This window comes from Gasterosteus aculeatus, chromosome 4 (genome assembly GCF_964276395.1).
Source record: "Gasterosteus aculeatus chromosome 4, fGasAcu3.hap1.1, whole genome shotgun sequence".
Taxonomy (NCBI): Eukaryota; Metazoa; Chordata; class Actinopteri; order Perciformes; family Gasterosteidae; genus Gasterosteus; species Gasterosteus aculeatus.
Window position 1 is genome coordinate 3,989,919 of NC_135691.1, and position 72,089 is coordinate 4,062,007.

The following is a 72,089-nucleotide window of genomic DNA, read 5'->3' on the forward strand; positions in this document are numbered from 1 at the left end:
TTACATTAAAGCTACACAGGTATATGCAAAAAGGACACATTAGAACAGCAATTCGATGAGAGGCCGAAAAGTATGTAAGTAGTCAAATTTCACCTTTGAAGTACCAAACTTGATGCTTTTGACATAAAAAGCAGCAGATATTTTTTAAAGGCAAAGGAGGGACCTAAAACTCAGCTCAGTTCACCGCCCACCTCCTACCAACCTTCAGCAAACATGTAAACTCCTCATATTTCAAAGGACTCTTCAACGACACTTTCCAAAGTACAACCAATGTTTGTGTAGCTGTGAGAATTACGCCGCCGTTTCGGATGGTGGAGCTGTTCTAACGCGGGAACAAACCTCTAATCAGTGGAGTAATCTATTCGCTGATTTACCTGCACAGGTGCGTGTGCTTTGCGAGCAAACCCTAAATGTTACATCAGTTCCTGCGGCCGATATCCCGCATGGCGAGAGCGCGCAGAGTTCAGATGCCTCAGTAAAACCCAGCTGCTCTTTCATCCGCCTCCTCTCGCTCGGCCCTTGAAGTGAAGATGGAGGTCTCTTTCATTTGGAAAGCCCAGAAGGAAGCCGGGCTTTTGTCTATGATTTCATTCTCTCCGTCTCTCATCTGACGGAACACGACCTCAGAGGAAATGGCTGGAGAGTTGAGAGATGAGATGCATGAAAAGCAAAGTCGAGGGTCCCGTCAATGGAAAATACGGCATTAAATAGAGAAACAGGGTCACAAACAGGGTGAGGTCTCGACTTGAGAATCAGTGATACCACTTCATTCCAAAAGATTAATCATGAGAAATATCAGTTCTACTACCAAATGTCATGATGCTACGTTAATGCTGATGCTGAGTTAAGAAATGAGAATAACTTCAATTACACTCCTTCGAACAACTTTGCATTACGAATGAACTCATGCATTATCTTTGTTCTGCTGTAGCCTGTGTGGACGTTATATAACATTCAGTGCTCGATTAATATTACATTACCAAACTAAAAGGTCAAAGCCATATGCATACTTCGAAAGTAGCCAAGCCTGCATTACTGGATTACGCTGTGTCTCTAATCGTACTTCATGAAAGTCTCTTTGCTTTGTGTCTTTTTCAGTTTCTGCTGAAATTAAATGTACTAATGAGGTGAAAGGCGGCTTGCCAACAGTGAAAAGGGGCAAAAGAAAACAGGACTGTGTGTCGTTCCCTGTGAGACCGATCTGCAGCATAATGAGACGTTTTCTCATGCAGGAAAGACCACCCATTTAGCTCCAATCGATGCAAATTGAATGTTATTTTTGGTAACTTTAACGAAGCTATTTTACCACCAGGCATACGGCAGTATGTTATTTTATCTCCGGGCATCATCCTCCAACTCGTGCATCTACTCGTCTCCCAGCGACTCATCTTCATGAAGGAATCCTATCATATATATGATATCAAATAGCTCATATTGGGAGTTGTGTCCGTAAAGCCTGTAGTTTCTTGAGACCTAATCCTGCATTTCCAAATGTGTTCAATAATTAGTTATAATCAGCTTCTTTTTTGTGGCAGTGACTCATCTATTACCTCATCAATTTCTGTAATTAAGACTAGCATCTATAATTGTACTGTAAGTGGTTCATGATCAATTCAAAATGACTTAATCAAACCGTATTCTCCACACACGTTTTGCTTTGGAGGATTGACGTTGAGGTTTTGGTGATTATTTTCATAAATCAGTGGCAGATTTTTGCAGGGAAATTATACCCTTTATTATTCCCCAATGCCACAGCTTTGGTCCTGCTTATTCGCTTAAGGAATGAAATTCAAAAGCCTCACCTTCAAAATATCTCACCAGTCAACGTTCTCGAAGCCTGGAAATCCGGATCCGCAGAGGATCGTACGTGTTGGGGGGCAGAAGCAGGCAGCTGTGCAGAGGAGAACACTCTCAGCAGGGAGGTGGCAGAAAGGCAGCGCACTGTTTGGCAAGAACATAACGTCTCTGGGAAAGCTTCATGTTCCTCTGCCTCCAGCGCAGCAGCTTTTGAGTGGAACAGAAGATTCTGCTTTTCTCTGCAGCCATTAGCACATCAGGGAAGTTTTGCTTGTAAGGCGTCTTTCAACAACAAGGCAATTCACATAAAACTATTAAAAATATGCAAACAGTTAAGAACATTAATTCAAAACATAAAAGAAAAAAACAGTCATTAAAAGCATAAAAGAGTCAAAAGATTAAGAATAGAATAAAATTTGCAGTGTAGTTTAAGAATGTCTTTAATTGCACAAACGGTCAATTAAAGGCAGCAGCGAACAGAAAATCCCTTAATCTGGATTTAAAGGAGCTGAGGGACTCAGCAGACCTGCAGCTTTCTGGGACTTTGTTCCAGATATGCGGAGCAGAAAAAGTCAACGCTGCTTCTCCATGTTAGATTAGAATCAAACCGTGCTGGGCTACTTACGGTATCTGTAAAATCACAAATCGATGCCATGTTTTTAAATACAAATTTTCAGCGCACATTTGATTTGATATTGAGACCTGAAGGTTTTCCCATAATTGCCCCGTGGAGAACGTGGTCTGTGTGTGTAAATACATGGTGCCCCACTTGCTGCTCCTCTGAAGCTCCCTCTCTGTTCTGTAATCTCTTTGTAGGGGTTCTGTTTTTTTACTCGGGGTTTCGTGAATGTAAAATGAATGTTTTTCCACCGAAAAATCCCTTTTATCTGGATACACACAGCGCAGACAGCATACCCCACTCAACGTTCTTCTCCTCGTGCTTTTGCTGCTGCTTCATTTATTCCACCACCACTTTGACTCGTTCTTCTTCTCCACATAGGCGCAGCTGTAAAAGCTGCTTCGCCTTCAAACGCCAAATGCAGCCTCTGGGAAGAAGAGGCGGGTGGGTGGAGGAAAAAAAGGAAATAAACTACCCAGCGATCTTTTGTCAGGGGACAATACATTTAAAACCTGACTAAGTAACAACTAAAGCTAATGAAGCCTATCAGCACACTGAAATGGTTTTTCCCGCTCGAGGCCGTTATCAATTAAATCAGGTTGCAATGTGAAAAGTAAGGCCTCGTTCAAGTCGCAGAACAAAAAAGAACCCTTGAGGGAACCTTCTTTTGAGTTGTGCGCTAGGATCTCCATGCACGGCGGAGACACTGCTGGCTCTTTGGTGCCCAATAACTTCAACAAAGCGGTACAACACTAAAAATAGAGATGTATATAAACGCCTCTGGCTTCAGCGCACAAAACAACACACTGGCAGCGGTGCAGGACGGCCCACAGCGCTGCGCGATAAAACGGCATCGGACGGGCTGTGGGGCTCCGGTGCTCCACCGAGGGTGACGGCTTTGGAGGCGACGCTGGTTATCCCGCCGGGAATTGGAGCCATTTCGTAGATTTAGCCGCCAGCGCCCTTCCCCGTCTCTCCAGTGTGGCGAGCGACCTCCAAAGCACGGACAAGGCAATTAAAAGCAAATGGAATCCATGGAAAAGCCGTGATTGGATTATTTTGCTCAGTTTCTTTCTCGGCAGGACGGGATAAGAAGGGAGCTGAATAGCGGGGAACTTATTATTGCCCTAATTTATGGTCCTTTTTTTGCCTGTCTGTGTGACACGCGGCCTGGTCTCCTGAAAATTGAGCTCCGCTACAACAAAACAGCATTGTTACATTTTAAGGTCAAGTGACTATGTTTGCATTTGACATTGCATTGACATTGGGTTTTGTAGCTTTTTCTGGTTGTGAGAAAATACATTTCAAACCGTATTTACTGCAGTGTTGCTGAACGGGACGGTTATTTTGTAGGTGATACAGCCCTCGGGGGAAAGCACAGGCTCCTCATGGCTCGGTAAGCTACTGGACTGCTGCAACATCAAACCATCAGCAGACTTCAAAGCTCCGTCGCGTCATCGCAGAGATTTCCCTCCCAGGCTGGCGTGTACAGTAGTAAACAGGCTCTTTCTCATCAGCGCGCTCTCTCATGCCTTCAAACAAGAGACGCCTTTGACACAAATCCTTCCTCAGCTGTGGCAAAGAAAATGAAGGCTGAAATTGATCATATTCCGCTGTTTGAGGGTGCAGACAAAAGGCACTTCTTCTGCCAGGGATATTGGCAGTAGAATTGGGTCAACACTCGAAGCCACTCTGCTATTCCCCTTCTGTACCATTTGGCCTGCAGTTTGCCCTTACTTAGTTTCAAGAGTTCTATTGAACATGCATGGTCTCTTCGGTTAGAGGTCTATCTTGTGGGGATCTTTTCAGAGCCTCTGTTCTTCAAGAGGATGCATATGTAATGTGTTCCGTTCTTGAAAAACCTATTTTGTAGGTTGGGTTGTGCAGGCAGGGAAAGATTTGTCGTATGAATGCTGATGAAGACGTGTGTGTGTGTGTGTGTGTGTGTGTCCTCTTTGCTGTGAAATGACTGCTTAAAAGCTGTGCAGTTCTTATTGCCGTAAATTATGTGTACCTTGAATGTTACAATGAAGTATTCTAGATGATCACCACCATATTGAGCACGGGCGTCGGCATCTCTGCATCGGTGTGTCCTTTGCATTATGCATGTCGTGAATGTCATTGCTGACATTATGAAGTGGCGATTTCACGATGCAACATTTGCAAGTCTGAAAAAACGTCATGAATTAGAATCTATTCTGTCAAAGGTTTGGTTGGTGCGTCTTACCAGCTCCTGTTCAACTGGTCAAGTGATTCAAACTGGTGTGGCTCCTGTCACAAACGATATTCTGTTGCCTGGGGGATGGAGCTGACCTTTGAGTCAGTCAGGAGCAGAGTGATTATTCTTGTAGAGACCCATAAAGAGCTTTCCACAGAGACAGTAGCCATTGAGGCTGTGGAAAATGGAGTTAGAGAAGCGAGGCGTTCTGTGTTTCTAAAAAGAGGCTGTTATGAAACGTACATAAAACGTATCCAGTGGAAACATTATGCATGTATATGTATATGCGGTTGACTATTTTCGTCGAAAAGGGCAAAAATGCAAAAGAAAAGAAGACAAGGGAGTAAAAGCTGAGATCAAAGATTCATTCTATAATCTGCACAGAAAAGTTGGCATATGTAAATCGTCAGAAACAGTTTGCGCCTTGAGACCGAGCTTGTTAAGTCGAAGGAGGGGAGTTTTAAGCGTATGCATCAGGTCTGTAATTATGTTTCTACACCCATCAGAGCTCTGCACATTGCCCTGGGTAGTAGATATGAGAAACTGATGGAAGGACAGTCCCTCCCCAGTCACTTGTTTGCTGCATAAATTTGAATATGGAACCTCTCTTACTCATGGTGACAGTCAAATATAAAGCCTCAGCATCTGTTTTCATCTTTGATATTCACAAAATGGAAGAGAGATGGTGAAATAGCGCTTTGAGGATCGCTTTGGGATGGAATTTCTTGTTTTTGTTGAAATCAAAACAAACCACCAGCAAGACAAATGACAGATCGCAGACTCTAGAAATAGGCAATATGGTGCAACTGTAAATATTATCTAGCGTAGATTTTTCATGTGACAGAATAGTCTTTTGTGTGACACCCTTTCCACATAAGTTCAGCATGATATATGTGGCATCTGGTAAATACTTCGGCACCCTGCCTGGTCTTTGCACTCAAACTCTGAGTTTTCGCCTCAGATTATGAGTTTGCATGGAAGGCTGGCAGAGCGGGAGAGGCTGAAGTGGAAGAGGCGCTGTCAATTGTAGGCAAGCTGTTGAAACTAATAACCACGTACTTTTACGTGTAAAAATCGCCCTCTGCTTCTATAAATTAGGGTTAAAAATAAGTCAAGACCTCCTCGTTGACGCCTCTGGCTCCGCTCCCACCTCCCCCTCAAGTCCTCTCATCCTTGTTACTCCTCAGCTTTTTGCCCTCGCTGGAGTTTTCTCCCTGCAGGCCTGGTGGTGATGACAGACGACAGCCACCGCGACCACTGATGCGGCGTAGCTGGCTCCAGCTGTCGTGTGGAGAAGTGGGGTTTGACGAGCTTTCAGGGACAGCTAAGGATGCCGTTGCTGTCCTCTGAGGCGCCCACGAGTCCGTGCAGTACTTAGTGAAGGTTTATGGCAGGCTGCTCAATCAGAACCCAACGTTCTTAGCAGTAACCCCCAAGAGCTAATCCTGATTTATCCGTTGTCCCACCTTATTGCCTTTTTTTTATACTTCCAGGCTCTGAGAAAGACAAAAGAGAGGTGAAAAATAGTGTTATATTGGAGGCTATGCCAATTAGGAACGTTCTGAGATGTCTTGGAGTGTGAGGACTACATTCCTCTTTTCCGTATGCCACCCGGAGGGCACGAGCTCAGGCATCAGCCATGATCTCATATTAGCCGTGAAGCCTGGCGTTCCAACCGTCAGCCACCTGTATCTTGTCAAGCGCCGGTATGAAGCGTAAAAGGTCCCATTTTTAAAACGTTGAAAGTTGCGGCTGTCAAATGCAAAGTAAGAGTTAACTGAGTGTTAACTGTGTCAGCAGTACACCTTTACTGACAGATAAATCAACATTACACTAGAAGAGTGTCTCGTTTTTTCCAAATGCTCTTTCACACCTGGATAAGTGCGGCTCAAACAGCCCAAAAGCTAACGAAAGCTAACGGGGAAATGTTTCCGTGGTCCAGATAAAGGGGACTTTGCTGGGTCCAAGATCGTCCTCTAGAAAAACCTCTTTCAAAGAGCACCAGCTAACTGCCTCCTCCAAAAATGCAATTAACGGAGGTCGTCATCCATGGCCAGCGGTGTCAGTCAGCAGTGTAGGTCTGCCACAAATAAATTAGTCCTCGAGGTGCCTCCACGCCACCCACTTCAAACATCACACAACTAATTGGGCACTCGAAAGGCAATGAAAAGACAATGCAAGTTGAGTGTTGTCCCTCACAAAGGCGAAAGTGCGTAATTAGAATGGAAAACAGGTGCCCCAGGAGAGCTGTCTCCACCTGAGTGGCTTCCCGGTATATTTATTAACCTTTATCACATCAATAGACGATGAGCGCGACCTTCTCGCGTGACATTTCCGCGTTTTCCGTTAACTATGCGGGAGGAAGTCGAGGGCGGGTTCACCGGCAGCTTTGAAAACGCAAGCGAGAAGGTCACGAGTGGACTGAAAGAATGTCTGAAAGTTTTCAGCTCGCCCGGGTGTCCGGTGGGGGTAACGGCACGTCTGATATCCCGGTGCACTCGCCCGCCGCTTGTGCGGTTCCCAGTTCAAATTAATGAGCCTCTGCGCCAATGAAAGGCGTGAAGGCGATTGATGTGCCGCCGTCCTTCGCGTGTCACTGCCCGCCATGCCTGAAGGATAATCAGAAGCTGAGGTGGACAACAGAGCCGCTGCACGCGGTTTTCAAACGAGAACTCTTCCCTCGCTTGCTTTGACGCCTGAACGACTTCTCAGTCGGTCTGTCGAAAGGAGTCAGACGTCAGTGAATTGAGGTTCTGCTGTTGCACTAATGGATGATTTCAGGCCAGACATGCGCTATATAAACTGGCAGTTTCATGTGTTACATGTACAAAAAGGTATTTCAATTTTAAGCACACATTTGTGTTATTTGGCAGGTGTCATGTACCAATAACAGAGTGGTGTGTACCAATCTCAGAGGAGTGCGTACTGATCTATCAGTTAAATGACGCGACATGTACCCTCCTCCTCATACGTATGCAAAGCTCAATGTGTAGACCGTGCAGGCTATAAAAACCAAAAATAAATAAACCATTAAATTAAACATCGGTCAAATTACCACTGTCAGTGTTTATGAGCAAACTTTATCTTAATTTTAAGGCTTGTATTGTAGAAGGAAATAGAGGAGCTAAAAATAAATATTTTAATACGCTGTGGTGTGCTACCTAGTCAATAAAATGTTGGGAAATTTGCACATCTACGAGGAGGTGGGTAGATGTCGTGTCATACCACTCTGATATCGGTACACACTACTCTGAGATCGGTACACACTACTCTGAGATCGGTACACACTGCTCTGAGATCGGTACACACTGCTCTGAGATCGGTACACACTGCTCTGAGATCTGTACATACCACTCTGAAATTCTTAAATACCGCTCTGAGATCTGTACATACCACCTGCCACTTTTTGATGTCGGTGCTTCTGTGCCCAGCTGAAGGTTTGTCTCTTTGTCTGCACTGTGCCACTCTTCCTATGAGTACAGGGAGACAAAATATTATACAGTTGCTCCAGGCCTCCTTCCACAGTCAGACAACATGTATTTTAAGAGTCTTGGTACATTCATTTCCTCTCTAAAATATCACCCCACCATGTTTTGAGTGATCTTGCTCCATAGAAAATCAATTAAATTATGCATGGCGACAAATTAATACTTTCAGCTGAAGGTGGTCCTTATCATTCATTTCCCCGCTCTTTATTATCCTGTTATGATTAAAATGAATAATTGAAAATATAATATTGTCACAGTCACCCAAAATGTCTCGTAGTGCAAGATCAGCCGCACATTTTGAGGCATTATGGGGTGTCGTGGGTGAAGCAGGCTGGAAGAATTGGAATTCAGAGGAAGGATCAACAGTTCCGCTTTCATCCGTCTCATCACCAATTCTTTCAAATCGTGATTTTTTAATAGCCACCTACGTTGCTGTGGAGACGCTAATCAAACGATTAGAAGATTTCCCCCTGATGTTTTCTAAGGCCATTTCTCTGCATATCTGCCTTGCAAAGGGTTTAGACAGCCCCAAAAAGCAGCAAAACTCATTCTGTGCTTTTACGACCCATTATTTAATTTCACGTTATTTAAAAAAATACATCCTTACTTCAATTGGATGGTATGATGCATGATTTGGGAAAACACTGTGAAAAAAGTACGAAAACATCCAACATCGTATTGATCAAATCCACGTATTGTACCACGGACCCTTTGCTTCCAGCGGGAAGGGGACGGATAAGAGGAGCTTGTGGGCGTCGGCCGTGGAGTCAGTGGGCGTCGGCCATCGAGCGTCGGCCAGGAGCTGCACCGACGCGATCCATCATTTGGGATTTTGGAACCTTTCCCTGCATATTGATGTACTGGCTGATACATGGTCACAGGGTACTCGTGATGTTTGATTTCAGGGCGAAACACATGGATTTTTTCTCCTTCAGAGATAGCAACACACGTAGCCTCTCAACCACTCCAGTGGTCTGGTAAATAATTGATCCACCATCTTTCCTGGGGGGGGGGCTCAAGCAGAAGTAGGCCAACATGTCTGACAGCAAAGGGAAAGACCTCATTCTTCCGCCACGTGGTAATTCTCTGCTTTATGACTTCACAGCATTAGATATTAATTATCTCTCTTTTGGCTCTCTAAAGACGTGGCTTTGGTGCCAGGTCCGCTCGGCTTTCTGATCTCAGAACAGAGAGAAACAGTCAGATGGTTTGGTAGTAGTGTTTAGTTCAGATGGCGGATCGGGAGAAGATAGGAACCATAAAAAGAAATCCCACAGATCACAAACTGGAAGGTCATCTGAAGCTTCCATTCTGGGAATCTCCCTGTCTGCTCGTTGTTGTGCTGCAGAAATATAACTTAGAAGACAGGTAAAATATTGTACACATAAATAAATGTTAGCTTCAGCAGCAGGACACGTTGTAGTCTTTTCCTGATATTTATTTAGAATGCCACAAACTTTTTAAATATCTTATTGAGCATTGTGTCCAATTGTTTTAATTTCATTTCCAAACTAGAATGAATAAATATTCCTCAGTATGCAGATTTCAGCAATACCAGTAATACAGGGATTATTCTAATGATGCAAAGCGCCTTTAATGCCCACTAATGCCATTGTGGTTTCTTGGCGTTTGTCATTTTAGTCAGATATCATCCTGCATGCAACAACTGATGAACACAATAATCTTTCTATCATGGTTTTCTTAATGTGCCCACTTTATAATCATAACTGTCGATGGGCTGCTAAGAATGTGGTTTCTGAGTTCATGGAGGCCGAACAGTTAATGTTTTAATTAAATAGGAGGCGGTCATATTTAACACACAACGGTATTGATCTATTTCCGTCTATAATCAAGGCCTATAGAAAGAAGAAAGGAATTATACTGTTTTCAATGCAACAATTTTGTGATGCATTAACAGCCCAGTGGAAAAAGAGAAAATGTTGGCATTGTATGTATCTACAAACAAAAATGTTATAAAGGGACAATTTGGAATTTTTTCAGAGCAAGTGACTCAGTACAACTAGTTAAACGCCTAAGAGGTGACCTACTGGATAAGTCACGTGAACAATGTATTGGTAACTGGGATCCTATGCATTTAGATGTTGTTCAAATATCAGGTTGAAAAAGATGCTTTGCTGGACATCAAATATTACAGTGGAAGATAATTCTTCAATCCGTTTGTGACAAGATGGAAAAAGAAAAGTGCTTGGCAGCTGTCACACATCATCAGGGAAGGGGAACCAGACATCATAAAGGTCCATGATAGAAAAATAATGAGATCGTCCCTGAGCGTCGTCTCAGTTTTGTCACAGCTGGACTCTGTGTGGTTCAGTGCACTCGTTGGGGATTCATCTCTATAAATCTTACCCATGCTCATTTATGGATAACTACGACACACAACATGATGACAGCTAGCCATATGCTTTAATTAGCGGAAGGGAATTCAAGCTAAATCCCAGTAAAACAGCGTAGAGGAGCTTCTAGTCAAATTTGACAGACAGCCACCCAGCCGCCTCTTAGAACCGGATACACAATAAACGCAGAGCTACGACTTACTCAGCATCACTGCTTCCTGCGGTGGCAGATTCTACTGCTCGCTGGAGGTGACTGAGAATCCTCGTTGCACCAGAGGACAAGTGCACGTGTGTCGTCCGCGTCAATGTTCCAGGATGTGTTCACTCCACTGGCGCCCTCAGAGGCCCCGGCGTGGCTCTCTGGTGCCTTCGGGCCACCAGCAGACTCACTGCAGTGGAATCCGAAGCTGGTGTGAAGCTGAGGCCGTTTGAGGCAGAAGACCAAAATAGTGACTTTGTCGACAAGGTCAAGAACAGTAGAAAGAACCATGAAGAACCCAAGCGAGCATAGATGTCATCCCCTGTGATCGTCTAATAGCTTCCACCTGTGTCCAATCACCTGCACCTCCCTTGTGTATTTAAGCCGTGTGTCTCCTGTGTCACTTGTCGCGTCATTGTCTATCGTCCTGGATGTTCATAGTTTCATGCCCGCTGTTTTATCCCCCCTGGTTCCTGTGTGTTTTTGCCCTTTTGATTTTGGATCTTGTGACTATTAAAGTCTTTTGTTTTCCGTGAAGTCTGCATTTGAGTCCTGCCTCCTCCACGCATCCTTGACAAGTATATGTGCCGCTTAAGTCATTCTGCATGTTCAATGTTCGCCATGAACCTGAGATATGATCAAAACTTCTAGAACAGCAACTGAAAGGTTCTTGTGGTGAGATTGTTTTCCCAAAGAATAAAATATTTTCACACTTAATAATAAACTTTCATCGCTAACAATTCAGTAAATCTCCCTGATAACTGGAAAAACTCCATTTCCCATTGAAAGCTCGCGTACAGCTACCAAACTAGCCATGTTATGGGATTACTTTGTCACGCAGTTATCACAGTTATCGAATTCAGTAATCTATTCTTTAACTTTTCAGAAGTCTGATGCTGTAAATGTAGAGAATGGCTTTCATGGCCACTGCATAATTTAATTGCACATAATTGTTCGACACTTGATTATAACCAGGATGATCACGGATGAGCTGAATATTTATAAGGCCTAAAAATAAGCCACCATGGAGAGATACTGATGTTAAGTAAGTATCAAATGAGATTTAAATGAGCGGGCTGATTAAATGTATCAAAGGACTGTCTTCAGGAAGGCACAGATCTGTCCGGGAACAGAACGTCATCCTTCTTTGTGTTAAATTGAAAGTTATCCGCCCGTCCTTTAAATTCAACAGCGTTGTTTCATCCCTGCCTTCCTTGTCCTTTGCCCAATGAGGCACCAACAACACGATTGGAATCATATCTCACACATCGCTGAGATTGTAACGCCTGATGGGGGACGGCGGCGTTTGAACCTGTTCAGCCTCTTCTTTTTTCTACCATGCGAACCCTCTGTCTTTGTTTGCAGCCCAACCGTCCCCCTGTGACCATGCAGGACTTTCTGTTTGCGGAACACGAATCAATCCAAAGCAAGTCCAGACGTGATGAACAGCGGCAAGAGGGAACACGCGACGATTTAATCAGAGAGGAGTGGGGGGGGGGGAGTGTGAGGCCACAACCAGCGACAGGGGAACCCTGGAGGTTGATCTGAACCTTCAAAGAAATCCAATTAAAACGTCCACGGCAAAGAGACAAACACTCACGCGGCATCTTTTGTGTCGCACCGCTTCTGCTTTCTCACCGCGAAACCTGGGGCCCAGTCATGGGGGGGGGTAGGGGGGGGCGCCTATTATAAACGTCGGCTTTTGCTTTTGTGTGGTGGAAAGGTGACGTCTGCGAGGACACAAAGACTCTCTGTTTATCTGCTCCGTTTGTTTCTACGGGGTCAAAGCGCCTTTTCTCTCTCTCGAGGGGACAGAAAGAAAACGATAAGACCACAGTAGCATCCATAATTGAACTTCAACCAATTCAATCTCAGATACCGTACACCTCTTGTTTCCGCCTTCCTTTGTGAAAAGTACAAAATTATAAACTTTACCTTCTTTTATGACCAGCGATGCATTTTTACGCAAATAGCTTATGCCTGCCGAATAGATTGTGGAGAGCTTTTTTTCCAAAAATAGGAAACACATTGTTGAAATGTGCTCCCAAGGTATGAATCTGTTATCACCTACGCAGTGTTTCAGATGCACCAAAGACAAAGTGAAATTCAAATGCGTGGATGATTGTTGAAACTGTATAAAGGCAAAGTAGCTGCATGACAAAGCAATACAGAAAGTATGTCTTAGTCAAATGCGCCACTCTATACACCTCTATAAACCACACACATGACGTTACCATGACTACGTTCACTCCTTATAAACAGTCTATGGTGAAGACCAGGGAGGCCCACACTGTCATTGGCTCACAAGCTGCTTTTAAACCAACCAGATGATGGCAATCTAGCCCGACCCCCCGATTGTCATGTTCTCCTTATTTTATAATTACCTGTATACAAGCAATGTATTTTTCTGGGTCAACCAAGCACTAGACTAGACAACCGACTCTGACAAGAGGTCCAATCAGCACAAATAACGGACAACAGCTGGTTGGTACTCAGCTCTGTGGGGCCTTTTACCAAGAACATCATAGTGAGCATCTCATTTACGGAATAGCTAATATTGTCTATAGACAATTCATTCAGTCAAGCATATGAAATGGACTAAAGCTGAATAGCGGTAATGTGTTAAAAACTTCAGGAAATAGTTGAATTTGTGCATTTTCCACGGGTTCAAGTGTGACACGGCATCTTCCCCAATACTTCAATTTTATGGCGACTGTGAGTGTTAAAGTGCCGTTTCCTCCCCCTTTTCCCCAATTATACCCCCTCTCACTACTCCTTCTCACCACTTTGTGCAGTTTAGCCAGTGGACCATAGCTGTTCTGACCCCCCCACATACCCCATACATGCTCGGCTCACATGTGTCACGGCAGCTCAGTGCTCATCCGGTCTACTCCAATTTCTCTGTTTCTATTTTTAGATCCAATTTGAACCGTGAGAATGGAGAAGGAGAGTGCCATTGTTGCACATCTGCTGAGAATATTGCACGTGTTTCAGGTGAAGTCACCGTAATTTAATGCGCGCAAGCAATCTCATAGTTACTGACAGCAGCCTTTTCTATGTATTTTGGCATTATGCCACTGCTCTAAGTTTGTTTTGAATTAAAGAGAAGCTGACTTTATCGGCTCCTAATAAGGCACCAACATCAGGAGTCGCGGTGTACTACTGTGTTTATTCCTTTTTCGGTTCACATATAATCATACAATCGCATTGTAAAAATACTTTATCTTGTTTTATTCTCACATTGCACCAATTCCTCTACGTGCAACATATTTGGCAATAAATGGATTCTGATTCTGATCTGATCAAGACAGTGTAAAGAAATGTTTGACTCTGAACGAAGCACCTAAGTGGACCAAGCCAGACAGCGGTCGACTCTGGGCCAGCATGTGGAGAATTAACACCCATATGTTCATCATTTCTCCAACCCAATCTAACCCTGCTGAATATGGGCACAGCCATTTTCCCTCACCTTCGTCAGTTGAGTCTTTCCAGAGCTAAACAATCAACAAACAAACAAACAATGTGCCCAGAAAACAAACTGCTGTCCCATTTTCATCTCCAATGGAAACGTGTTTGTAATTCGTAAGAAGTTTGTAATCTTTATATAGCGGATCTTAAAATCAGGGAAGAATGACAAAACGTGTTTTTAGGGATTCAGGATGTCACTTTTGCATCAGAAAGAAGATGGACGATAATATTTGAAAGTTGACATTCAGAATTGTTAACCATTGATGTGTTATGCTTAAAGTAATGGAAATGCTGCATTTCAAGCGCATCTTGTTGAAATATCATGCATTGACAAGGGTCAAATTAAATGACCTTTTACGCCACTGACTCATGATTAAATGGCTTGAATGGCCTCGTGCTTTATACATAAAAGCCTGTATTTCAATTTCAAAGCCGCCCATTTGCTTGAAGCAGCACAGGGCTCCTCTGCATAAATGCTGGCCCCGTCTCTTGACTGTGGAACAAATGAGTGTCTTAAATTAAATTTGAGATAATTAGGGTGCCTGCTACATGTAATTGGTCTTCCGGATGGATCAAACGGTGACAAGTGAAGCATTGATGAGAGGAAATATGGGGGGATTACGAGATGCAACAAGGAAACTTGGGCTTAGGAGTCCCAGATGTTTCATCAAACATGTTGGTAATAAGATATCACAGTGTTTTCGTTGGGACACGGCACAGTCTACATCTAAGATTCTGCAGCTACACGACCTCAATATCGCCGAGGGGGGGGGCACTCTGTGGGGGAGGGAGTCTCTGCCAAAGCTGCTTCAGAATCAAAATGTTCAGCCTCAAGCATTACCCTTCGTTATCAAAGCCCGATAGACGACTGGCAGTCCTATTTTGCAGCTCAACAGAGCTTAATACAAAGGAGCACATTCTGGAACGCGAGGCTCTAGATTTAGACCTGCAAACTGTGCTGTAATGTGTAGTGCGTCTTGTTGGAACATCAAGTAGTAACATGCTAAGGAAAACTAGGGCCGGGTCACTCTTTGATTCAAATATTTTAAAAGTATTAATCAAATAATATTGCAGCAGTATTGCATTTAACAAGCATGTTTTCCTTCATACATATCTCTTGCGGCGTCGTTCTTTTGGATGTTATCAAGACCAACACATCGTTAGTGCTGTGAAATGGTGGCGGCTTGGTTCAGGGCTACAAAATCACATTTTGGTTTTGTTTAAGATAGGAGTAGGTAAAGAGTGTTGTTCCACAGCAGAGGTGCCGCGGGCTAACCCTCAGCATTTACCGTCCCGGGAGTGAGACCGCGCTCCATATATCTGCTGCTGATTTGGATCTCAAACGACTGATATTCCGAGCCACAATTCGTTGACTCTGCAGCACACCTGGTTTGTGGGGAAGTAGCAAAGCAGAACAGTCTCGGAGTGACAGCTTCCCGGAAGGGAAGAGTTATTGAAGCGTAGCAGTATTTATAGACACAGCAAAACATCCTGTTTACTCCTTTCAAATCCTTGAGGAGCAACATGCGGTGTTGATATCTGTGGAGAAAATGCGGTGCGTGCCTCTACACAGGATTACACGGTTTAAAGGTTTCCTAACAAAGTATTACCATCATCATATGGCAGCGACCACTTTGCACCCAGAGGAGAAATACTTACTAATTGAGGTCAAGAGTGCTCTTTAACCAACACTTTTTAAATTATTTTCAGCCCATTTAGTCGCTTCTTTTTCTTCACGGTGAAATAGAGAAATGTCCCCTCGGAGTCCCGTTCCGCAAAGAAATGCCTTATAATACGTCCGACCTCTTGTCACTGAGGTGGGGGGAGTTAAGAAGTCCCACGTCGGTCGCTGATGCGGCCCGGCAGCTTCTCTGTGCTTCTTTATTCGTTAAACGGACCCGTTATAGCTTCATCTGAGCCGCCGCCGCCGCTGCGATCCAACGCCAGTAGACGTGTCAGTCAGAGAGTCCCTGCAATTTCTCTCCGCAATGCTTATCGGGGTCCCTTGGTGGAGAAAGAGACTCTCTCAGCAGTGCCATTGATTTAAAACAAATGACACATCTCTTTTGTATTTTTAGCAGGTAATCAATAAAAGCAGGAGAATCAGTGTGTTGTTTGGAGCGCATGGTGTGTCCATTAGACGCAACTTGATGTGAAAATAAAGAAAGCTCTTTCTGGTTGGTCCACGGTTTTGCAGGATTAGTCTTGCAATATGGAAATTCAGCACTGCTGGTCGTGTGCCACTTGACATAACCAGACCTTGTTGTGTGTCACAAAGCTGTGTCATGAACATACAGAACTGCACGTGAGGTGCTGATTTTGTTTCTGTCTACTGTCCACAAGCTCAAGGCTTTAGCTTAAATTATACAAAAGGTGCACGCTATCTAGATAACAACGTTGTTGTGCTGTCAGCTCCTTTCTCTCTTATTACCTTTGCAGTAGGAGTAACTATGGATCCCACTACATTGAATGGCGAGACCAAGAATTTAGCGGTTATGGTCACGATCAGGCAGCAATTTGTATTCTCTACTGAACAGCAAAGGGGCGACTGCTCTGGCCGGAAAAAGAAGTGTGATTGTATTCGGGTCTCCTAGAAAATGGCTCCACTTGTCTCTCGATTTCTTTACCTCAGTAAATATTGTAAAATGATTTTTGGCTCTCAAAGTCTTCATTAAGACAGCACAATGTTCATTTTGTAAATAAGGATTATGCTTTAGGGCGGGTTCGTTTACAAAAATTCTCAAACTCAAGGTTTCATACATGGCCAACGCTTGGCTTCAGGGGGAAAAATCACAGTATACTCACAACAAAAATATAGACTACACCACTGATGCACCCTTCTTCAAATGGTCCCCCAGCTCAGACCCCTGGGTGATCCTAGAATGCTACACATAAAGGTCTTGCCAGGAACAGTATTTGGATCCGTAGCATCGTGCCAAGACTGGATTTTCGTGAGACTTTGTCGAGACATAACCCATTAAGTCTTGGAGCCCCTCCAAAGCACGAGGGGATAGACGCATTATTTCTCACTTATGGAATTGGCTTTGTCAGAGGTCTGCTCTCTCTGAATGCCTTTGTAGCTTGTTGGGTTCTTCTCAGTGTTCAGGCTAACGTAGCTAACTTTACTCAGGCTTGGTAACGACCATTGGCTCCCCACTCTGCAGCTTTTTACTGGAATACAACGCAATTTCTGATCCATGTTCAACATCCCGTTACGATGTTGAAAGGTACCATTGACGCTCAGCTCAGCCCATGGAGGCTCCAGATCAGCACAGCGGTCAATCTGTCATCAATGTCAACGCCGCAGTCGCCTGAGAGTGTAGTATCAGCAGTCAGAACAGCTAAATAGTGACTGATCACAATGATTCTGTCCACGTGGGAAATCCATCCACCCCGCAAGAAAAAGAAAAAAAAAAAAGAGCAGTTAATTGATTCTCACTATTGCATGTCCACAGGGCACTAACACAGCGACGGCTCCCCTGCAGCCAGGCAGCCAGAGTACCGCTCTCAGTGCACAAAAGGAAGCTCGATGTGAAAAGTCTACTTCAGAGCATGAATACTAATGGAATTGATTTATAGCTCCATTTTCCTGCAGGGAGAATTGTGGACTTTCATCGCAAAGGAGGAGCCAGGAGCCTCGTGTGTGCTCAACAGCCTGAAGTGTTGAAGAACCAGCTGCACAGCAAATCGCAGAGAGGCTCTGCAGTTTTTTAAGTTTTCAAAGTGAAAAAAGTGGATTTAGTGCCATTATTGCTCCACACTGCAGAAAAATACTTCAGAAAGAGGATGCGTTGGTGGTGAGGTTAAGTCGGGGTGTTTTCGTCGAGTTACCAGAAGAGCACAAATCACTCGTGGGAGAGATTTGGTTCCCTCCTGCTCCGCAACGCACGTGTGCTCATTGAAGCACGGCGGAAAACCACCAGGTTGACTGACGAAAATACCAACTAGCCATCAAATGAATTAATGGGTTTTTTTCAGCAACTTATGGCTTGTCGTGAAAACACAGCTGACCTTTACCAGGGAATTTCACTAACGTACCAGTGGAAGGTAAATAAATGAGGTTTGCGCCGCGCACGCTGAAGGGCGACGCCAGCAACCTTTTGAAAAAACCTCGTTTTGAGTACAAACCCAAAATCTGACAAGCAATAAACCTGAAAATGTCAAAGCATCATAATGAATTAATTTAGTTTTATAGTGCGGAATTAAAAAAACACTCTAAAGTCATTCCCATCCATAATCCTCTCCAATATCTTTTCAATGGATTTGTTTGATATAAACGGTTGGCAATCAAACACATCACAGATCCACTTTCGACAAACAAACTGCTGTGAGAGAGACGCTGCGTTTGCATCACTTTAAAGTTCCCGTCACTGTGGCACGATGTCTGTTTCTGGAAAAGTCCCAATCACGATTTGAACGACACAGTGCTTTCTGTTTACAGCCCTTTTCGCTTTTATTGAATAGATGTTGAAATTCACAGCCATGTTGAGGTGACAGAAACAGTAACATGTGATATACATTGAAGGTCTCAGCACATATACTTCCCAACGGAATGCCATGCAATGGCGTCTGACCCGTGACTCGCGGGTCGAGTCTGAGGTTTCCTTTCTAAACCAGAAACAAACGCTTCTTCACTTCCGCTGCTTCTTCTATTTATTTATTTTCTAAATGACTGTTTAAATGCAGAAACACAGGACGATGAAGAATTATATGAAATCACTTTTATTCTCAGAGTGTGCGGTGATTCCAATTTTTGCAGCAAAGTTACAGACTGACATATCTGTCTAACATGGCATGCAGTGAGGCTAACAGGTGGAGCTTCGAAACACGGAGGAGACACAAAACGATCATCAACAACCTTGCCTACGTCGCACACCATAAGCATGCATACATTTTTGTCAACAAATAGAGAGAGAGACAGAGAGAGAGAGAGAGAGAGAGAAGGACGGAGAAGGGCGCGAGACGATTCCGCAGTACAAAATAATTCACAAAAAAAATAAAATAATTATATATATATATATGTATATATATATATATATATATATAGAGAGAGAGTTTTTTTTTAAATACCAACCACCAGAGGACAGAAACAGGACTGGCTACGGACGAGAAAGTAAACATCTTCTCAACACGTACAGAACAGAGAAAGACAGATGCAAGAAGGGAGGAACATCAGACAGTTTACATTCAGGTCACATCAAACTAGTACGTTGTTCAGTATTAAGAGTTGTATTTTTCAGGCAGTTTTTTAGTCATTTTAATGGCCGCGTGAGCGTCACAATGGACTCTGAAATGAACGCTGAGGTGGATTTCTGACACGGAGCCAGCTGGACAGCTGGAGTGTCGATTACGCGTGACTCTGGTAGTTGGTTTGGGCAGTGGTCTACAAGCCATTTAGAGCGCAATCGATATGCATTGACGGGGTGATGATGGATGGGCTCGTGATGGTGTTGGTGGATGTCGTGCAAAGGGGAGTCTGATATCAGACCGTCCTTTGCTAGGATTTTTTGATGGGAAAGTCCTCCACTTTGGTTGGCTGGGCAGTAATTGGAGCTTTTTCTGGAATTTTCTCGGGCCAAACAAGAATTATGTCGTTCATAAAATAAGGTTGATGGACAGGCCTGCTGGGCCCATGCTAATGAAATTATTAAATTTGAGTGTGAGGGTAATCATGCAAAGAGAAGGCTAGTTATGGTTCGAACTTCTACTTTGCAGCTAAAATACCTGAGAATTCCAAAATAAATAAATTGCAGTAAATAAATAGAATGAAACCTCTGTGACTTAATCTACAACTACCAGAACTATTCTTTGGTTCGATCGGATAATGGATTTGAGTGTTGTTGATGGTTGGTTCCACAACTGCAAAGAACAATCAGTTGCCAATTATCTGCAAGGAGGACAACACAATCCCAGGAAATTCCATGTGTGTGCTCTAAATGTGACCTTGGATGTCGTATTTTTAAATATTCAACATGATTACAAACCTCACGAAGCGTTGGCAGAAGCTAGATTTCCCTTTTCTAAGCCACAGGAACGCACACGTTCAGAATTAGTGTTATTTCATGTTCAGCTAGCTTATTAAAAACAGTGGCAATGTGGTTTAGAAAACCTTAACTACGCCTACGGCTACTGTGCTCACGTGAATCACAAAAACATTTCCTAACAAAATTGTTTCACAAATTGATCTCTGCTAATTGCACATTTAAGCTCTCCCTTAAACTCCATGAGGGATTTACATTTTTTTCTTCCTGTACATGGCAGCTAAAATAACTCTGGAGTTTACTTGGTCAAGTCGTGAATCTTTATATTGGATTCATTCTAGTGTCTATTTTCAGGTTATAAGAACATCAAATGTATGTTTCTTCGTGGAGTGCTTAAAGTCTAAGGCATACTCTAAACTGTAAATATCCACGTTTGTGTGTTTTACCAGCACAAGTCTGGTGGAATGTTTGAAATATCTGGAATGTTTAACAAGACACTGTGGAATGAAGGAGAAATCTATGAATAAAAAACAAGGCATATGGAGAAACATTTGACTTCGTCCTCATCCTTTCAAATTAGTTTCACTACATTTAAGGACAAAATACAGAGCAGGTAAACATTATGTTACGATCAAGAAACTCCCCTCGTTAGTTCCTTTGATTTCTCCTCATCTATTTTTAATGTCTGCAGTTTGGTTTGACCTCTTGGGTTGTGATTTCTCACATTCTGCAACAGGTGACTGAACTCTGCAGACACGTTTGCTCCCTTTTTAAATGTCGACTGACGCATGAACGAGTTTAAACACGCAACGATGAAGATTGTCTGTTATTGCTGATTTGGGACTTCACTCCCATCAGTTTAAGCAACGGACACAGGGCAACTTCATTTCAACAATATATTGCACTATTGTCACTGTCTGTTCACATATAGTGTGTTCACACCAATGTTGTGTTTGGGAAGTTTTTTTTCTTAAGCTTTTTTACAAAAGAATGAATGGGAATTTTAAAAAAATGAGATCAACGGGACTGATGTACAATGGAGACGTCGTCCTGCAGAAGCAGAGCGAGGGACGCTCTCCACCGCGGCCGAACCACCGACACGCAGACCGACGGAGCTTATGGTCTCACTGCTTTGAGAAAAAACATCCTGAATGGAGATCATTTTTACATGCTCCCCCACGGAGGAACATTTTAGTCACAAAGTACATGGTGGACAAGATGTGAATTAAATCTAATGTAAAATCAGTTATTGCCTCAAATATAAATGTATTTCGCTTCATCATGACGATAGAAATGTTAACCAAATGTGTACTTCACTTCACAAAAGCCCACAGCATGCTGAAAGAAACAACAACAGAAATATGAAATAAATTTCCTTTGCTTTCCGGATTTACAGTTTTTGTTTGGAATGCACCAGTGCTCATAGTACACATTCACAATAAACCAATTAGAGCGAGACGCACAGTTTGTGAGAAACGGAGAACTAATAAAAATGCAAGTATCTATATACACTGTATGTATCAAATATTAGCTTAAACAGAACAGGAAAATTCAGTCAAATTCTGATAGGATTTGGATAATTTCTTAAAAGTTAAAAATATGGCTTATACTCTTCGTCATCTTGTTGTGTGTCATATTTCACTTATGTATAGTTTTTTTTTTTATAACTCGAGGCTATTTACAAACAAAAAAGGGGGGCTGACGGGTGATATCTGATTGGATTCTAAGTGCCTGACATTTGTAAAACATGGCATGAGATTTCCCAGTGAAAAAATGCAGTATGTATCGCCTTTCTCAATCAAGGGGCAAAAATCATGCCACGTTGCTCCATGGCAGGGCACCTAGAAGTTGTGTTCTCAGAGGTCGGCGGGTGGAGAAAAGTGTGGCTGCAGGTTTTGGGCGGAGGACGGGGGGCGCTTACGGCAGTGGTCTCGGTGAGATGAACGCTTTTTCGGGAGTCAAATCTCATTTTAACTCCAAAAACACGTATTTTTTTAATTTTTTTACTTTTTGTTGAACATATCCATGAGCGGGGTCGGGATGAACTTCATGACCGTGTCCACGATGCTCTCCTCCTCCTCCTCGTCGCCGCAGCCGGTGGGCACGGCCTTCTTGGGGCGAGTGAGGCTGCCCTCGGAGGCCTGCTCCATGGCGGCCGCTGCCTCGGCTTCCTTCTCCTCCTTCTTCTTGATGCCGTACTGAAACCAGGAGAAGACGGCCTTTAGAGCAGAAGGTACCATTTTCCTTGAGTTGAAATAAGTGGGTTTTGCAAACTAAAATACACACGTCACATGATGTGACATAATGCATGACCCATCCAACACCGCGGACCAGAAATAAAGAAACTTCTACGGAATGAGCAAAGGAAAACTTCTGATTGTGACTCACAAAACAGCTGATTGTGACTCTGAAACGACTCCCATCTCTTCGCACTAGGCAGCTAGTAGGGACCGAACGAAAGGGAAAACTGCAGGAGGTCACCGTGCTGGCAACACAAATAATGTCACCACATTACTTGCCCTAAAGACACAATCATTCTGTGAGGAAACCAAGCTAGCCGTTTCCCACACGGGCCTCCTTCTGCACAATTGGCGCTCACACACAAGAGCACCACCATCGTGTTGTTTGACACTCTGCAAGAACGCGCATGAAGTGCTTTTCCCTAATTCTTTCTTTCCCTCAAAAGACTTTTGCACAGATGCTTCCTCGTGCCTTTCTTAATTGTTTTTCTTAGACATATGTAACCAAACCCCTTTTAATGCCAGATTCTCTGTAGTCTTAACACTGCAAGCGGTAGAACTTCCTCCTTCTATAAACGTCTGAATCACTGAGCGTCTGCGCGTCACCCATCGTGTTACACTTACATTTCCCAATTCAATGAGAAACTTTGCAGTTGAAATGAATTCCGGCGGTTGGAGGCAGTGCCGGAGCTGAAGATAAGTTTGGGTTCCGTGCTTGTGCCTATTTGCAGGAGCACACATGAGAGTTGCTCGGTCTAATTTGACCTTCCTGGATGTGTTATGTCCCAATTACAGGCGGAGGCACACAGCCGGTGTAATGGTCAACGCTAAGGATTAGCTAATAAATCCCAGAGCCCAAACAGACCTTAATTAAATCCAGAGGCCGAAAGAGCAGACTTCCACTGGAAAATCCCCTCTTTCTATTTCTAAAAGGAATTGGCAACGCAAGTAGTTCATCCCTTGATTTATTTGGTATTTTTTAAAGTCCCGATCAAAGCATGTTTCTTTTCATCATTTTAAGATCCACGGCGCTGACCTTCACAGAGGGGACGGAGTCGCTCTCACTGACGACGTCGCGCTACGTTACAGCGTCACGTGACACTTTTTCATTGCAACCGCGCGGGAACCAGCATACGAGGCAACGATCTTAGTGGCATAATATTACAAACGTAATTTACCACTAATGATCCATTAAAGGCTGCTTCCTTCATTTCCCATTAACCAGTAATAATGATCATTTGAGAAACAGTAGCACGCATCTTGTGGGCTTTTTGTTTTGACTGCGTTCTGTGTTCACCGCTTCCTCCAGCATAGTTTCAGCTCGCATGGACCTGGTTTGAGTCCCTGAGAAATGAATATAGTTGGCTAGCGAGGGAAAAGGTTGGCGGGGGCACAGGAAGGTCAGGGAAGGAGTGATGGTTGATCTTGAGGCAGAGATGTGGAAAATGAGCTGGACTCCTCCGTGACCTCTTTGCTGCTCCGCCAGGAACACGTTAATGTGATTCTGCAGCAATAAATACCCCGACGGAGGAATAATAGCATCCGTTTGTGCCGTGAGGATGTACGTGGAGAGCCAGAAACGAGCGTCTGTGTGTGTGTGTGTGTGGTTAGAGGGCTGCACTTGGGTTATTGGAGAAATCAATGAAGCCAGAAAGGACGCAAACACGTTTCAACCTTCCATTAGCCTTTGTTCCAACGTGTTGGCCGTTCATTTAAGTCTGCAGTCCCTAGAACCACTTTTGTGAAGACAAAAGCGCCTCTTAGTAAAGACGGAACGCCTCGGAGGAGAATATGAGTCACTCTTTAATGTACGAGTGTTGAGGCTAAAGTCTTGAAAGTCGTCGTAGACAGTAAATGATGAAACCTTGTGAGGGAAGATCTTTCGAGGCCAAAGCGAGCAGATAAATCAACTGGTTGGTTGGATTTTGGGCTAGGAAGGTTTTCACAAAACTATGAGTTTATATTTAATACTTGGACTCATTTTTACGGCTGCAATATCAGCATATACCATTAATCCTCCTTTAGAGTAACTTTTTTTTGCGCCTGGCCAATTGCATTTTATTGCAATCATCATGTTAGTTCAACACCTGAGAAATAACCCGTTAATAATCCGGTTCTCCATTTTCCTTCCACGCCGCCGTCTCTCACAACCCGCCCAGCCGTTCTTCTCTCCCGATCCACTTCCACCGTAACAGGCGCTTCGACAGTCACGCTTAGTCAGCCGCTCTCCACTGGCGACGATCAAACACTTTCCAGAGACGCGCTGTCGTATCGCTCCGTCTCCCTCCTCCCTCGATTCTTCCCAAACTAAACCCGGTGGGGCTTCATCGGTAGGAAGGGCTCATGTGCTCCAGAGATAGCTTCACGAGCGCGCAGCTCGACAGCACGTCGCAGGGCCTTCAAGTCGCATATTCGGGCGAATTAGCGCGAGGAACGTCTGACCTCAGCTGCACGCGCTTTTGATTCTTTCAATTAAAATTTGATTACAGATGAATTAAATAGTAAGCGGAAATTCATCGTAGAGACAGGCCGAGAACATCTCGGCTGGAGATTAAAAAACCGGGTCAGTGAGGCAAACGGTCATTTTGAGTGCCGTTTGTAAAGGGATGCTGGCAGTAATAAAAAAAAAAAAACTTTAGTTGGATATTACAAATGTATGAATTTGCTTCACTAAAAGCATATCAGCAAAAGCTTACTCTCACCTCTGCTCAGTCTCTCTCCTGCTGGTTTGGCGTTTTCAGATCTCGCACACGTTAACTCAGAACCCCTGCTCACCTTATCTCTGATGCCCTGCCGGAGGTTTTCTCTCTCTGCCTCCATTTTTGCGTATTTGGCCTTCCTCTCCTCCTCCTGTTGCCTCAGCGCCTCCTGCCTTTCTTCCTCTTTCTTGGCAGCGTCGGGATCCTTCTCCTCCTCCCCGCCGAGCATCTTGCCCATGTCTTTGGTGGCCCCTGTTGTTGGTGGAGACAGAGAGAGAAAAGCTAGAAATGAAAAACGAGTGACAACAAACAGTGCAGTGGCCGCACACGACACGTCTCCGGAGTCTCCGGAGGAAAGGCCCACAGACACGGCCATCTGCTTCCGCCGTCAAAACTGAAGAGACAGCGGTGACCTGGAGGTTTTTTGGCCGCGGCCCCCGAACGGGCCGGGTCCAGAGTGTCGCTGAGCAGGGCGGCCGCTAATTGCTGAACAGACACGCTGGTGTGTTGTGTTGTCATCTGCCCTTCAGCGCGTGGAAGACATGACCGTTGGGCATGTTACGATTCATCATCTCTACGATCTTCTTTCGTCACTATAATACTCGTTTGAGACCTGTGAAATGAGACGAACCTCTTGTCTCGGTCTAATGCGGCTTGTTTTTACTTAATCTCTTGTGTTTCACATTTCGCAGAGCCTCTCCCGGGCCTCCACATGACTCATCTCGATGCTCGGGGCTAATTAGCTCATCTGGTTATGACAAAGTTGCAGCGTAAAAAGCGTGAGACAGTCGGCGTTCCCAAAAGCCGCCGCGGCGACGCCGTTGTCAAAACGCCGCCAGCTGTGGAGTCCGGGAAGCGTGAGCGAAGCGAGGAGGCTCCGGGGGGGAAAAAGCTGCGGAGCCTCGGCGACGGGTAGAAAAACACCAGACATGGTCGAAAGTACTCAATTAAAAAGCACGATTAATAACTTAACTCACACTGCAATGAGTGTCGTACGATACAACCTGTTGGTTCCTGAGACCTGGGATTGTTATCGGCAGTCAACCTGCTGACAATAAAAGCTTAGGATAAAGGGTCACAAGATAAATAAAGTCTTTGAGGGTTCATCCTCTGGCCACCCTGCATGTGTGCACCAACGCTCATGGTCATTCATGCAGTAGTTGATGCATCTCACGCGTCAACAGAGGGTTCAATCTCTGTGGATCACGAATGTCCCAAAGACAACTGGGACAAAGGGTGATGAGTGACATCACTGTGTTAGCATGTGGAGCTAGGTCACCATGCTAACTCATTACAGCTCTAAAAGGGGCCTTTTTAGGTCAGCTGAGGCCCACGGGCTAATTTTGAAAGTAGGAGAAGGCTTTTTCTGTCCTCGAGTAGAGATTGAAATGGAATCAATGAGAAGCTTGAGAAGTCGTGGATGGGCGGGTTATGCGGTGGAATCACAAAAAGGCCGGCTTTAGATTTGGAGAGCGTGTGAAAAACATGATGAGAGGGTGTCTGTGATTGTGTATTTGTGTTTGTGTGTGTGGGCGAAGCTCTGCAGCGTGTGAACAAATGAGGACAGAATGTACAGCTCTTAATTCCCCCTTACAGGAGGGTCCAGGTGCGTCGCAGTGAGCGTGCGCAGCTGTCAGTGCCGGGAGTGTAATCAGGTGCGTGTCCCCCATATGCATGCGGGCTTCCATGGATGGACTGGTGTCAATCACAAGAGTCCCGTGTGGAGCCCAAGTAGGATTTTTTCTTCTACAAGCCTATTATAGGAACAAATAAAAGGACAGTAAAAGGGAAACACAGTGATAGGAAAAGGATGGGCGAGCGATAACCATGGATGAAGACAAAAGGAAACTGACAGGTAAACGAATAAGACGAGAGAAAGAAGAACTGATTCGGTTTCGGTCCGGAGGGAAAACAGGAGAGAAAAAAACAAGTTGAGATGAGAGAGGAAACAGCGGGAAAAAGCAGCTCACGGACTGAGTGTTCCTGCTCCCCCATCTGTCACCAGTCCAGCGGTGGGTCCCCAAGCCCCCCCCCCCCCCCATGCCGAGCAGTCCAGCCCCTCCATCATCAGCCTCCTGCCCCCGGGCCAGAAGGAAGGTGGTGCAAAAACACCAGTGGAAGGACCACCGAGGGAGCCTCACCGTGAAACGGAAATCAAGCTGGCTGATTATGCAGCAAACTGGAAATATTAGCCGTGGTCTTTTGTCTCTGTGGGATCACAAAGGACGCAGCGTGACTCCTGTGGCGTTTCAAAGCACCATCTGCTCGGTCTCCAGGTCCGATTGTTTCAGTCGTGATTACAAAATACTACTAAAATTTGTGGGACTCTGGTCTCACTCATTTAATTCCCTCCCATAATTTTGTGTATAAGAGAACACATGAAATAATACAAAATTAATGAGGTAAAATGAGTTTTGGGCCATTTAGTCCATTTAAAGCCTGCGGCGATCCCCTCTTAAGAGACGCTGTGCTCATTCGGGAGGCACAGCAGCGCAAATTAACTCATTATTATTTACTTACTTACTCTTCTCTCATTTTCTATCGCTGTCCGACCTTAAAAAGATGAAACCATAATAAAATAACTTTTTGTCGCAGCATCACTGAGTCACAGTCTGTGCCGGTCCTTGACAACATGTTGACTCAATCAAGGAGACGGCTTCAGCTTTCGGAACACAGTCGTCCTCGGTGAGCCGTGGCAACACTTTGGGTAAGAGACAAAGAGAAAGATCTGCTCGCCACGGAAAATTGCTCCTACATCACCGGGAGTGACAGGCCGACCAGGGAAACATTATTTCTGTGCCATGTTCAACCTCATCTTAAGTGACTTCCTCTTTCATTCCCCGCACCTTCACGCTGTTGTCCTCTCCTCGCTCAGAGAAAAAAAACACAGCTCAGCCGTCTAGATGAATAAGAAAAATATATATTTATCAAAGAGTGCGGAGACATTTTCGAGGCAAGAACAGGTAGCAAGTGAACGCAGCAGAGCTGAAGCATCACGGAGCGTCGCTTTGGATGCAGAACACGTGTGCCAATCAGTTGCGCTCTTCACAGCAGCGGTCACATCTCTGCATCTACGAAAAACCTCGGCGTCGAATCTGAGTGAAGACCCTCGGCAGCAGAACAAGAGGAAGATTTTTCATGTGCTGGAAACCAAATGGACACACACACACACACACACACACACTGTGCAGCCCAGTGAAGCTGCGGGGTGCATGGGAGATGGAGGCTGGAGGTGCACATCATTCATGTGCTTCATCACCCGTTTCGCAGCCATTAACCATCGGAGACAGCGTCACACAGTCTGGAGCGGTCAGGGACGCATTTATCACCTCCGAGGTCGGCACCGAGGACAAGGCCGACCATCCATCTTTGCACACGTGCACACGCGCACGCGCACACACACACACACACACACACACACTGCAGGCCACAACTACACACGTAGCCTACTTGTGGATCGGAGCTCGATCAAGACAAGATGGCCAATGTTTCCAAGAGCTATTTCCTATCAAGTACGTCTACAAAATCCCCAAAAGCTGTCTAAAGTTGTACAATATGCCGTAAGCAGTAATGAAAGCTTGCTTCAAAGAATCTGCAATAAATGAAGCAATCGGGATGAAATCCGTTTCGTCATGATGCTCATCGACTGACTACATGGGGACTGGTTTCATACACTTACACTAAGACAACGTTCTGTGCAGACAATCGATACAACAATAAAACAGAGCTTTCCTTCCCACCTTAAAGCATACAACACGCATATCAACTCAAGGGTTAAACCTGGGTCATGAAAGGGCACACAAAGGAATGGAGGTGCATCACCCAACTGGGATCAAGGAGGTATCACAGGCTTCTTTGAAACGGGTCCCTTTTCCCCCTTTTGTCTGCTTTTCTGATGCCTGTGTGTGCTTACATGGAAAGAAACACCTACGAATGTCCTGCTACAAGGACATTCAATTCCTCTGGGAGATTTGGAGGTATTCATGACTCTCTTCACATAATGCAGAGTTGTGTCAAAGTCGTTGTTTGTTCAGGGGAAAACGGTTGGTTTTGATGAGTGCTAATGAGATTTAGTTGTGGGTTTTGATCTAAATAGAAAACCTCATTATTATGTGCGTCTGTCGGGGCAGAGCCCACCTCCTCGCCTCGTAACGCTAAGGTTAGTATGCTAACAACGTTACCATTTTATGTGTGTGTCATGGATATGATACCATGTACTCAAGATTAGGTTATCTTCCCACGTTTGTGTGTAGATATTGTGTTCATTGCCGCGCTGTCACTTTAGTACCTTTTGATCGTTCACTGAGTGATCCTAGTAAATAATTGGTAGCAAACCCAAAAGCAACATCTGTTTCATCTGCTCAACATACGAAACAAACAGCAGCTGTCGACGACCACAGCTGACGAGCCCCTGAGATCTCTAAAAGGATGTTCCTGTGGGTTGTTACCATTTCAACATGAATGGATATTGATTATGGAATTTGCAAATGGAATTCTAATCCTACAACGGTTCTTTAGGCTTTCGAGCTGTAGTCTTTACTTGCAAACCAGAAGTCCAAATTTAAATTCAGCTTTCTATTCAGCCTTGAATTCTAAAAACTGAAATGATGTTTAGAGATTTTTGAACAAACACTTGTTTTATCAAACGTCCAAGTATTTTTTTGCCCTTTGTTTTTTTCTGTTTCAATTTACAAGGTTTAGCGCTTGTTTAAAACTGCAACCGGAATCGAAATATGGAAACATGACTCTCAAGGCAGGATTGCTCTACTACAGTTTCTACAGCATCTAACTTCATAATATAGAGGTCTTCAACAGGGGGTCCGCGAAGGTATTGCAGGGGGGTCGCGAAATTTTTGGTTGACAAGACAATTTTTTCCCCCACAAATGTAAATGTCTTCAGAATCAGAATCAGGTTTTTATTTATGGTCTTTAACTACACATTAACATGAATCCAACATATTGAAGCGAACGGATAAATTGATGGAGAAGACGTTATCTGTCAGTCGGCAACACGCACATTGAGCTTCCCTCAGCAGCTCTCAAGCTTTGGGCACCGGTTCACTCACTGCTCCTTCCATGCTGATACGACAGCGCAGGCACCAGCCAATCAGATCGCGTTCATGCTCACGTCTAAAGAGCGTGAAGCTCAAAAATAAAAGATGGCGGACCAAACTCCCTGCTCCACCTCGCCATCAGTTTGGGGGACCTTGGCTTGAAAAACGTTGAAGACCTCTGTGCTAATATATTATGTATTATAATATTACACTATTTAACTAACCAATATTTGAAGGTTTGGTAGAAACCTCACCAGCCAATGAAATCGCTGAGATCTTGTTATGTCATTGTCTATTCATCCAAAGCTTGTGTTGTGCTGCTGCTGATTGCTTTGTTCTGCCAGTCTAATGTACCTGAAACGACTTGTGTCAGCGTCCAATGGGACAAAGATTTGTTACAATCTTTGTGAAGCTCAATAATTGCCTCTTCTCAACACTTGAGAAAATAAATAATTGGATTTCAACCAATTATATAAACAGCCTTTCACTGACTTTATGCTAAGGTGTTGCATTTGTGTGTTTTCCATTTTGTAGGCTTTTTTAGTTTAAATAAAATATAATTTTGTGAGCTTCTCTCAAATAAGAAAGTGAATCTGAAAAATATCAGGGAGTCGGTTTTCACTCTGTTGTCCACACCTTTCTTTTGCGCTGTGATTTACTTCATCACACCTTTTCCTGCAAATCTTCACACTCGTTTCAATTTCTCCTATTTATACACTCGGCATACATGAGATGTAACTTCTAACACCCTGCAAGCCAATTAACAGGTGGACTTATTAACAGATCCGTTCATCTCTTCCTGTTGAAGATAAAAATAAGCATCAATGATGAATCTCAAACCAAACGTAATGTGTGTGCCAGCTTGAGGACTTGAAACAGCAGCCTTGAGTAGTGGCACTTTATTATTCATGGCTTGTATATGTATTCATAACGCACATTAGTGGGACAATTAAAACAATATGTATGTAAGCAAAAAGTATATTTTGATCCATGTTGAACTGGTTGTTATTGTTGAAAGAGAGGCCTGAAATTATCCTTCATCAAAGAAAAAATCATCCACTCATCGTGACATCTCCATCTGTTTGATAATGATCTTCTCAATGACCATTTAAATAAAGGTAAAACACCACTGCAACCATTCAGTGAGTGGTTAAGAATCAAAGCGTTCTGCTAAATCGTACCCTAAAGTGTTGCTCACTTGGTTTAATTTCACCTGAGTTTGAATTTATTGTCAATAAAATAAACAGACATTGTGAAAAAGCTAAACATTCAAGCAATATTAAATATATTAGCCAGGATAAAGGTGGCGTATAAATTGAATTGAAGATTGCACTACGACCTTTGGGAAAGGTCATCTTTACCATGAAACCCCCCTGGAGCTGGCGGCAGGGATGCTCCTTTGGGTTTGTACACTCTGCAGAAGCACTCACATTGATCCTTGAGGGCCAATGCTCGGCGTCCCCTTCGACCCCCCCAGTTGTGCCTGCGGCTCCAATTCCACCTCCTGCCTCCGAGCTCTGATATCCGCGACCACGACTGAACCCCTCTGGATGGCTCCGGAAAAACCAGTCTGTGAATTAGCTCGACGGATCTATGGCTCCCCGCGGCGCATAATCAGCGTCGCTTCATCCGCCTCTCGCCGAGTACGCTCAGCGATCCCGATTGTATAATCTCAATGAGAGCTAACGCCATTATTCAAACATGAGATGGCGGGCCGCCCCCGCGCCGTCTCCCGCGGCTGGGATTCGGGCGGCCTTTTGACGTTTTCAAAACGTGCAAAATATGAAAATGCAATTCACGCCAATCCATCTCGCGGCCCAAGTGGTCGCGCAGGAGCAGCAGGACGCTTATTACATTATAGTAAATATATATTACACTTCTTGTGGCAGGATTTGGGGAAATTGGCTCCTTGTACAGGGGATATTATTCTACCTAATGAGTGCTTGATTTACACACTTTTGATACATACAATCCTTAACAAGCAGCAACTTTTCTTTCTCAAAAAGTACCTTCCCAAAATAAACTAGCTCATTGGAGAGGTTTGAGTTTTGTTTTTTTTTATGAATAATTCAGAATGATTCCAAGTGATGCGCATCTAATTATGCAGAGGCTTGAACACAGAAAGCTAAAATTCTTACTGTACCTTTTTTAATAATTAAACATTTACAGTGCATCCGGAAAGTATTAATTAATACTTATGTACATGTTATGTTTTCGTTCTTTATTTTTAACAGATTTGCAAAAATTTTCAAAAAACAGTTTTCACTTTGTCATTATGGGTTGTTGTGTGTAGAATGTTGAGGAAAAAAATGAATTTAATCCATTTTGGAATAAGGCTGTAACATAACAAAATGTGGAAAAAGTGAAGCGCTGTGAATACTTTCCGGATGCACTGTAACTAGTTTGCATATCACACTTTGACACAACCTTGAAATATAAAAAAAACTGTCATGGGAATCCCAGTTTGTACCTCTTGTTCCGTATTCACCTGTAGTGGCCTAATAAAAGCTTAAAAGTCCTCTTGCCTTGGTAGCAGAGAGAATTGTAAATGGTAAAATCAAAATGGGTTCATACCTTTGATCCCTTGAATTCACTCGTCACATCTCCTGCACGTTGAAAAAAAGGCACCAGGTGTTCCTCATATTTTATACATTCAGGGAGACTTGGTGAACACAAAAGAAAGTTAAAAGCGCCGCGGCTTCAAAGCTGAACCGGACGAAACGCACAACTTGAGATGAATAAAGGCGTCCGAGTGTGTGCGCACCAATCGACTGTTAAAGCCTCCCCACAGAGAGCCAGCTAACAGAACTCTGATGTGAAGTTCCACTTCTGAATTATTCCTCATCATCCCATCTGGAAGCGCGGTGACAGTTGGTCATAAATACGGCGGAATTGATTCACACTGTGAATAAAAGCCCAATGAGCCCAATCTCTCGCTGCCTCTTTCCGCTCTAAGAAACCCTCCATAGAGATGATGTGATATTATATAATGAAACATTTCCAGTCGTGAACGGTGTCAGCATTCAGGCTGGTGAATTTGCAGCATGCTGTTAATGATCCAGCCTCTCCGTGTTATTACTTTGTTATCTTAATCAGGAGCGCGAGCGGGTACGCTATGATCTCATCCGTCTCACTCGGAGAGAAAAGAAAATGATCCTTCAGTTTGGTGAGATTGTTTGTGCAAAAATGAAAAGTACACTTAAGTAAAAGCCTGAAAGTCCAAGTAGAAATTGAGGATTCAACAAAGTGGGATTTTACCCACATTCAGCAGTACGATTTCAATTTTTATATCAGCCAATATTTCAACCAAATATGTACACAAATTCTAAGTATTCTGAAGGACTGTTTGGGTTATGTTAAAGGAACCAGCGAGATGATCAAATTTATTCCAGGAAATTAAATCAGTAAATACTGCAGAGCGGTTAATAAGACGATGAAACAGGATGTTAAAACCCTTGAAAGTTATCACGGTGACAATCATTCTATCCTTCATCTAATTGTAGAATTATGCAAATGAATGTGCTAAAGCTCTTCACATTCGGGAGTCTTTATGCACATACAACTGCTTTACATGACAATCAAAATAACCCTGTAATTTACGGTGGATGGATGGACAGATGGATAGATGGAAGGATGGACAGATGGAAGGATGTACGGATGGATGGATAGATGGAAGGATGGACAGATGGATGGATGAATGGATGGACAGATGGAAGGATGTACGGATGGAAGGATGGACAGATAGACGGATGGACAGGTGGATGGATGAATGGATGGACAGATGGAAGGATGTACGGATAGATGGATAGATGGAAGGATGGACAGATGGATGGATGGATGAATGGATGGACAGATGGAAGGATGTACGGATGGATGGATAGATGGAAGGATGGACAGATGGATGGATGGATGGGTGGACAGATGGAAGGATGTACGGATGGAAGGATGGACAGATAGACGGATGGACAGGTGGATGGATGAATGGATGGACAGATGGAAGGATGTACGGATGGATGTACGGATGGAAGGATGGACAGATGGACGGATGGAAGGATAGACGGATGGATGGATGTACGGATGGAAGGATGGACGGATGGATGAACGGATAAAAGGATGTACGGATGGATGGATGAACGGATGGACAGACTGATGAACCAATCCTTCTTTTTCAGTTCATCCATCATGTATCGTGTAGCTATTTCTGGAGTCAATAGAGCATTTTGAATTTCACGCCAAAACCAATGCTCTACCTTTTTGCTCACACTTTTCCTCTAGTAAGACACAACTCCCACTCGCCGCCCTGCGCGAGAGGCACATCTCATAGTTGAGAGGAAAGAACAAACCGGCGGAAAGGTGAACTTTCCACCCGTCACCTTTCGTGATTACACCTTTTGTTCTTAATGTCCTGTTTTGCCCCGACACCATAACCTATGTATAACTACAGCGCATCCAGCCAGTCAGGTGTGAAAAGTGTAGCTGACCTTAGCAGAAATATCCCATCATGCATTTCCCTTGACTAATTTTCAGTCATAGCACACGCTCTGGCGCACTGTCCAGCTGGGGAGACGTGGGAGTATTTCTAGATGTCCTCTGATGTTCTCCAGGCGACCAGACCCCTGCGTCTTCCACGGCTCTTTGAAGTGCTTCTCGGGTGAAAAAATAGCGAAAGAAAACGTGAGAAGCAAGCTGAGAATTGAGGTCAGCCTTTGGATTCTCAAGGCACTCCTTGATCTCTACTCTTTGCTCCAAGAAATATAATCCCCCGTGTGATGGAAGACAGACGCAGGAAATATGAGAGTCAGACACAGGGAGAGGCTGAAGAACGGAGAAGACATTTTAAAACAGCAAAAAGAGAGAGAGAGAGTTTGAGGGTCGATGGTTGTCAGGGAGAAAAAAGGGAAGTAGAGTGTGACCGCGGGTGTTTGCGATGCTGACTCATCCATGCCAGTGACCTTGGCTGGCAGAGGAAGGGGAGCTGTGCAGAATATCAATATTTTCTCCTCTGCAGATGGAAGAGATTGGCCACACTTTAAACGTCCCCAACTGTGAGTGAATCTGGTTACAAGAAGTTTAAACAAGAGTGATTTTTCCACGAGACTCCCTGGTGACTCATCTACAAGTCGAGTGCGACTCTCACCCGCTGGCGAGCGGCGTAACCGTAACCTCGCTGCTGCCTTTAACGCGTCGCGTCCGAAGGACGCAGCTTCTAAAAGAGACCACACTTCAGGGACATTATATGTGCGGATGCAGGTGGTGTTGGGGACACCGAATAGACTCCAGCCTGCGGGCCAGCTGCTATTTTCAACCTTCACGCACCTTAGCGCACATTTCAAAGCCCTTTGACTACAAGTGGATTGGCGATGTATCGCAGGGAGGTATTATTAGACCGGATTAGAGAGATGGATGTTGTAATTCTGTTCCTCGGAGGGATAAGCATTAATTCAGTTCATTACGTTTTGCCTTGATGAAATTAGCATGTAAAAAGAAGTGATTTAACATAAAGGGGTTGGACCATATGTTGGTGTGTTTCAGTAAACCCTGCGTCATCCCAGTGGGGCATCCACAGGTTTCATCTTCCCACGTATTACCCCTCCTCTTTGACCAGGGGGAGAAAAGTATGTTCCAGAAGACGTTAGAAATAACAAAGGGGGCTTTATTTTTAAATGAAGACGAGGAGAAGCAATACAAAGAGCAAGTGTGAAGTGCAGAAGGAGTTGGGGGGTCGTGAAATTGGTTCCATTAGAAGACCAGAGTGTGTTCATTGGTGAGAATTCCACAAATGAATTGTGTCTATTCAGTCGGTCTGCGCGGCCTCGATGCCGTCTGATGTCCCCGATTCACTTCCAGTCTTTATTCAGTGCTGCAGAGTGGTTTGATGGCAACAGAAATGTTTCCCAGAAGCCCTGTCTGTGTGAGTGAGGCTGTGCTTAGAACATAAAAGAACTTTTCTTCATCTCCTCTGGTTCACAGCGTCTGTCTACACAGTTTTTTATTCACCAGGTGACCAACTGTTGCAGTCTTTATAGTGGTGTTCCATGTCAGGGGTTGCGTGGGAGGTAGAACTCAAATGCAGAGTTCGAACACAAAAAGACTTTAATAGTCAAAAGGCAAAACAAAGCAAAGGCCAACGGGCAAAAACACACACAGGAACTGGGGGCAAAAAAAGGCAGGCAGGAACGAGAGACATCCAGGACGATTGACAATGACGCGACAAGAGACAGGAGACACACACCGCTTAAATACACTAGGGTGGTGTAGGTGATTGGACACAGGTGGAAACAATCAGACAATCACAGACGATGACAGGACAAGGCAGGAAGTGATGTTACCCAGGGAGACAAGAAGCAGAAACTACAAAATAAGACAGGAAATAAAACCACACCGTGACATTCCATAATGGTTGCAGTTATCTTTTGACTCCAAAGTCAGCTCAGACTTGACCTTGACCTGGTTTCACTTGACCTTTTGTAACCTCCTTCAAGACACTGTTAGATGCAGACTGCAGACCATCGACTGGTCAGTCATGTGACAGGAACAGCTTGGACACCAGATCACTCGCATGGCACCAAGTCACAAGGCTGCAGAATCCATCGTTATTTGCAGCCTACTGCAGCACAAAATATGGAAACAATGATGGAGTTTAAGGGCTGACTTTCGGCTTTGAGCCCAGTCTCTTGTCTCTAGAATAGGGGCAGCATTTAAAAAAAAAAAATCACAATTGGTCACATATAATGTTGTTTGATTTCAAATCCAATGTGCGTCAGCTCAGAGACAAAGGAGCCAACTGAAAATCTGTCACTGTTCAAGTCCTTACAAACTTTACGCAATGATACATTCATGTATCGGCTGTTTAATGGCACTGGATAATGTTACGGATAACTAATCATTGATTGCCTTATTCATTCATTTGTGCATTTCTAGAATTCTTACTCTCCTGATGACGGTGACGGTTTCACATCGACGGTGCAGAACCTGTTGACTCAAAGTCGAATCTCTGCGACGTGACGGCAACACCGCTGCAGCAGCTCGAGGGGTAGAAACTCATTAATCAACACTTCTCATGCCACGTGACTCAATATCATCTCTCTTTCATCGCCCCAGCTAAAATCATTGGTAATGAACTGATTCACCATTAGCATACGATTGCCGCTGCATCGTAAATGAGCCTCTTTCTCATTTGCAAGTCTCCTCGTTCTGTCTTTTTACTCCCATTTGGATTGAAATCCAGGAAACACTTTGTAGCCTGATGTCAAAGTGATGGGTCTTTTGATTCAAAGGTTAGAATGTTTTTTGGTAAAAAATGCAACATTTGCAACAACCTCCAAAAATGCAACAACCTAAGAGGCCCACCGGGATAAAGAGTTATTCGATCTACTTTGACATTTAGCGAATGCCATTTACCTTTTGACAGCAAACATTATAAAGACAAACTTTTAGTCATTGTTGCATTGTTGATAGCATGGTAAATGTCTTGGAGGACAAAAACTAGCACATATGTCCAAACTGTGCACCGAACTGATAACAAGGCTGCCAATTCACGCTCGTCACGCCGGTCCGGCAATATTAAAAGACCCCTTCTCCTCATTTATTATCAATTCAGCCCTCCGGGGAACTTTAGATTGACATTATTTTACCTTGACTTGACTTTATGTCCCACTAACTGTAGGTGTGGTTGTCTGTGGAGTTCAGCACTGAGTCAGTGATAGGCCTATGGAGGGACTGAGCTCACAGCAAAGGGCTGTCTCCGCTAATCTATTCCTGTGTGTCCTCTGGCCACCTCGCAAACCTCAGGACACTGGGGTCGGATTCAATGTCTGACGAAGAGGTCAACTTCCTCGCCCCCGCCCTGACCCTCCATCGCCACACACAACTAAAGTACCAAACTGCAAGTCTTAAAATTCCCCCAAGCAAAAAAATAGTCCGGTATGAAATATGAAATACATTCTTCAGAGCCTGCTGCGGTAATGCGTGAGGTTTAATAATGCGCTCTGTTTTCCTGTGTTTCTATCCTCTATGCTAAGCTAAGCTAACTGGCTATGCTAAGCTAAGCTAACTCTTATCATGTCTATTCACTCCGCATGGCCCGCTAGTTCCCCTCGTCTACAGCGTGAACCAGAGCACAGTTTTGCAAACACCCTCCCCCCCTCAGGATCATGTGTCAAGAACCATTTTCCCCTCCAACCGCTTACGTTCAAACATCTCATGTTCTTCCCTTATAATTATCGCAACTTCATTTCATAGGAGGATGTTTCACACGGACCTCGACACGACTCCTGATTCCAAAGTCTGCTTGATGCAATTAACTGTTACAGCCCGTCTGGTTGAGGTGTTTGGTTATGTGGTGGGGGAGTGTGGGGGGGGGCTAATGTTATTTGGGATGGTCGTCAGTGATTCATTAAACCAGCTGTGAGCAGACTCATTTCATGTCGCTGCCAGTGACACATTTAACCGTCCCCAGAATTGAGGCACTTGCCATCCAATTCACGTCTGCGAACTAATTAGAGCTGCATTGTGTCAGCTGGCTTCCTGTCCGTGTTGGGGTCTTTTCTGGTGGCGAGGGGGGGTTTTCAGTGGCTGGGTGTCTTTCAGAGGATGAATTTGCTCTGTTCCAAACTGGCCTTCAGTGAAAGAGCCCCCCCTTTTGTCAGCTGTTCACACAGTGTGAGCCTGCTGTTTAGCTGAGGAAATGATGTGAGAAAATACCCAATTCCTCTGTGTGTGTGTGTGTGTGTGTGTGTGTGTGTGTGTGTGTGTGTGTGTGTGTGTGTACAAAGCCAGCTTGCGTGTAAAATGATCCACATAAGAATAGTTCAACAATTTACCGCAAAGGAAAAAGCCCCCCTGAAGCGCACTAACATGTCCCCCCCCCACCCCCCCACCCACGCCACCCCCTCGGTCAGAGACGACATAATGGTTCGATGGGTCTTTCGGGACGCCCTTCAGGCAGAACTCTCCAGGAAGCTTCGTGAAGCTTTTCATCAGTCAGCAGAAGTTCACACTCCCACCCACGGCGGCCCGGTGGGCCTTTCTCCGCCCCCACGGCTCCCGGGCCTCGCGTCCTGCACAGAGCTTTACGCGGACCTCAGCTCCTCTATTCACGCTTTATTCTGAAAAGAAGTCGGTGTTTTGTTTTCAAAGGCCGACAGAAAGAAGGGCAGCAAGCTGTGATCTGTTGCAACGTTTCCTTTCTACGTTGCTTGTCGAAGAAAACGAAGTCCGTTTTTTGGTTGCAGAGAGGGTTTTGTTTTCAAACCTGATACAACTTAAAAATCCCTATAAACAAACTCTCAGGATCTGTTTTTTTCACTGAAACAAAATGCAATTTTGTTTTAAAGGGAATTTTTGCCGTTTAACATTTCCGATCGCAAGTAACAAGCAACCCTGAAGAGATGCTGCTGTGTGTGTGTGTGTGTGTGTGTGTGTGCGTGCCTCGCTACACAACGGGGATGTATAAAAGCCCAGACAGGAGCCCGCTGCGGACAGCACATTCAGCCTTTGAGCGCTCAGAGTCCGGATCGGCGGGTTGATTCCCCGGAGTCATCACCTGAGCTCAGGAGCCTGACAGATGACTCGGCGCCGAGGGGATCAGCACCCGAGGTCCAGTTTAGTAATCTCAGCACAACAAAAAGTAATGTCCCGGGGGAAAACACCCCAGACTGCACTAAAACGAATGACCTGGCGTTCGGTCGCTTAGTGGCAGCCACAGCGACTGAATACACAGAACTCAACATTGTTCTTTGTCCACAGACTAAGTTGTCATACGGTTATAAAGTCCCTATGTCATTTGTGGGATGTATACATTAGATGTGCTTGTCTTAGCTATGCACCACCACCGTGAACTTACTGGCCAATTTATCACTTCACACACGGGTTATTCAGCCGCTGTATGAAGGAGTTAGAATAAACGCTTTAATTCTCTCGGTTTGGCGTCACTCTCATCGTGCGTGTGCTCAGACGGGCATTGGCGAGAGTTTGATTAGACGTAGCTGGTTTAGTTGGAGTCTGAGTGTTCTGGAGACCTTCGAATCAGCCACTTTAAAACCTGCAACCACCAGGGTCGCTTTGCCTTTTTCTCTGATTGAAAAAAAACAGCAGGAATGCAGGCGAGGACATTGGAAAAGGTGGACCCTCTCCTCCGCAGAAAGGTTCCCCCATATGTGTTCACCGTGTGAGTGTTCTCCTCCAGCCATCATCCCCTCCTCCTCCTCCTCCTCCTCCTCCTCCTCCCCCTCCTCCTCCCCCGGGCTCATTGCAAGTGCCGCTGTTGTTGCGCTGAAAGAGGATTCTCCCCGAGACAGGTGGTGGATGACGTGTGGCCCCGATCTCATGTGAGGGGAGTAAGGAAACCAAAGGGAACCATACGTGAGTGGGTATATTTTCAGGATGGCTTGGCAGCAGCATCAGACCACAGAGACCTTGGCAGTGTTTGGGACTCAGGACTGTTTGGGACACTCGGCATGAGACAGCCAGCAGGACACGGAGCTCGGCCTGCACAGACCACAGAGGGGGGGACGCTCATCATTGACCAATATGGAATCATGACTCGGAGGAGAAGCAGAAGGCACGAACTTGACACTAACTAAAGACGTTAATGAAGGCATGACTTGATTACTCTGTGCAAAAGATCCAGATCCGGTGTGGACGGAGGACAAACCCTGCAGAGATCATTAGCTTGTTCTTTAGGATCTAGACTGCTGCTGGCCTTTGTTCGTACCAGCTAATGATTTACACCGGGGGATTCAAACTGGTGAGATGGAAAGCCGGCAGTGAGCTATGGAAGGTTCCTTCAGAACAGATGAGATGGTTGACTGAGTGTGTTTGTACTGGCCTGTCTGTGGCTTCACAGCGCAGCTTCAGGGGAACTACTCCCAAAAGCCCCACGTGTTTGTTGATGACGGCGTTAGTCAAAGCCGAGGGGCGGACCGTCGCTTCGTGCCAGGGTGACATATTGACAAGGGTGGGGGGCATTTTGGACGGCAGACAGGGAGGTCAGCTGTTGCCAAATAATTACACTTTGTTCTCACTGGCCAGAGCAGCTGAACGTCGCACGTTGCATCCGGGAGCCAAGTGGAGAATTAGTGGTTATCGCCGGAGGTGGGACGTCATGAGGGTTCTATTAAGGCCGCAGGGGTTCCATTCATATAATACACATATAATGCATTAGAAGGATTCATAAAATGCTGGTTGTATTATCAATAAAAGAGAGTAACTGTTTTATTAAACTTAATGGCCTTTGGAGATATTAAAAGAGAATCTTTAATTCATTCATTGTAGTAATTCAAGGAATAATTGAAAATTTACCGAGTAAACCGCAACATAAAGACCAATATTATAAATAGGCTAAGTTAGACTTAAATCCAATGAGTAAGACTGGTAGAGTTAATTATATATTTTTAAAACCCTAGAAAAAGGTTTACTTTCAGATTTTGGTAATCTTTAAATAATTTATGTTATAAATGTGTATTTTTCTAATAGCAGGAGGCTTGTGTGTTTCTATGTCGAGAAACATTGAAGAGACCAATTATTTCTGCAATGAAAGCAGCTCGGCCTTTGAAAAAATGTTTCTGTCCAACTTTCTGGTTTTCTGTGGCTCCAGCAGCAAGAATCCAGCTGAGAATAGGAGCCTTTTCGTGACTTTCACACTTCAATGGCTGAGCTGATTAACTCTTTTTCAAGTCATACTAAACTCTAACATGTTTTTCTCCTCACCCAAACTACACCGTAGACAGTAAAGAGTGTAGTGGAGGTCAGCATTTCGTAGGTGCAAAGACTCAGGCCGAACAGCTGAGTCATTTCCTGCACAGAGCAGCCACTGCAGAGGTGCAGCATGTGTGCGACTTATGTGTCCCTGAGGGAGTTTGTTCCCTCGTATTGTAACGTTGTATTTGCCGAGGCGTTTGTTAATGTGTTTTGCAGGTTGATGCATATGCGTTTGCTTATGCAGGGATATCTGAATTATATTTATGGGTGTCCTTGCATATAAACATACCGTACGTTTGGCCTTTTAATCCGCTGCAACTGCAGGGGTCGTCAAGGTTAACAGTGAGTCAGCGTTTTTTTGGCAAAGTGCTTAAAAACTGAAGGAAGCAAACCCTACAGCGGTCATCGATAACTTCCCGTTGCCTGTTTGTGTGTTTCTGTGAGTGTCACAGCAGCAGGGGGGGGCCTTCTCTTTGCATCAGCATCCTGCAGGCGGCTCAGCGGGCTCCAACACATCGCTGACTCCTGCTGCCCTGAGCTCTCACAGCCCTGCCACTGCCAATATGTGTGTGTGTGTGTGGGGGGGGGGCACGTCGAGTGTACAGCTGGCTGCAGAAAGTTCCCGAAATGCTGTTGGCTTCAACGACCTGCTGTCCTCGCCGATTCTTTTTTTGACCTCCATCTGTGTGCTCGTGCAAAGTCGATGCATATTAATTCAAGCAGTCACGGTGCAAAACATAATGCATCATAAACGGCTCACCTTTGCCCTCCCAACGAATGCATAGCAAAGAAGAGCTTTTGTATTTGATTGCTCTTCACAAAGCTGTGAGGTTTGTAAGTCGAGTGGACTCCAATTATTGACCATCAAGGCCGGACTCGGATCAGTTTGTCTTCGTAAAAAGGAAATAACTACATACATTAAGTTCACAAATTGCTTCCGAAGAGCAATGTCAGCATTAGGATACTTCATTCATTCCTCTATGAATCTTTGCTCCATCCACTATTCAATCGGAGGAGTCGGTCAACTGTCAATCTCACAGGCCGACAGACGCATTCTTCGGATCATTTAATAATAATGTTGATGGTTTTGAAATTTATAATAATTTTTCTATATGAATAAAGATTAATCAGGATGGATGTCAATGAAAAATATTGTATTTTGATTTAGATTTTTTTTACAGACAAACAAACACTTCAAAGTTCGGAACGAGAGGAGATGTAAAAGGCTTTTGTCAACATAAAATCATATATGGCACCGAGGATCATTTTCACTAGACAAATATACTTAAAGATGTAAGTCAAAAAAACATCTTTAATTGCTGTAATATTGCTATCCAATTCACCAATAATAATATTAATATATATTAATAATATTATATGTATATATATAATATTGGATTATACTTAAAAGTGATTATCATTTGAGAGCCATACAAACTTAAACCATGAAACAATCACACCAGGGGCAGAATGTCTGTCCCCCTCAGGTGGACGTGCGATTCAGCATAAGCGTCGCTGTGCAGCTGAAGAGCTTCGGTTCCCTGGACTCCCAAAACCAGGACCGGAAAAACAAAGCCGTTTGGAGACTTAATTAGCAGCGGGAGCAGAAACTAAACAACTGAAGTGTCATTTAAAGAGTTGTACATTTGTATTTCTATGAATTCACTGTGACTCTTTTTAATTTGCCCTTTCTACTCATTCCTTTCATCCCGCCCGCTGAAGACTTCAGAGACTTTCCGTGTTGGAAACAAAAAGATTTGACGGACAGCTGCGTCGGCCACATGGGGATTCCCTTTGCAGTTGTTGGACTGCCCGCCCCCCTCTCTCCCTCCCTCCCTCCCCCCCAGGCCGGCTGTTGCAGGGCAGATAACACCCACACATGGGAGAACGTCGATCAACTGTCACTATTATACAAGGAAATAAAGTTCAGCTCTTCAGCCTGTCAGAGTGCAGACGTCTGCAGACCAGAGGGTTAAAGCTCGTACTGAGGAGCATCATTTTTTTTACTTTTGAACTTGCTTATTTTTAAAATAGGACACTATTAGGAAATATTGGGAAACAGGAGGAAATCTGCCGACAGAAGATTTTGATTGAATCCCACGGCTTCTGCAGAAGAGCATCAATGCCCCAAACAGTCTCAGTACCAGCTAACCCGGAACGAGTAAATAAAAGAACTTTTCTCCTTTCAATTGATCGATCGAAAAGCCTCAGGGGGCTTCATGAGACGCCCAAAACTCGATCCTTTGGACACGGCTGCCTCTGAAGACAGGAAGGTAACTGTCGTTTAAAAGGACACCCTTGGGTCGCTCGCTGTCACACGCCCGTGATCATAAAACACACAGCGCACACAGTGTGACAGGGAGACCTTCAGGGTGAGTTGCTGGACCACGATGGCAAATCAATACATCAATCATCTGCTGACTGACACTTTTTTTTCATTTTGGCCCGTTCAGTAGAGTCAGTTCATCCCCTTTTTATTGGGGTGTGTATAGACGTTAAGTTTAATGCCTTTACATGATCATTACCATGTGGTCTGCCAATAGATTTACATTAAACAACGCTACCATTTTATGAACTAAATATGTGAACTTTTGAATATTTGCTGTTTGCTGCCAGCAGGAGGGAAAGATATGTGATTGTATCAAAGTCTATGATAAAATAAAATAACTATCTCTTGATTTATTCCCTGTAACTATGACTTTATGGTCTCAATCTCTAGCTTCAAATCTTCTTCCATACAGCATGATGTTCACTAAGTAAATTATGATCCATATAGAGACAAACAGACCATAAAGCAGGGGATGCTTGAGGGCGGGGCTACACACTGATTGAGAGATGACCGCTGTGTTGTTCCGTCATAGTTGTCCGTGTTTTTGTCTACAAATTCTTTTAAATGTAGAGTCCTTAACTCACAGTAAAACATTGGAGTCCATTTTTTGGTTCACAAATAAGTTTAAAACCTGTGATGTGTGATGTATTTGGGGTGCACAGGGGGAATGATAAATAACTGTGCCGTGCTACGTGTCTGGAGAGGGCAGATAGTATTACTGCACGTCAATTCATCTCGCTTACATCGTCTCCCTTCTCGGCTCATTTCTCTGAATTGGGTTCAAAAAGGCTGATATCCGCCATAAAACATTATTCTTATATGCCAAGTCAAGTGAAAGCCAGCAAAGTGTGAAGAGCCTCATTGGAGACACCGGCCCACCCAAGCGCAAAGGTTTTATATGGAATCCGCCAGGAAGCGTTTGTCATGTTATCCAAGGCTTAGGTTGAACTCTTGTGAGCTCTGACACGTATGTGGGGGGTCGAAATGAAATAAATAGTTCACACAGCAAACTTTTCTTTCCGAATTGTGAAAAAAATATTAAGCAATATTTTGTTCAAAAAGCCCCCTACGCAGGGTATCATCAGCATGTTGTGATGTCACAGTCTCACTGATGGAGGAAGCTACTGGGTGAAACACGTGGCCGTGTAAATCAAAGCTTAACAAAGTTTCAGTGTATAAATCGGTCCAACAGCTCTTTATGAAACTCCTAAAGAAAACGGTCCATAGCAGCCTCATTAGCACAGAAAGGAGCGGAGCAAAAAAACAGGAAGATGAAAGGGAGAAGAGACATGGATGAGGAAGGACGTGCAACAGAAGGCCTGTAAGAGCCGTTGACGTACTACCGTGGGTTTGTGCGAGTACGTCCTCACAGGTGGGAATGGACATTATGAGGGAAATGTCCAATGTTTTGGAAAAACATGAATGGAATCCAGACACTTTAAAACATTATACAAAATGGTTTGTATTTTTCTCTTTGAACAAGTAAACGGCTTTGTGAGGTCACGCAGGAGTTAAAAATCTGCATGAGGCCGTAAATCCTTGAGGGTTCCTCCGCTAATTTTAATTAATCCTTTAGGAGAATGATGTCGTATCTCCTATGTGACCACGCAGCCACGGCACAGCCTCACACGGTATACTGAATATTTTTTACATTTTCACAGCTACACTATCAATGTGTGCCACTTTACAATCAACGTAGGTTTCCATAGCGACACATTAACATGAGCAATGTAAGTGTGTAAACATACCCAGCAGGGGCCATTTAAAGAGGATTTACCCCATTTATTCTATGAATAGAATGTATTCTGTGTCTGTTGTTACTTTACAAATCCATAACATGTATCTATATATATATATATATATATATATATATATATATATATGTATATATATGGCACTGTCCTGACTGACAAAGGCAGCAAAATCGCACAAACAGGGCCCATCGTATAAAATAATTCTTTTATAACACGGTTTGAACATGAAAAGCAGTCATGATGAGATAATAACTGGAATCCAAATCTGAAATTGATTGGCAGCAGTGTGACTTATTTTATAATAGTCCTCCAAATTAACTAAATTCCCAAATTTGAATTTACATTTATTTTAGATGATATGCTTGTACAAAGCCACTAACATTTAAAGGACCCTTTATTTACATTTTCTTGTCTATATGTGTATATTAAAACATTTACTAAGTTATTACTACATGTCATTTATTTTTCTTATTCATATCTTTTTTTTATTTTCAACATCCTCAGGTCTCCCTCAGTTTGGACACACTTTCACATTGAATTGAATGACTTGCTGGTCCCGTCTCACCACAACCAGCCTAACCCATATAGCTTGTCACTTCTTTATGAAGCGCCATTGTGAAGCTCAATGGGACTTAGATGGTCACCATCCTATCGTTCTAAAAACATGCAACCAAAATGTCGTCACTTTCCAAAAATGTCCTCAAAGTCGTATTGAGGACACTGGATGAAGATAGCTGTTCAGGTAAACACACACACATACACACTTACGACTACGGAGTCCCTCCGTTTATTCGTCACGCGTTTTGCTTTCTCACTCTTGCCACGCACAAGCAAACAGTGAATCACACAAGCACACACACACACACACAGACGCTTCCCCGGGGCAGCCTGATTGAGGTTCCATGACCTCGCCCTTCAGATTTACTGTAATCGTCGATGGAGGGAGGGAGGAGAGGCAGGGAAAGAAAGCTGAACCGACAGAGGGAAAAGTGAAAAGGGGAGAGAGGGAGTGATGGAGTAATGGAGGAGACGGTAAGGGGGAGGGGGGGGGAGAGAGAGTGAAACGGCAAAACATGACGCAAGACGACGAAGATGGGAGATGAGAAAGGGAGAAGGAAAACGTCTCCCATTAAGGTCCAGAAGGCAGCTCCACTCCACACCCTCTTCCATCAGCCGCTGATGATATAACACCCAGTTTTAAAGATCAATTTGTCGCCTTTCATCTACTCCTACACCTCATTCTCCTCCTCCTCTTCCAGCGGGGCTCAGGTCAGAGATGCCAGAGGAAGAGGAGGAAGAGGAGGAAGAAGGTGGAGGAGAGAGGAGCTGGAGTCGCGGCTTCGAGGGAAAGCGGTGAAAGAGACGACTTCTATTCTAGAGCATTTTTGGATGATTTCATCCACATTATACCCTCCCCTCTCCTGCTGCATGATTTCCTGTTCTCACAATAGCAACGCTACACACACTGTTACACACACACACACACACACACTCTAACTGCCCTGCAGAATGAATCAATTCCTCGTTTGTCCTCACTTTTCTCCCCTCTGCCAGTTCTATAAAACTGTGGTTGAAGGACTCCAGCGGTCCTTAAAGGGGTCGGATGCGGTTCGATCTTTTTCACTACATATTCAAGGACCCAAAAGGTTTTTCTGCCTGCTTTAAAGTTCAAACTGAGAAAGTTATATGTTTTAACGTTCACGCATAACATTTTCCTCATCAGGAACTTGACTTGACTTGACTGATGAGGTCCATGGAGAGATTACAGAGCGATTCCCAGGATAGTCAGCCAGGAGAACATCGTTTAATCTTCATGAGATTTTCACCAAGCGGTTTTGATATTATACGACCCGTTGAACTGTGTCATCTAGCAACTCCTCTGCTGTCTCTCTTTTGGGATTTGAGAGGGACAGTGTCTCCGTCGATACAGGGTAGATGACAACTACAATATTCATAAACTTTCCTTCATTTTTTAGGAACCATTAGAATAAGGGAGGTTAGTTATATCAAAAAGTGTAGCTTAGGCAAATAGACCCGTATCAAAACTGTTCCCTTAGCCAGTCCATTCAAAGTACTGCTTGTTCAACCACATCCATGAGCCCATGTGGTCTGTTGCACCTGTGAACCAACTAAAGCCGCCACGGACCCCTTTCTGACCTCGCGTTACAGACCAGCGAGCCGTTTGTCTTCTGGAGGTCATTAACATGAAACGTGATCCACGAGTTGTGATCTACGCCGTCCTCAGCGCACCGAATAAAACACGCCGCAGACGGGAGCAGATGGGGCGTGAGTGTCGCCTCGGAGCACACAGAACGAGGGAAGTGAGATAATAACCCACAGCTAATCCGCTGCACACTAAAAACTCGTTACTCCAGAAGAAGACAACAACAAAAAAAATCTCGCCCCCCCGCCCAAGATGGACGTGAAATACTCGGCGTAAGGTGAAGGCCTCGGCGCAAACCGCCTGCTTTCTCTCATGTGTGAAATTTCCTTTATGCACAGTTCAGCGGATTTGACTCGTCTTTATTGAGGAGCTGGTTGTTGGGCGCCTGCACTGATGCAAACACACACACACACACACAGCTGTTCATGAAGGCAACACCATTTTATATTTTCAAATGTATTCCTTCCACCATGACTGGTAACTGCCGGTTACCATAAATGATATAAATATCTATTGTCAAACTTGGTGGTAAAACATTGCAATTAATATCAAATCTGCATAAAACTAAAATCCTTGCGATATAAAAGGCTGAACTCGTAATGTTCGAGCCCTCTAGAAAGGTACCAGGTTGACCCTTTATAACCTTTGAGCCAATGAGAAAGGCTGGATGAAAACCAGCGAGACCTTTTCACCTTCCACTGCACCATCTGCATATTCACATATTATCACAACTTCACACCCTCAAAATTCATTACACCGTTATGTTAATCTCATGTCAGGGGAGTCGCTGCAGCACGAGCAATTAGAAACCCGTTCACATGCCTGAATAAAGATTAGATCCTGCCTTGATTATCTTCCCCCCCTTCAGGTGGAAAATGTGTACACAGCATGTCGAGATAAGAGTCGCTGCTGCGTCCGGCCTAAAGGCCGCTGAACGGTGAGACCGTCACCGAGCAACCGCGAGGACCCGCGCTAACGCCTCACGGGAACACGCACCGCCCGTTTGACCACAAACCACGTCACCGACGTCACAAACCACCCAACCTGTTACACTGAGCTGTACTTAGTGAGGGGGAACTACCGGACGACACGCCTGCAAGCAAACCAGCAGCAGATGTGGAGGAGGAACACAGACGAGGGGAGGGAGACGAGAAAAGCTCTTCTTGAATGAATGCATGCACATCTATGGGCGAAAGAAAGCAGAAGTTTGGGGGGAGGATTGAACCGCCGGGAACCGCCATCGAACAGATCGGCAACATCCAGCGTTCACACGGGAGAAGCGCAACAGGAGAAGAAGAAAAAAAAGAGGTTGACCTTACCTCCCAACGCTTGTTTCATAACGAAATTCATGGTGATGGCTTTTAATTCCCTGCCTTCTTTGTCGGAGAAATGTTACAATCAAGTGTGACAGAAGAAGAAGTCCCTTGTGGCCAAATCTGTGAGAAGAAAAAATATGTACATATAAGAAAGCAATAATCCTAAACACCATAATCCTGTAATGCATCAATGAACAATACAACACATAGTATGGTAATTCATCCTGCCATTGCGTAGGATAAGGAGGTCACTATTACTACTACGGGCTCTCTCCCCATTAAATATTTAAAGAATATTGCAGAAAGCGTTAACCTTAAGCTGCAATCACACATCGCCCCATGAGACCGGGAGGATCTGCGCGTTTCCTCGGTGTACTAATTGAAGGACACGAAAGGTCAATGGTTCAAACACAGCCTGCACACAACGGAAAATACTGGAGGAAAAAACGCCATGAATCTACAGACCAAATCACCACCGCCGTCTATTTATTTTTGTGGTAAAACTTTGCTTCGTCCGTTGGAGGGAGATTTGACAAAGCCACCAGTCCGGCACCGAACACGCGCCTCGTCCGGTAACGAAGCAGCGATCCCCGCGGACCGAAGGATGCGTCTCCGTATCTCTTCGCGCGCACGCGGTGAACGTGCGTATAAGCGCTGTGCGACCTGTCCGCGCATTCGCGCGCACGGAGACAAGAGATGGAGAGATGGACCGATAGGACGCACGGACGCGTTTCCTCGTTCCGAGCGCAGCCCGGCTTCAGCACCGCGGCGAGTGGACAGCTCCCCCCTCCCCCGCCCTCCCCCTTCTCCTCCCCTCCGTACCCCCGATGATTTGCGTCCAGCGTCGACTTACCTTCCGTCCCGGCAAACTGGCTGGAAATCCTGCTGGCACACTCGCACACTCGCACGCACGCACGCACGGGGGGAGGGGGGACAGAGAACTTCTCCCGCAGCACACAGCAACAGCAGCGCAGGGTGATCTAACTGCTCGTCCCTCGCATCTCCGGCTCCCGGGGCTGGAAGGAAAAGAGAAAAAAGAAAAAGAAAAAGGGACGTCCTTGGTGCCTCCCCCCGCCTGCACACACACACACACACACACACACACACACACACACACACACACACACACACACACACACCGATACTCACTTGCACCGACACACGGAGAAAGAGGAGTAGAAGAGGTTTGCTGGGGGTGAAGCAGCTGCCGGAGCGGAATGACTTGGAGGGATGAGAGAGAGAGAGAAATGGAGATGGAGAAGCGTCCCACCAGCGTCCTCCTGACCGATGAAGACGGATCAATTATTCAGTCCCGGCGCTGGCTGGCTGCTCCGTCCTACACGCCTCAGCCCCCACCCGCCCCTTCTCTGCAACGGGGGGAGAGGAACTGGGTCTCTCACGTAAAGCGGGAGTGTGAATGGGAGGATACGTGTTGGAGCCGTGTGTCCCTTTGTTTGCTTGCCGTCCTGACACAATGGATGCCATGTGAAAAAAATCCATCCAATCCCTCAGGGCTTCCTCTGTGATGCTGCTGCAGGGAATTCCAGCATGTGCTCCTTTCTGAAGCAGATTATTTATCATGTGTGACTCCTTCCGTAACGCTGTTCATCTCCACATCAGGTTGTGTGAGTGGTGTGCACGGACGGTGCGAGGGGCTCCTGATACCTGAGGCGTAACCCCTCTGATGGGACATATGGTGGGAAAAAAAAGGAAGTACGGAAGTGTCCCTATTGAGGCAGAGAGACCCTGTGGGCCTAAAGCTATACGAAAAATAATGCCTCGTGGTTTGTAACTCTTTTTTAAAATTATGCAGGCAGTCATAAACAAGGAAAACGCACACGCCGGGCGGGAGGGTCCAACAAAAACGAGACGTTTCCATGTCTGAAACAAGAGATCAACGTTGATGTTTCGTTAAGTAACTTTAGTGACCGAACTTAAACCCAAACGTCGACATTTGCCCCAACCAAAGTAGTTTTCATGATCTGAACCAAAATATGTTAGCAATTTTTTTTTGTTTTGCCGGCCAATATTAACTATTAGGTAGCGTACAGTTCATAGTTTTTGTTAAACCAACATCAGCGCTCACTCGATAGTTGCTTAGCAACGATGAAAAAAAACACCTTATCGGGCAGCGTGGTGAGTCATGCGGTTTCACCTGGAAAACGTGTTCTGTCTGATCAGGCCCGGTTTATTTAAAAATACCATTTCTTTGGTCAACATAATGTCCATGGAACCAACACTGGATGCTATCTGAGATAAATGCGATCTCTACTGAAAGATAGAAAGGTGAACTCCACCATGGCCCTTGTGAAAAGGGCCCCAGCCGTATAAACAGATTCTAATTAAAATCATCACGGTAGGATGGCGGCTTTCTTTGCCATTGCATCCAATGTATTATTTGAGCGATGCACTCTGCGGCCTCAGCGATGTCTGTTTCCACCGTAACAACTGACAACAATCGCCATTTTCTTCTGTCACAAAAACACCACTTCAATATCTGTTTTAATCCTATTCCGTGCCTATGGCCGCGGTGCCTTGAAAGGTCCTCCTGCACAGAGACAGATTTGTCCACGTTTCACTTTGTCTTGTTGCACCTACAGTCTATCGGACCTCTGCGGAACCACGTGAACGAACCCGAGCGGTCATGTAACGGCGCACTGCTGGTACCACGGACAGTATTTGGGTTGTGGTTTGATTAAGGAGCACGCACACAGTTTTGTATATTTAAAACATTGGCCCATGTGCACAGCTGGGACTCAAGAGTTCTTCCTTTCGTTCTCTCTGGGAACATCACATTACGTACACACATAAGGTGTACATACTGGTGTTTGAATACTGAAGGCAGTGAGTGGGGTAGACAGGTGAGTGTGACCAGCAGGTGTACAGAATGAGCTGATTCGGTGGAGCGAGAGGTGGAAATGGAATAACAGCGCTGTGACGACCTGTAGATGAAGAATGAAGCCCAGCAGACATGATAGGATATTGAGCTGTTTTTGCCGTTTGAGCCCTTTTTGTTCCCGGCTCGTAACATTCTTCTCTTGTCTAAATCTGAATCTAGCAGAGAGGTTTAACGCGCAACGTATTAAAGAATTCTACTCTACCTTAAAAGAGGATGTGCTCTGCAAATTTATGCAAAGCCGGTGTGCCAAAATGTCACACGCTGCACCCTCAAGAGCCGGATCTCATTTAGCCTTCACTGATGTTCTTTGGTTTCCATGATTTCTGTGTAGAATCATGCCAACTCGAGGCCCTTCACCATTCAGCTGTAGAACAAGGGCTTGACATGTTTCCTGGAATTAGGCCGCACGCAGAGAATTTTAATCCCCGCTCTCGTTTTTATCTCACTCGCTCACTTCATTTGGAGGAACATCGGCAACAACAAGGTTGATCAGCGTGCCAGGCTTCGGTAATTAGGCCTCCCCGATCTCCCACCAAGGTGTTCTCCCTAAATACTCCGGCTGAGGCAGAGATGAAGTTGAGCTTATTCAAATTTATTCAAAACTTGAAGACAAGTTCACTGAAAGCTAGCGTGAGCCACACTTTTCAGTTTAAAGCAGCAATGGAGAAGGTTTTTATAGTAAAATCCCTCGTCTTAATCTCACGGACCAGCGGGACTGCAGCAGAGGAGGGACACGGTTGACTCCGGTGCGAGCTTTGGACAGTTCGCAGTCAGAAAAGTCTTTCTCTTTCTAGACGGTAAAACTCTGACTGCACTTTATTTCAAGTGCACATTCACAAGAGCGAAGTGCAGCTCAGCAGAAACGTGATTCTGTAGCTGCTCTTCATTCTCCTCTGGCACCAGCTCTCCAGCTACAGTGCTGCCCCGGCTGCATGTTGCCCCGGGGAAGCCATTGGTCAAAGCCTCCATGTGGACCCCCCCCCCCCCTCCCCATCAGCCCCGGAAACAGCGATTGATCACATGTTGAGATCAATAGAGGCTAACATTAATTATTTGAAGTACACTTGGACTGTTTGATTTCAATTATATCTTCCGATCAATCCTGTTGAACAGTTTCACTGCTGTTAATGTACATGGGAGATGTGGCAGAGTGGAGATGGGGGCCGGCCCCCCTGCAGACGCCACCCGGGTCCCCGATGAGTTGGTGTGTGGACTCCTCTCCCTCACACACAAACACACACTCTCCCTCACACACAAACACACACTCTCCCTCACACACAAACACACACTCTCCCTCACACACAAAGACACACTCTCCTCTCCCTCACACACAAACACACACTCTCCTCTCCCTCACACACAAACACACACTCTCCTCTTCCTCACGGACAAACACACAAACACACACTCTCCTCTCCCTCACACACAAACACACACTCTCCTCTCCCTCACACACAAACACACACTCTCCTCTTCCTCACGGACAAACACACAAACACACACTCTCCTCTCCCTCACACACAAACACACACTTTCCTCTCCCTCACACACAAACACAAACACACACTCTCCTCTCTCACACACAATCACCTCTCTCTCACACACAATCACACACTCTCCTCTCCCTCACACACAAACACACACTCTCCTCTCTCACACACAATCACCTCTCTCTCACACACAATCACACACTCTCCTCTCCCTCACACACAAACACACACTCTTCTCTCTCACACACAAACACACACTCTTCTCTCTCACACACAATCACACACTCTCCTCTCCCTCACACACAAACACACACTCTCCTCTCTCACACACAATCACCTCTCTCTCACACACAATCACACACTCTCCTCTCCCTCACACACAAACACACACTCTCCTCTCTCACACACAATCACCTCTCTCTCACACACAATCACACACTCTCCTCTCCCTCACACACAAACACACACTCTTCTCTCTCACACACAAACACACACTCTTCTCTCTCACACACAAACACACACTCTCCTCTCCCTCACACACAAACACACACTCTTCTCTCTCACACACAAACACACACTCTTCTCTCTCACACACAAACACACACTCTCCTCTCCCTCACACACAAACACACACTCTTCTCTCTCACACACAAACACACACTCTCCTCTCCCTCACACACAAACACACACTCTTCTCTCTCACACACAAACACACACTCTTCTCTCTCACACACAAACACACACTCTTCTCTCTCACACACAATCACACACTCTCCTCTCCCTCACACACAAACACACACTCTCCCTCACACACAATGACACACTCTCCCTCACACACAATCACACACTCTCCCACACACACAAACACACACTCTCCCTTGCACACAAACACACACTCTCCCTCACACACAATCACACACTCTCCCTCACACACAATCACACACTCTCCCTCACACACAAACACACACTCTCCTCTCCCTCACACACAATCACACACTCTCCTCTCCCTCACACACAAACACACACTCTCCTCTCCCTCACACACAATCACACACTCTCCCTCACACACAAACACACACTCTCCCTCGCACACAAACACACACTCTCCTCTCCCTCACACGTACTCCCCTGATGTCTTGTTAATTCTACCCAGGCCCACTCTAATGTACTGCATTCTCCTTTCTCGCCCTCTCCAGACATCTTGGTTCTCACAAAACACACACACACAGACACACACAGACACACACGCACACGGGTCCCTGCAGGAGGAGCAGTAATGGAACCAACATCTGCGGCTCCCCACTGACCTGCACTTGCCGCTCCGTGTGTTTAAGGGGCGAGGAGGCGTGTCAACCTGTGTGTGTGTGTGTGGGGGGCCGTTGACGCGCTGCATTCATTCCCCGGCTGATCTGAGCTCAGCCCGAACGTTCCCCGGGAGGAAGAACCGCTTGTTAATCCGCGGATAGGTGTCGAGGCCTCGGAATGCCACTGTGGGAAGAGGTTTCGTCGTCACAAGAATTGTTGTCTGCACATCAACTAAATGGAAAACCAAACTAACCAAATAAGTTGATTTACTTTTTATAGATGGTAATACCTTCAAATGAATTCACATTATGACATTTTTTCTATTAAAAAAAAACAATTGTTCAGCTGGGCCATAATATGCAACCCAAAGGAATAGATGCGATACAAGCAACCCGGATTTAAGATCTAATCTTAGATCCGAAGCGACCATGGGGACCCATAATAGGGTCACCTTAGGTAAAAAAAACAATTATCCCAGATGTGGAAGAGCAGGACGCTTTCTGATAAATAACTTCTTATAGAATTATTCTCTCCGATGAAATAGTAAAGCGTGTATAAATGGCTTTCTCGGTGCTGCGTGTCATTTGTACACCAAGTATTCTGTCCAGAACAAAAAGTACAACGACCGGTGACGTAGTATAAAGTGTGTGGAAGACCACAAAGAGACGTCCGATGTTGATTGCAAAAAAAACCCTGAAATGATCCGAAAACAAACTTTGGTAGCTGAAATGATGAAAGATGCTCCGTATGCACAGCGGTTCGATTCCTTGCTCCTCCTGCTGCTGACGGGGCTTGACAGAAAGTAATGAGTCATAAGCTGAGCGTCAAGGTTAATTAAAGCAAAAATAGTCTGTTTTTTACCCCTGACACGCTATGAATCTGGACTGCTGTGCTTTGATGGTATTTTTGGTACGCTGTGAAGGATTTGTGGGTTCGCTCTGAGTTCGACAGGATCAGGATCAGATATCTCCTCGTCTGGAAGGAAAAGCTTCGTGGACACAGTTAAACTCAGGGAACAAATAAACAGCTGCATTGGCTCAGACTAATCTCACTGTTGCTTGGAGAAATAACAAGAACTTCTTCACAAAAGTTCAGCAGAAGATTCTCATCGTAGTTTCTGGTTAAACAGAGCATTAGGTATATATATATAGAATAGGTATCTCCAGGTAGCGAGTCAACGTTTTTTTGACCAACCAGAAACCCCTCCGCCGAGTGGCTTGCATGCATGTTGATGCATTGCTGTTCAGGCGACAAATAGTTAAAGAGAACATCTTTCTGGTGTGAACATTGTGGAATGTGCAATGTTCCTGTTTCTCTTACGATTCTCTGCAATCTTGCAGATCCAAACATTAAATGCTTCAGCACCTTTTGTTCCGTCTCTTTAGCTTTCTAAAGTCTGACTAGCCGCTGAAGATAAGTTCTCACCTGGTGGCTAAAAGTTGGCTGCAACAGCCAACTTTAGCGGCTGTATCAAAAAGGACAAAAGGCAATCAGACCTTGCCGCTGAGGAGGTTTTTACCTTCTTGATTGCAGCACAACTTCGTCCACGATTTCTGGCGTGAGGGTTACACGTTAGATCGGGCTGAACGTATTTTAGCTGATTCCCAGAGGCATGCAGGGATGAAAAAAGGACCAGCTAGGAGAGGATACCGTAACTTTTCAGGAATATAAAAAGTGCTTTCAGAGGAATTGAAATGATGAATACATACGGAACGTGTCAAACCTTTCAGAAGCTTAAGGGCTGAAGGGAAAGGCTGCGTGAAGTCTCGTCCTCCATCAGCTAGAGAGACATTTCCACACAGCGAACGCCTCGATAAGCACCAACCTCATAACAAACGACCAGTTACCCCATGATGCATCGAGCTGGCATTGTTCCCCAGCCGTTTTAATTAAAATAATCAATCTGGAACCCCCCAGAGGTTTGCACGCTATGCCCTCATATTGCATTCAAATAAATGGTTATTATTGAGCAGCAGCTTGTTTGATCTTTTGAGAAACTTGATTTTGTCGAATCAATTTGATCAGGTCTGAGAAGGATTTTTGAACCCAATCAATATGGTTGGAGTCCAGTCGTTGTTTGTCTCTCTGCTGTCGTCTCAGGTTGCAGTGTTCACCATCCAAAGTGAGAAGAAAAGGACAGAAGTGGACGGTGCATTACGTTCCAAAGGTGTGCGAATACATTAACGCCTGCAGAGGTGACATTTGGAGTGCACGCATCTGATGGAGAGTGCAGCACTCACGGCATCACCGTCATCCGGCTCGGCTTTCTTCCTCTTTGCATTTGTCAGACCCGTCTCACAATGCAAGACATCAAGGCCGGAACATCCGCTGCACACTGAAAACTGGTCCAGAAACACAATGTGCAGACAGTAAATGGGCTCATCACTCTCCCCAAATTATGCCAAGCCCAAAAAGTAAGCAGCGGTGGGATAAAAAATACCCAGAACAGGGACGAAAACCCTTTTTTCTCTGCTGCCTTGTCGGATCCATTAGGAGCCTTAAGGTCACCGAGGCCGCCGGCACACAGCCTTCATTTGATCCGGGCCGAAGGGTGAAATCTTGTTAAACCTCGTAATGGGCAGAAAACAATCCCCAGAAGCCACACAGGCGGCGGAGGCCTGTCCGCCCCCCCCTCGTGTTGCCGACTCGGAAGGAGTAAGGGACGAGGGCGAGGATGGGGACGGAGAAAGCGTGCAGGGACGCTGTAGCCCGACGTGTCTTCCTCTGCTTGTTTTTGTCACGAGACAGCGACTGCTAACAGGGGCAAAGGCCGGCGAAGGTCGCTGTCGTTACCGGAGCCTTCAATGAAGTGGAGGCAAATGGAAATGATCCGTGGCCCCTTTCATTTTTACAAGGCCGAAGCGAGGATTTAATAACCTAATTTGAACTTTTTCTCATTAGTACACCAGGACTAATGCAGTGTCCTCAGAGTAGCAGAACAAGCTGTATCACACATTTTCAGACTCAGTTTCTTTGACTATTTATCTGCTGTGGTTTGCTTGCAACCTTCAAGTGTTTTTCTCGTTCCCCCCTTTTTTTTGAACAGATAAAGGATCATCCTCCCCGCAGTGAGTGGTGAATAGGCTTTCTGAGGAGCGTTTTAATGTTCTACACAAGGACCTGAATATCCTGCTTTGTCGGGGTGGATAATGTATGCCATTAGTACTGGAGCGAAGAGTGGAGATATAACATTGAAAATAAAAATAGATGAACCCAGAAAAACAGAGAGAATGCAACAAATACTGGCACTTTTATGAGAAAAGGGAAGTAGAGCAACCAAGAGATTATTTAGATATCAAATTTTGTTGATTGGCAGATTTGGTTGGAATAAGGTGTGTTATACAGTACATATCCCAAGGCAAGTGCATTTAACTTACATAAAATATAATTTCTCAAATATAGTTTGATATTGTCTTAAAGATTTGTATAACTTTGTCAAATCAGTTTAAATATGATATATTGATTTGTATTTTGTAGATTCAGGAAGAAGGGGGAAAAAAATGAATACAAACATGTTCTGTGAAACAAAAAAAACCTCCAGCTGCTAAAAAGAAAGTATCTTAAAAAGGCCACGATTGGTTCTCCTTTTAGGGATGGAGGCGTCATGTCATGCGGTGTAGTTCTTTTTTCGTTTTAGTGCTTTTTCTTTCTGCTGATTGCACTTAGGCTTCAAAGATTTCCTGTGTGAGGGATATTGCTGAACAACGTGTGACAGCCTGAACATTTGCCACAATAATCCCCAAAAAGTAACTTTGGCTTTTCGGCCAACTTCTTACTAACAACGCTTTTTCACAGTCGGAGAACATTTAACAAATGAAGAAATGAATGGAATGTTGGGCCCAGCTGGGAAATCTTCTTCTAGGGTTGAAAAGCCTTTTCATGCCCTCATAGAAACACTGAGTCCCTTTAAAGTCACACCGAGGCAGGAATCCAATTTCAACACTGACACCTATTTGTAGAAGGGATTTTGAGTATTTTTCCCATTGCCTCCACTAGCAAGGGGTTCTATGTGAGCCGTTTCCATGGCGATGAATAGCATTACAGTTCTAGACATATACATAGTCTGTACGTTACTTCTTTCGTCTATCTTGGGTGTGGACAGAGGATTTATAAGCAATGTGGAAATTAAATAATTATTTGTGGGCAAAGGCAGGTACAAAGAGGCTGGTTTGGTTGTTGATAACACTTAGAAAAAGGCTGACAGCTTGCCAAGAGAATATTATCTGCGTAACAGATGAGTCCATCAACGTCTCCGATATGGCTAAAAATAGAACGTATTAATCTTACCCTTCAGCCTCGCACGTTTCACCGTCTTTGATGTTTATTCTAACACGTGTTAGTTCAACATTGCTTCAACCCCAATTTATTGTGCCAGCACACATGACTCAGTACCCATAAGCCCCGTAGAATATGTATATATGTATTTATCAGGCATGAAAATGGGTCAAGGGTGAAAAAGGTGAGAAGGATATTACCCCTCTAGGGCAGGGGTTTTCAACTGGTTTTGTCCCAGAGATTTCTTAGAGTCATTCGTTGACGGGGGGGGGGGTAAGATATTACCGACCATTTTACCGACTCGGTTCTTTGAATCTCGTTCAGTAAAATGAACGGATCTTTCTTCGAGTCATTCGTTGACGGGGGGGGGGGGGGTAGCGTTAGCTAATCATTTTCCACCGGAGCTTTAGCTAGCTGGCCAACGTCGCGTTCTCTCCTGCTGTGTTAAATGACTCAACTCATCAAGCTGTAGCTAACGTTAGCTAAGTCTGTGTCAACAAAGCTCCTGGGTAACTTAACTTAGATGTACCAGAAAATATTAAGTTCACTGAATATGAATACCCCCCCCCCCCAAAAAAAAACTCATCGAATCTACACGACTCACGTAGGTCACCTATTTTGGTTTCAAAACGGCAAATTTCGCCGAAAGGTGAGGGATTTTCATGCCTGATATATGTACACATATACGCATACACGTGCCTCGTTATGTCAGTTTCTTGTTAAAAAACAGCGGGACCTTGAATTTTGGTCAATCTTTCCAAACTGAGATGTTCTTCATAGTATATAGTTATAACAGCACAAATGTGTAATAAGTCAATTCAGTTTAATATGGTCGACTATTGTCTTACTCGACATGCATTGCCTTTCTACCATCAGTAATCATTTGCACGATTAAAGGAAGAATATGAATATTCGTAGCATTCGCTTGTGTGTAGATTTATTTGTTCTTGTGCTCTCTTGGATCTCAATGATTTCCTTGGCGATGGTCTCGGCGGATGACACCGAAAACACACGTGCATCACTGGTTGGTTAAAATGATCAACCAGACAATCAGCAGATTTCATTGCGCTGAATTGTGCTGATGCTTTGAAACCCGACACACATTTGGTCCTCGGCGCAGGTCGACGAAAGCAAAGCATTACTATCATGCAAAATCAAATTCCGCCCAGCGGCAGTGGCTGCGCTCGCAGCACTCTCAGGCTGATGCAGGCTTACGCAAACATCTGTAGGCCGTCGTGGTTCTAACTGAGCCCCCAGAAAGCCCTGAATGGACTTTCATATCCCTTCATCAGAATGAGGTAATCAGAATGTATTCCCCTCATCTCCCTTTGGCCCGAGTGTCGTTCTCCCCTCAAGAAAACATTACAGCCTTCAAATGGCAACGCGATTAGAGGCACGCAGGCCGGCTGCAGTAACACAGTCAGAGACGGGGAATTAATAACAGCCAGAAGCAAGGAAAGTTCAGTGTTTGTAATGATTTGATGATATGATTAATGTTGGAAATCAGCCAAACAGTGACAGCAAAGTGCTCATTTGCTCGTCCTTTCTCAGCACAGAGGGAACTGCTGAAGAGATAAATGAAGATTACTTAATATATGGTGTACAATGGAATACAGATAACACATTCTTCCCATACAAATATATCTTTCACTTACGCCTCTAAATCAGTTATTTCGACAAAGGTAAAAAGAACACATTCTGAAGAAGAATATTTTGATCTTCGCTGTGTTTTTGTTTCTTTACTGGATTTATAACTGGTGCTCCCGTCAGGATGCTCAGGTTCCCTTTTCAGAGAAGAACCCGATTTTAAAATGAACAAATAGAAGCTGCCGCTGTTCTTTTTGAAGGCGACCAAACTTACCTTTCCAACTGTCTTGAAGTCCTCTGAACGTGTTCAACATGTTCCAGCTGGTGGAATTCTGCCTCTAACATGGTCACATGTGGGTTGTTTTTGTGTTTAAAATACACGCTTTCTAAAGTAATTAATTTAATCGCACAACTTTTAACCGCACAACTTTTTATTTTTTCATAATCTATAGATCTAATTTTAACGCAACATTACAAGTTTACTTCTGGTTCAAAACGGGACACGAATGTCGGTCTCCTGGGTTTAAGTCCCTCCCATCTGCGCTTATTCAACTTTGTAGCTATTTATTCTTTACACAAAACCACATAAGCTGCAATAACTGCATCACTCGGTCTGCATGTTTCTTGTTGCACTAAATGACTCCCTCTGACCCAATGCAAGAACATCAACATTCAACATATTGTAGCTTGTAGTTTGCAGTGACAACATTTCTTCCTGTCTACTGGGCTGAATAATAAATACAAATACTTATCGGAGCAAAGAAAAACCTCACAGCGGGATGCGCTTCTGCAGAGAAGATGCTACCTGAGGTGTGACACTACTCCATCGATGACATAAGGAACGGGAAGGAGTGGAGTGCTATGATTCTTGCAGGCAGAATTGTGTTTTGTTTGCACAAACATCTCTATCAGTCCCCTGCACCAAGCGGCTCAGTCATATTCAGAGGAATACATATCATATAACCTCACACCATAAGAGGAGAAAACCCATTAAAGCAGCTCGTATCATGGGACATGACAGGGAGGAGACCGGTAATCTGTCTCTCTCTAATGCAGTTATTTGCCTTGCAGGCTGCATGGTTTGCGTGGCGTCTGAGATAAGGAGCCAGCAGCTCTGTGTGTATTCATGTGCATTCCTTGGTTCAGTAACCCCTCATAATAGAACTCGTTCATTTCCCAAGAAATCGTTTTGAGGATTGTAACACCAGTACAAGTATTCTCAACTCAAGTCCCGTTACCCTCCTACCATATAGCAGCAGTTTGGAGAATTGTATAATTTTTAATTAATCTAACATAATGTTAAGAAAAACGTCACTGAGTTGCTTCCGCCACGTGGTTTGTCGGTGATTCAAAATGATAAAGAGTCTCTTACAGTTCGTTCATTCTGTAGCGAGAAGAGGAGGCCTCTTTTCTTTAGTCACCGTGGCCGAGAAGAACCAGCCACCTGTCTGGGAAACACGCCACCCAGCTGTGCGACCCTGCCGCCAGACAGGAGCCACAATGTGAGTATCAGTGGCCTTTGTATCCGATGCCAACGTGGTGCTTGGCGACTCCAGTCTTACTGGGTGAGGGAGGGAGGGTGGCTGCAGTTAAGACGAGGGCACGTGTCAGTGTGTCACCTGTAACCCTTATCGGGCCCCCGTGGGATTTCCTCCCCCTTGTCTGTGGTTCAGAGTTGTATCTCCAGAGCTTCTCTGGTTTCTTGGCAACAACACCCCCTTAGCTCTGAGATGTGGGCAGCACGAGCCAAACGCCGATCCCCGTTTCGCTCCACCATCCAGTCGGCGGCGTGTAGAACACCGGTGTTCCCGTGATTCCGGCGGGCAGCAAACTGAAGCCGCACGCCGTGTGCTGTCAGCTTGGGGATTCGCAGCGTTTTGAGTGGAGCTTCGGCGGCGCTGTGAACTGTCCAACACTCCTTAAAACCTCCCCCCCCCCCCTCCTCGGTATCACTCGGCTTCGATGACATCCCAACACTGAAGCGGCGTGCAGGCTTGCTGCTTTTACTCAACCGTCCGATTTATTATTCAAGGCATGTTGAGTCTTCTGTTTTCCCTTTAAAACACAGTTCCCGAAAATTACAATAAGCCGACAAATTGCACAAATAAAGAATATTCTACATGCATTCTCATTATTATGATCTAGCTATGAACTATACCTTCGGAGGGAATTGCATCACCGCATAGCGGCTTTTATTGTCAGGAACATTAAAGTTAAAAGCATTCTCACAGAGCCGTTTGATATTATTACATAAACCTATTTCCCATTGAAATGACGCAGAGAATAGCCGAAACGACAACGGACCTGCTGGGAACAAAAGCGTAAATACATCAATGAAATGACCTGCTCTCTGGGGAGCAAGTAATGAGTCAGCAGGTAGCTTTTATGTGCTTTGCTAATGGACAATTCTCTTTTACCGATAATAAACACACGTTTCCATGCAACCGCGGGCTGTCTTTTTAAATACAGCGAACGTACACGACTATTTAAGTGTTTTTCAAATATATTAGATGCATCAATATCTAGGTTTGTCTGCTCATTGATGGCGGACAGAATGAATAAAAGCAGCAAAGCCGTGGCTGCTCTGTTTCAGAGCTCGCATTGATTTAACACGATTAAGCATTTACTCACAGATTGAAAACATAAACTCGTCGTCAAAAGTAAGGTAGCTCTTTGGACCTAAACATTAAACTAAAGTGTCCCAAGAGAATAATTCTAACCCTCACGTTCAAGCTCCAGCTGCAGAACGCCTGACGTAACGACAGCCAATAATGGGACGAAATGAGATGAGATTAAATGCTTCACGGTGATTACGGCCCCGCCGTTACGGCACTAAATGGAAGACTTATGTAATCGAAATGAACAATTAGATTACATTACGGTAGTGCGGATGCATTTCCCCCTTAATTTGTTGATGTAATGTTTGACCGACGCTAATTACTTTGAGTTTGTGCAGCAGAAGTCTTTGTATTCATTTTCTATCCTGAGTGCAACTTAAATTTAAAAAACTCCTTCAACCCTCCGTGAATAAAACAAAATCAACGATTAAAAACTGTGCTTCCTTTTGGCATCAGCTGAAAAATATTCTTAATGTGTATTTTATTACACTCAGTGGCAAATCAGAACCATACCAGAAGAAAATAGGTGTTAACCCCCAATATTTGGCAGAATAAGGTTCATCACATCCGTTATATTTTCTTTGCATGTTGAGTTTTATGAATGCCTTGTTTAATAGAAGTCAGTGTGGTGCTGATCCTGTGGTGGAAGATTTTGCACAGACAATCGTTAAGTAAGAATCAAAGGCTCTGAGTCAAGTATGTCTTTTCTCCGTTTATTTCCTTGCAAGGGAAAAAGGGTCACAACAGCTACGTGGTCAGTAGACTGTCAAGAACCTCCTTTTCTTCCCAACACATCGAGGCAGTTCTTATACCTAAACTTAGATATCGGTGGCGTCAACAGAGACCGTTAACCATCTTGTTGAGTCTCTACAGCCAGGGTACTGGGAACACCTTGTCCATGTGAGACACATCAGTTCTTTGACCGTGTCCTTGCTCTCCCAACATGCTTAAACAAAGGTGGTCATAGACATAACAAACACTTTGTTCAGTCTCTACAGCTATGCCGCTGGAAACATCTAATCCAAGTGGGAGACATCAGTTCGTATGTCAGGGCCTTTGTGACCTAAGCACTTGCAACTAATAAACTGGTTATACAAATGAAGCATTTAAAAGGGTCACATATCATTTTCCCATTACAATCCTCAGAGGGAACTGATATGGCTGCGTATTCAAAAACGTGCTATTAGTTGTGAATAGTTATTTGAGGACTTCATAGCTGGACCTGCATGCACATTCGTACAGATCTGATAATACCTGTATTAGAAACACTAAATGCAGCAGAGGTCACGCACACACACACACACACACACACACACCTTGGTGCAGAAGTCCAGCTCTTCCCATTAGACTCCATTTCGTCATTTAGCAAATTACGTGATAACGAAAAACTTACTTCCATTTGCATTCTAATCGCGTTTCATTCCCCGTCAGCTGTGCGACTGATTGGAGCCGTATTGACAGAAAAAGTGTATTCTTTGTCTGCAGGACGTGGTGACAGAACATTTTGCTGGCAGTACATCCTCTGATTAGCATTCTAATTAGTACTCTCACAGAACGGCAATAGTCTCAGAACTGTTTTCTGCCAGTTACGCCTGCACACAGCTCACTCTCCTAATGGCTCAACACATTTGGAGATTCTGGCATTTGTGGCCTCTCCGCTCCCACAGAACGTTAAGAGCAGTTGGCGGCGGCGTTAAAAAGCAACTAGTTGTGATAGATCCACTTTTTAAACAGACTTATTTGGAATTTTCAATCCCGATTCCGAAAAGGGCAATTCTGCAGGAAAAAGGAAGGGTTGTGTTCTTCAATCAGGTGTTCTGCAGATTAGATGCCCAAACTTTATCAATAGACCTGTTCAACAAGCACATTTCACTCCTACATTTTACACGATGCAAAGCTCGCTGGTGCTATTTAACATTAACAAAAGCTCTCTGTGGTCTAATGTTTAGATCAGTTTGTTCTAGAGGACTGGTACAAACAGCTCTTCTTTATTCTGTGTAAACTTCATTTATTGATTCATATCCACGTTCCATGTCACATCCTTATCACAAGGACATTACTGTTTCAGTTCGGGTTTTGTTCAGTTTCGAGGAAAAGAGAGGGTTGTTCAATGGGGTGAGATCCTCTCAGCGAGAGAACGAACGAAGTGCCTTCTGTGCGTTTTATTGGGACTTCTTAACGGCAAATAAATCCTCTCCGTTCCAGTTTTGGGGAATGGCAACAACTTTTGAGAGAATAACAATGAGGTGAGTTATGATGGTGATTATACATAAACATACAACTCTCTGCATAATCTGCATTGAATGGTTTGCCTCCATCGTCACATTGCTTATGGATTAATCCTCTGCTGCTCCCAGACACGAGTCAATCAACATGTTTCTTAATGAGTTTTTAAAACTGTTTTGTCATTGCGAGAAATGTATTATTATCTTTCTTGTGAAGATCTTTGAGCGGATCTTTGAATTTCTCCTTCACGTGTTCTTGGGTGGTAGATTCTTCAGTGATAGTAATTGGACCACCTGCCCCCCTGAAGCCACATGGACCTTTGGGTGTCCCAGCGAAACCACCAACCAGCAGCGAGAGAAAAGGTCTGGCGTCGCTGCATCGTCTGGTTTCACTTCTCCTCCGTGAAAAAAGGAGACGCACGGACGGAGTAGTTAAAAACCTTCCTCGGAACCAAACGCTTTCTTGGGGTCTTAGAGCCCCACCGCTTTAGAATCGAGCAGAAGCTCGTTCTCCCGCTGACCTTCTCTGCTTTCTGATCTCGCTTTAGCTCAGTGTGACCTTCAGGCTTGCACACAACGTTCTCCCTCCCCTTCCCAGGTCTGACGCCCGTGACGTTTAGTTTAAGAACTCAACATGCTGTGTGTGCTTTTATTCTGCCGACGTAATCGGCACTGTTTTCAATGTCGCTACAAAGAGATGTGGATATTAAAAGAGGTCTACGTGGGAGTTTGAGGCTTCCTGTTGTGTGTGGGAATAAAGGGCCGAGCGTGGTGCTCACGTTAACCAAACATCATATCTCGATATTTTTGGAAATTGGGGCAATGAAGCTTGTCTTAAGTTGCCTGGGGGTGATGGAGCGTGCAGCAGGGAGGGGGTGTGTTGGTGTTTCAGTCTGCTGAACCAAGAAGCTCCGCGGCTGCACAAAGCTTATTAAAATTGTATTAATATTGAGCATGTTGCATGTCAAAGAAGATAGGATGAAATATGCAAAGGGTATACCACAGACAGAGAGTTCTTCCTTTATAGCTCAAGGTGTTCTGATTGTTTTGTGTTGCCTAAGACTAACTAAGTGGCTTTCTGTGGAGACGGAAGTTTATTTTGAACAGACCGTCAATATAAAACTCCATTCTATTTCTTGCCTCTTGCATCTTTTAAGGAAAAAGATAAAACGCTACCGAGTGTGCGACCAAACTGTCGTCACTGAGCTCCACAGAATTATAGCTTTGAGTGTACTTTAGTTCTGCTTAGATTTGTCCTCTTGTTGTTATCACTACCACTTATGGGCAAGGCTGTAAGATGGAGATGGAGGAATAATGACGGGAGGTTTGCAGGAGGAAAGGATGAGTGGTGGATGAACTGTAGACTCATTAGTAGGAGGAAGACAGCTCTGCAACCTGCAAAGGTGGAATGGATGAACCGTAATTAGGAGAGAACCAGGAGAAAGGGGGGGGGGGGGGGGGGGGGGGCACACCCACTCCATATTTTGTCATATGATAATGTCGGGTCACGCGTCATCCGATCTCACTAACCCTCTTTACATTCCTTCAGCCGCACCGTCAAAGGAAGGCCGGAAAACCAGGAGATTTCCGGATCTTACAGACTGAATAAAGGCTTTTAGATAACAATTTAACAAGGGACATTTATTGTGAAAACATGAACACATTATTTTGAGTTTTGTTTGAGGCTACTCTTCATTAAAGCAGGTCTACCAATGCTCCTGGTAGGGATGAGAATCGAGCCCAGTGAATCGATTCCTTGGAATCGTTGGCATGTCTTCCTAACGATGCCGCTTATCGATGCCGCTCATTGTAAATGCGTCATGACGTCACCCACCCACTGCGTTTGTTTTGATTCAGAACGCGGCAAACGTGCCACCGAGACTGAAGCGCTCCAAAGTTTGGCTCTATTTTACGCGAAAAGACTTAAATTCCGTCACTTGCAACAGTTGCAAAAGTTCAATTTCGTCAAGGGGAGGGACTACCTCCAACGTGCAGAAACATTTGGTCACCCAGCATGCGATTCATTTGCAGGACTGTCGCGCGTTTGATGCACTTCTACTTAGCTACACGACAAGTGAGTTAACTGAGTAAAATTTTACTATACAACGATAATAATCTCCATTGTCATTGTACTTCAAATTTAGATGATGATGATGGCGGCCAGAGTCTGGCTGGCTCAGAGGCTGCAGCAAATATCTCTCGTGCACCTCCAGCTACTCCGTTTACAGAGGCAGAGAAGAATAAAATGACCCAGGCAAGGATACTTTACTTTGAGAAGCAACTCACGTACTTTAAGTTTGTTTTGAGGTTGCTACACATACTTTGTGTATGCTCCGTGGTGTGTCTTAAAGTTAATTAAAGCGAGTTATAACAAACAAACACATTTGTACTTATTCCCTCACCAAATGAGAATTGATAAGAGAATCGGACCGTTAAGCAATATCGATAAGGGAATCGGAATCGTAAAAAACGTATCAATTCCCATCCCTAGCTCCAGGGAGGAAGAGTTAGCAGCGAAAATAAAGGGTGACTTATACAGTATGGAAAGTTATAGGAAAACATAAATACATCTTATCACTATTTAATGAGTATATAAATATTTACATGGCTGAGTTATAATCTGGTGCCTCTAATCACAAAAATGTAACCAGCGATGCGTACGTTGCTTTGATACGACTCTTTACTTCATTCTTTTCAGAAGCAGCATCTCAAACAAACCCACCGGTCGACACCCGAAGCCGAACTGCGTGACTGATACGTTGGGTCCCGTCCAAAGGGAACGCATTAAAGCAAAATGGATGTGGTGGAGAGTCTGCACGCTCCAGGTGGTCCAAACAGCGCTGATGAAGTATTGATTTCCGGCCTGGTCTGGGTAATGGAGATAACTTCAAGTATGGACAGAATAATAATAATACTTTCGTTTTTTTATAGCGCTTCTCTGGGTACCCAAAGATGTAGAATGTAAATCTAAGTAAGAGAAAAGCACAGAGAAGAGAAATAGACAGAAACACTAAAAATAAGGAAATAGAACTGGGGAAAAGTGGAGAATGAGTCATGTAGGGGTTTGCATTTGAAAGCGAGCTTGAAGAGGCGGGTTTTGAGGGCTTGATTGAATGAAGATCCACAGCCTGGTGGGTTTGGATGGGGGGGGGGGGCGCCCTGTATTGTAGTTTGTTGAGGATTTTGTTGGGCGAGCCGTAGAAGATGCTGCTGTTGCAGTAGGATAAATAAACAATCCTTTGGAAGCTGCTTCTTACAGAATTTGAATTCTTGTTCCCGGTGAATGTAAATGTAAGCCGGACAAAATTGCCAACAATGAGACTAAGAAGCTGTGAGACAAATCAATTTGGGCCATGAGGCAAAATAACACGTTTGAAAAACCCAATTGTCTGCATTTCTTCCTTGATCACCTCTTCGTCATTTTGAACCACATGTGAGAGTCATTACAGTGTTTTATTTTGCTTCGCCAGAATTTTTTATCAGCCGATTTAATGGGCAATTCTTCATATTTTGTGTTAAAGCGATATTTCCACTATGCAAGCAGACTGGTTATTTAAAGCATAATACATCTTAGATTAGATAGATACATCTTCTATTTGAAAAAGCCCCACTTGAACATCCTTTTCCAGAAAAATTCTAATACAGAAAAATATATGGCTGCCGTAATTAAACCCCTCGGGAAATGTCATGGTGGAAACTACCAGTTATATTTTTCACCTCGAGTTATTTCAGAGACCTCCATCCAAACTTTACAGGAAACTTAGTTTGGTTTATGTGCGGTTTGGAAAAAGACAACAACACGGACCTCTAGTTTCACTCGGTGACCTCGTTGGGAGGATTTCTTCCCATCGATGCATTCACTTCCTGAGCAACGGCTATGATTGCTGGATGAGATGAACTCCACAGTTCAGGGATGATATTATCTTTCCCTTTTAATTTTTTTCTCTCAGATTGGGACCCAGATGGTGTTTAAAAAGATGTCGTTGGATCTGTATGAATAGAAAAGGAACAGAGAGCACAACACGACTCGAGTGCCTCTTCACTGCTGTCCCTGTTTAATGTCCTTTCCCATCCAACGTGCCTTCACTTAGACTTCACTAGTGTTCAGTGCACGACTGACAACACACAGCTCGTGCATTTCATCCGGCGACATCACAGAAGATTACAGAGGGCGACCCACTGAGTACTCGGTTTGATGCTTGACGTTTCTTTCCTTCTCAAATGAATGAGTGAGCACCACTTGCTATTGACATGATAGTTAACAGGAGACCGACTCAACTACACCAAAGCTCGCTCAGAAAGACGGTGAGTTGATTATAAGAAGTGTGTATGACACATCAGCTAAACAGTCTAATAAGAGGTTGTGTGTGTGTGTGAGAGAGAGACCTGAAGTCCATACAGTGTATCTGGGTACACTGTAATTAAAGTACACATTTAGCTGCAGTGCTTCCTGTGTCCGCCTTAAAGGTGTCAGCTGTAGCGAGCAGTCCTCTTTGTGTGTCAATATCAATATTGTAATTACAGACTGAAAAGAGAGCCGGCCACTAAAATTAGAAATGACTTGGCAGTTTGGCCCCTGAAACCTCTCAGCTGGATCCGCATCTAGGGAAGCTGCCTCAAAACTTTTTTTCAGCAGGTTTTGTTCGTGACATTTCCTCAGGGACGCCTCAAGGAGCTCGAGATCACTCCTGCAGCTGTGGGTCCCGGGAGCTCTGCGGATGACAGATGTGCGACCTCCCTCAGAATCTCTCACTTTAATTGAACTACATCAAAGGACGGACCTGGGCTCTCTGAATAATGCAGCGCACCATGGGGGGCAGAGTATACCCCCCCCGCCCCGCGCGAGGGAGAAAGAAAGTGACAGAGAAGTCGGGAATTCCTCGGCTTAATTGCATGGTGTTGGAAATCTCCCAGATCCTCGAGTCACCGTATCTGAACTTATAAATGAAAAAAGCTTTCTATAGTTGAAATTGGATCATTTTCTGCTGACAGAAAATCCTTCTCCAGCAGGAGATTCTTTTTGCAGCAGCAGATTCTCAACTAATGGTGAAAAAGTGTTTCAAAGTGTTCTTGACATCTAAAGACATGTGGCGCAGCAGCAGATGGCACTGGAAGTATGACCTGTCAAAACAGTCTCAGGTCAAAAGTCAATTGACCTGAGTCAAAAATTGATTTGAAAGAAAAATATGTTAGGCAAAAAGGATTCCTGAAGGAAAAGGATTTTTGAAGGAAAATGTTCAAATAATAAGTCAAAAAATGTTTTTTAAAGTTTGAAAAATGTGAAAAAAAGTAAAATTTGCATTGCACTAGAACATGGTGCAGATAAAAAAAATCCCGGGAGTGTAACATAGTATGCATTTTAAAACCGACCAAGACCAAGAAAATAATATTCACACTTAGTTCAGATTTGCCTTCATTAATCCTGCAGTTTTTTAATCTCTTTTCTCAGCAGTAAGTAAAGTAAGTAAACACGATGACTTTGTCCATGAAAGAGGACATTAATAAAAACAGCGTTTGGGTTGAACTCTCCCTCTTGACCATCTGTCCCCGAACCTGCAGTTTGGTTTTCCAATATAAGCAGAGCAAATATAAATGTCCCCCTTGTGCACACAAACCTTTGTTATGCAGCTCTGGGTTTGATTTACACAGAGAAAAAAAAACAACACGTCTGGTTTCTCTCACAGTTGTTCTCATGCCTGAATTCATCACATTAGTTTAACCTCGTTAGTTGGTGCATATGCAGCCATATCGCATGTCATTGGGTACAGTACATGCGGCGAAAAATCTGGTCTGCACTTCATGTAAAGGCTCAATAGCTGGCAGACGATCATCAGATGTCAGGTTTGCAGCGGGCCTCGGATCAGAGTCTAGTCGAGTTGAGGGGTGCGAGCTAAGCTAACCTAATAAAGCTAACATAATAAACATGTTCTAGTAGAAAACCCAGAAGTATGAACATGCAAACCGGCCAGCCCCTTTTCCTGAGACACAGTTTTTCCCCGAGCTTGATTTCCCCGGCTTACCGAGTACGTTACTATTGTGCCGCCTAATCAAGGCAATCGTTGGAAAGGTCACCTCGCGAGTAGGACTGAAGATCATATGTTAGCCTTTATCCCTCACTGTGGGAGCGGGGAACACCTGCCGCCTCCTGTCTAAACATTAGCTCGCGGTAATTACTCTGATGGGATTTGTCCTTGTTGGAGCAGATTCCAAAGTAGGAGAGATTTTCTACCGATGATTGGTGATTTGATTTGTGCTGTGGATCATTGGACTACATGCAAATGTGTGTTCAGCATGTTGACTGCAAATGAGT

General features: G+C 44.5%; 1 protein-coding gene and 1 long non-coding RNA gene across 4 annotated transcripts in view; both read right to left on the reverse strand.

The window, feature by feature from the left end:
• The window catches only part of LOC120817237 (uncharacterized), a 2,008-nt gene extending 110 nt beyond the window's left edge, over window positions 1-1,898 (reverse strand). The window contains exons 1-2 of the long non-coding RNA XR_013467521.1: window positions 1,803-1,898; window positions 1-636 (exon numbers count right to left, since the gene is read on the reverse strand). The exon at window positions 1-636 is cut by the window's left edge and continues 110 nt beyond it. This is a non-coding gene — a long non-coding RNA (uncharacterized LOC120817237). The remainder of the gene's footprint in view (window positions 637-1,802) is intronic.
• A 16,951-nt stretch (window positions 1,899-18,849) lies between these two features.
• LOC120817235 (complexin-1) lies at window positions 18,850-50,913 on the reverse strand. Of its 3 annotated transcripts, XM_040173206.2 has the most exons (5): window positions 50,530-50,913; window positions 50,234-50,396; window positions 49,384-49,500; window positions 25,140-25,315; window positions 18,850-22,322 (listed from the first exon to the last, which is right to left on the reverse strand). In XM_040173206.2, the coding sequence occupies exons 3-5, from the start codon at window positions 49,412-49,414 to the stop codon at window positions 22,128-22,130; spliced, it is 402 nt and encodes a 133-aa protein (XP_040029140.1). In that variant the 5' UTR covers window positions 49,415-49,500; window positions 50,234-50,396; window positions 50,530-50,913; the 3' UTR covers window positions 18,850-22,127. The 3 variants fall into 3 exon arrangements, with proteins under 3 accessions (XP_040029140.1, XP_040029141.1, XP_040029142.1); XM_040173207.2 differs by lacking the exons at window positions 50,234-50,396; window positions 50,530-50,913 and adding an exon at window positions 49,846-50,218; XM_040173208.2 differs by lacking the exons at window positions 50,234-50,396; window positions 50,530-50,913 and adding an exon at window positions 49,694-50,154.
• Window positions 50,914-72,089: the final 21,176 nt, after the last annotated feature.

Coding starts and splice junctions, on each gene's coding strand:
- LOC120817235 (XM_040173206.2), bottom strand. CDS start 49,414: ATGAATTTCGTTATGAAACAAGCGTTGGGAG. Junction 25,316..49,383: donor TATGAAACAAGCGTTGGGAG/GTAAGGTCAACC, acceptor CACCAACAACAG/GGGCCACCAAAGACATGGGC. Junction 22,323..25,139: donor GGCAGGGCATCAGAGATAAG/GTGAGCAGGGGT, acceptor TCCTGGTTTCAG/TACGGCATCAAGAAGAAGGA.